Here is a 64841-nt window from a genome sequence, read left to right as displayed (position 1 = left end):
ATAGCCTTAGAACATATAAATATTCTTATTCGCAAAAAACATGTGTACTATATGGCTGTAGAGTTACGCCATCGGATAATTTGCAACATTCGAAAGGGGAGGCCCCGGGGTGTTCCAAAATACAAATAATTGTTTGACATAGTGCGCATTATTCTATGTACTAAAATACTGCTAAATTCATATTTCTACTAAATTTTAGCATGAACTAATTAACTAGACTGGCTATGAATTATAACATAATTAAGCTTTACTTCTCCAACAAGTCTGCATAGTTCATATGGTAGATCTTAGCAACCATAAACAATGCAGCGACGACAAGAGACATGCATGGATGTGTAAAATTCCAATTCAATATGTCAATTTTCATTGATTTCATATCGTATTGATTGACTTCATATATGCAATGTTTTAATGGACCATGGCGATCTATTTTGGTACTGTGTGAATAACAATAGGTCACGTGACATTTATTACATCTATTTACCATATTTCCGGGGTTCCAGTCCCTCTGGTCCAAAGAAAGGGAGGGGGGCACAGTCACCACGTACACACAAAAAAAATCCCTAAAGGATGCGTTCTCATTTTATTACGTCATTGAGGTTTGCATGATAATTGACAAATCTGGACTTTATAATGCCCGCAACAAAAACACAGAACAGTATCTTCATCAAGTCAGCTGATTCTAACCAATAATAAGACAATAGACTAGTACAACAACGTAATCACTTGCAAATTGCAGTGTTGTAAAATACAAATTACTGTCAATTATTTGACAAGGAATTAGAAATAGTCGGAGTTTGAAAATCTTCATTGATTTGCAAAATATCAAAAAGACCGGATGCTGGATACAAAGATCAGTAAAAACTGCAAGAATGTCAAGCAAACGCCACTTACAATTTGACTAGTAAATTGTGTCATATATATATATGACACCAAACCAAAATGACCAGAACACCAGTTTCTAAGAGGGTGCTGAGACCTAGGAAGAAGTTAGAGAGTCCATCATCATCACCAGTATCACTTCCGGTCACCAAAGATGGTAATACATATATTGGTAAAACGCCATCATCAAATAAAGGGCGGAGGAAAGGACAGGAATCATTAACTCAAACGCCAATGGTACTGCCAAAGGTAATCAATTTGTCAACTCGCATTTTAACAGAAAATGAAATAAGTTTACTTAAAAAAGGTCTTAAATTTTGTCCTACTCCAAAATTTGATAAAAAAGAATTAGAGTGTGATATTTCGCGATTTCGTAAACAATTACGATTAGAAGAAAAATATTTTTCAGAGAATGACGATCTATCCACAGATAATATACCGATAGTGAGAAATACGTCAAAATATAATCCACCTAAATGTGAAGATGTTTTTTTGGAAGAAACTATATATAGATTAAAAAAACATCCACTTCCAGTTAAAAAGAAGAGAAGTAATTTGTCTTATAATCAAAGAAAAGCACAAGATACTTTAGCTAAAGACAGATCAATCATTATAAAGGAGGGCGATAAGGGTGGCGCTGTTGTTGTCATGGATACTGAGTATTACGCTAATAATGTAAAGGAAATGTTATCTAATGAAGAATTTTATATTGAATGTAATTCGGAACAGGATGAACAAACGTTCAAACTGATATTTGATTTGATCAATAGAGAATGTGACAAACTTCATGAGGAGAGATAGATTATCTAACTAAGTTCTCATTTAAAACTAGTTATTTTTATGGCTTGCCTAAGATCCCCAAAAGTAGTCTTATTACAAATGCAATAAAAGAACAGAACTCAGAGTATATTACTGTACATTGTCCTGACGACTTAAAATTTAGACCAATCGTCGGTGGTCCAAATAGTGTGACCCAGCGTTTAAGTCATTTTCTAGATATAATTCTAAAACCACTTTGTTCAAAAGTACCCAGTTTTGTTAAGATGATTTTGACTTTTTAACAAGGTTACCTAAAGAAGTTTTACCTGGAAGTAAATTAATTTCGTTTGATGTAGTCAGTTTATATACTAACATCCCTACGGATCTTGGTTTGAAGGTCGTAAAATTCTGGTTGGAAAAACATCCAAATACTACTGATAATCGAATGAATAATTAATTTATTTTAGAAGCGTAATAAGCATAATAAATATTACCAGCAATGTAAAGGAACAGCCATGGGCACGAAGGTGGCCCTTACATATGCCACTTTGGTTCTTGGCTATCTAGAGGAAATTCTTTATAGAAATATTGAAAAAAGAGACCAAATACAAGCGGAATATTTAAGGAAGAATTTTATCAGATTTCTGGATGATTGTTTTATAATCTGGCAGTCAGATAAAGATATAGACAATTTTTTTCGGGAACTTAATATGTTACATCCTGATATACAATATACCATGGAGTGTAGTTCAGTGAAACTTGCATTTCTAGATATATACGTCAATATATATAGGTATTTCTGACTATTTTTTGTAAAATAAAACTAGACATGCCCCTGTGGATCGGGTGTTCGCCATCTTTGTTATGATGTTTCCAATTTCCTGCACCGCGCATGCGCATAGGTACGCATAGGTATTTGTTTACACACATCGAAAAATAATAATATGAAATAGCTACTAGGTTGATCATATTTATTTTATTTTTTTCATTAAATTTTAACAAATTGTTATGGACACTTTTGAAATGTATAATTAACATTAAGTACATAACTTTGTACATCATTTTAAATCGTATACCCTTTTTTATATATTATTTAAGTGGAAATCTAGCCATTTAGTCCCTTTAATATTCCATTCAGTCTAGCTTCCCGCTTGATATAAATTGTCAGTGATGAAAACACTCTAAGTAAACGCTTGGAGAATTTAATCCATTATCTACGAAATCAACATTATCCGCGTGAAATTATAGACCACGGGATAGCAAGAGCTAAGAAAGAGGGACCAATTCAGTTACACACACAGGAGAAGCTAGGTTCCTGTAATATTATTCCTTTTGTAAGTACATACAACCCAAGCAATTATAATATATTTCCTATTGTTAGAGGTAGCGAGGATTTTTTGAAAAACAGCGAAAGAATGAAATCTATACTCAATAAAAAGAAAATCATAAATTGTAAACGTCAACCAAAAAATCTTAAACGTATCTTATGTGCTTCAAAATTTGATTCTGAAGTAAGAGAAACATCTGTCACAAAATGTATGCAAAAGCGATGTAAAACATGCGATATTATTATAGACTGTCAAAGTTATACATTCAAAAATGGTTTTCATTTCAAAATTAAAACTGATATGAATTGTACTTCAAAAAATGTTATATATGCTCTAATATGCAGTAAATGTTCAGACTTTTATATTGGTCAGACTGGCATGGAATTACGAAAACGTATGACCTTACACCGCCAGCAAACAAGAACGGAACACTTGCAATATTTGACTGTTAACGAACACTGTCATAAATGTGCTGATGACAATTTTTTTGTTTTGCCAATTTACCAAATGTCCAACTCTGATGTATTACAAAGAGAGAATAAAGAAATGTTTTTCATACAGCTAATGAAGCCAATGTTAAATTCTGAACGTGATAGGACAAAATAAATTATGTATACAATATATTTCTCAGTAACTTACCGAATGTACATGTACATGTAATGTACATGTATACACGTATATTATCATGCACATTTTGTGTGTAATGTTTTTATGTACAAATATGAAACTTATGTTTGATAGTGTTTACTAACACAATTAGATATTGAAAATTTACATTATTTCAAGTTACCGCATCTATTTTACATGTAATATACGGCAAAATCGTTGTATACCATGACCATTTTTAATTTGAGTACGGATCTATAGATTTGTTGTACAGATCTATACGCGATGTAATTGCTCCAATCAAGTTGTGGTTTGTTTAAACCGTATCATATAGTTGGTCTCAACCCTTGTAAACTGGACAAATAAGTGTTTTATAAATTATGTACCCTACTATTATGACGTCATCAAACTATGACGTCATAGGATGTACCGAATTAAATTCATAATCCCCTGAAGAGCGGCAGAATGTAGCCGCGAAAGTACTAGGGAGACAGCAGATATGTGTTTGGCTTTTTATTTTATTATATATATATATATATATATATTATATAAAAGTATATGTCTCTGGTTTATGCAATTTGTTCCACTTTCTCCAATTATGCTTCTGACCAAATTTGGTTAAAAACCATTCAGTCCTGTACGTAATTATGACAATATAGTTGACCTACGACGGACTGCAGGAATCGCAATGTACGGGCGACAAGCGCTAGTATATATTTCCTGAGTATACAAATCCGTGTTTCAATAATCCGTAATAAGTCACCAAATCAATTTGTCTTTAAAATTATTCTAAAATGTTTTTAAAGCAATTTCATTCACATAATTTTTTCATGAAAACATCGAAAAATATTTGTTATGAACCAGAGACTTCATATGGAAAATGTGAAGTTAAGGTTGTTTTTTTTACGTTACCATGTGAATATGTCAACGTTACTGCGACATATGTAATCTTAAGTGAAAGATTTTCAAGAAGATTCCCTATATATCACTATTTATCTCCATTAAAACATTTGAAATTTTGTTTGTTCGTGCATAAGCGGCACACAAAATATTCGTCAGTTGTGAGTCACGCGCCGCTTCGCAAAATGTACAAATATGGAAGTTGAACTTCGAACTATAAAACACGTGACGCGGAAGCTGCACAGGCACACCTCACATTTCCAAGATGGCGTCAGGGGTGAAGACTAGCGATGAATGTGTCCAAGCTTTCGAGAGGCTGAAGAAGGATAAGTGTTCAAAGTTCTGTCTCTTCAAACTCAACCAGAAGCTTTCTGAAGTTGTATTAGATACAGAAGCGCCATGTAATAAAAAAGATAACAAGTTTAACTGCTACAAGGCTTTCTTGAAGAATTTGCCAGAGAAGGAGTGTCGGTATGGTGCGTTCGAGTACGGTGGTCGCCAGGATCATGAAGGGAAGGCGGTATCAAAACTCCTATTCGTATCATGGTAAGAGACACGAGGAACATGTAAATATGCTTAGGTGTTATTTTGTTTCGTATTTTATGTAGTTAACTTGTGTTATATCGAATATTTATTTGTATTCCATGAGCGGAACTTCCGCAAAATGCCGGAAAAGGCCTATAATGTCATGCCGCATGCATATGTAGCCCTGTAGGCCTAGAAGTAGGTCGGCTAAAATATAGTGAAAATGAGGACAGCGTGGCGTGTTCGAAACCATTTTCAAAATGAATGTGAATTGTTATTTTAGTATGCAGACCAGAAGGAATATTCTAGAAAGTAAAGTTTGTCTGTACTATCGAATGCAGTCGAAAACGTTACTGTGTCTGAGGTTAAGAGTTGTGCTTGTGCGCATTAAGTGATTTTTGTTAGTAATTCGAGGTAGACTAGGTCCCTTCTGTAGACTGTTGGGATTTTATGATACGATTTTGTGTGTTACGTTTTAAATTCCGATAATATGCTTTTGGTGATTGTAATGGGATGTGCTTTGGATGATTGTAACATGAAAGAGGTTTCTGGTGTTATGCATGGTGCATGAAAAGGGAGCAGTTCTTTGTTGTATCCATGTCGTTTCCTGTAGCAGGGATGCAGACGCAAGGACAGGGCAAAAACAAACAAAAACAGATCCGATGGTCCAGGGCCAGTAGATTTAGTCTGTGGACAAAAGTAGATATTGATGACTACTTGCTCAATTGTGAAGAAGTTGTCTAATCCCATTTGTGTTTTGACAAATAAAATACATTTAAATCAATTGTGAAGTCCAAAATTGCGTTTTCTTGGACAGGTTGGCAACTCTGAGATTGCGAGAAAGTCTCGTTGCAGAAAAAAAATGTCTCTGCTATGAGCGATTCTATGAAATAGATGTATATAAATATGTTCTTAAAAATGATTAATATCTATAAATAGTCAAATAGTTTTTTCGACAGGCTCAATGCAATTAGTAACATTTGTGTGAAGGAGAAAAAACTCCATTTCCTGCTAATTTGATTAAGAATATTTATCTCAAATAATGCGTAAATTGGAATTCTTCTAAATAGTGGTGGGCCGGTCATCAATTATAATAAAAAATTAATAAAATTGAAACATTTCTGGCGACATCAGTCTTAAAATCCAAAAATCTATTTGTGAGTTTTCCGTAGTGGTTTCCCATTTTCCGGAATTAATCTCTGATGTTGTTTTCTTCATTGGCCAACAGAAGGGTCCCTCTCGATGATGCTTGTTTGACTGGTTGTAGTAGCACTAAAGCATCTGAGTGACTCAATCGCGCTATACAAACTGGCAGACAAGTTTGTTTGTTCAATCAACCGGGTATCAGCTTGCCAAGGTTTGTCATTTATGTTGGTGTTTAAATGTAAATGTGACTTTTCAAACAAGGAATTCGGCTGTCACCGGATGTGGTTATTGTGTATGAAAACATATGCGAATAAAGATATCAGAAGTAGAAGAATGTCAATGATGATGATGATATTTGTTTATAACTTCAACAGTTGAATTAAAAATGAAAGTTATTATATAGTAATTTATAGTTTATTACTGTAGTTTTGATCAGCCATCTTGCTCCTGAATTTAACAAGCAATAAAACAATGATCTTTAGTTTAATATCAGTATACCCCCTCGTAACGAAGTTACGACTTCTGATAGGTTGAGGCTTGTCCGGACTACTCCTACTAAAGTACAAAACAGATTTTAACCGAACTTGGCATGAAGTCATGCCCAACAAAAATAAACAAGTCAATTAACAATGTTATCAGGAGTGTTAAATATTTGTTACTGAACTGATTTACAATTGCATTATTGAATGGTGCAGGGGTGTAAAAATCCACTAGCCCGACGCCCGGGGCTAGTGAATTTCCAGGACGGGCTAGCTGAAAAATTGTGCCTACTAGCCCCGGGCTAGTTGGTCCTTCGCTAGTAGGGGACGACTTATCATCGTTTCCTAAATTAGGAATCTTGTCAAATGCTACATTCTCTGTCGAATCCACAAAAGAAAAAAATAAATTATTTCTTTTGTTCTTGTTGATGACGGGTCGCTAAATTGCGCTCTGTTGTATCGTAGGCTACAGTTGGAAATACCCTTCTACCTTTTTATAGAACAGTGACGCAATGCGTCATACTGTAACGTGATTGGCTACAATCGTATCACTTTCACTGCGGGATACCTTACCATGTAATGTGTTAAAATACAGAGACTTCAACAAAATGGAAGTTATTTTTGAATGTTTTTCAGTAAAGATGATCATTTAATCGATATTTATAATTTTAATCACGACTTGTATCCATTTTTATGTAGCGATAACTGTTACATTAGGAACGCGGTTATGTCGCTATCGTCTGACTCTCAGTATGACACGGGGCGAGGCGTTTCGCCCAAACACATTGGAATATAAAATGCGAACATAACGTCATATAAAGCCATATAAAAATATTACAAACGGCATAAAACACATCTGATTCATAAGTTTATTTACTGTTTTTCATTAAAAAAACTCATTGATAGAATTAATATTGTCTAAAGTTGTGTTGAATAGTGCTGCACTGCAACTGAAAGGTGGTTAGTTTATTGCAATACTAGGTATAATTGTAATCAGTATTATTCAAAAGTTTTATGTTAAAAAATCATGGGCTAGTACAAAACCAGTCGGGGCTAGTGAAAAAATATACCCTACTAGCCCAGGGCTAGTGAGTGTGAAAATTTGTTTACACCCCTGATGGTGTATATCATGTATATTTATAAATTGAAGCTGGTCTTGGATCAATTGGTGTCTTAATATTGTCATTCATAAAATGTAATAACTGACTGGATTAGATATGATTACACTCATGACCAATAGCCTACTCAACTATAGACGCCCAGGAGGGGTATTAGTTATCCCTTTGGATACAACTCTAGTTTGCATTTATGTAAGACACATTTTTAAAAATTTGATTATTATCGATAATTGATCAGACAAGGTCATCCAATTTTGGCGATTATCCAGCTGCAGATTAATCGGTCATGAAAATCTCATCCGATTCCCATCACTATCTCTAAAGCTATGTATTGAAAACCGTAGGAAGGCTCTAAAGGTGTGACAATGAATTTTTAAGGTTTTGATGTTCAATACTCTACTGAAGAAATGCTGCTATATGTTTTCAAAAAAATGATCACACTAAATGAACAATAGATATATGTATAATATACTGTTAACCTCTTGTCAGTTTGAATCAGCGGATAGTTTGAACAGAATTTTTTCCAATAAAAACAATTTTCTATCTAGTGTTAGTTAAAATTCTAATTGTCCATAACTGACCCTATAGATTGAACTTGTCAAATGAAGAACTTTAAGTTAAGATTTTGGGGCAAACTCCATTGAAAGCTTTAGGTGATGATCGGCACTGGGAAATGCTGATTATAATACTTTGATCAAAAGGCACATTTAGGGTAAGGGGTTGTAAGTGTGATAATTGCAGTACATCCGACAGAAAATAGTTTGAACTCCCTGGAACAGGAAGGTATTCAATTTTTGTTAAATGTTTGTACATATGTATCGCCCTGTGAACAGCTAAGGCAGTCTCCTTTTAACTGGTGGCTACTGGCCTCTACACTGGACAACATGCAGTAGCAATTACAAGGGTACAGTATCTTACCTAAGAACACGCAAAAGCAGAAACCAAATTCTCCGCTTCTCGAGAAACACAAAAACGCTAAGGGTTAGAAGCGACGAGCAACATGACTCGTATCTTCACATTTGGTTATGTCTAAGCTGACTCACTAACCGACCAAGCTATCGCAACCCCTTAAAATTTTGAATGGACTTTATAAAGAATTAGCTCATGCCAGGGGTCCTTTTCTATTTCAATTTATGCGTTTTGCAACTTATGTCAAAATAGTTGTATGTACATGTATGCATTTTTATGTTAAACTGAATGCTGGAGTGGAACAGAAATCTGACATTTGAACACGTTTTCAATGAGTTTGGCCTGGAGAATGAGATGATTTGCTATGTTGGATGTAGTACCTTTTTACGTTAAAACCCCCAAGCATAGCTTACATTCTGCTTTAGATTTATTGGAATTTAGCAGGAAATGCTCCCAAACTCAACTGGAATGTTTGTCCATGTTTCAGATCAAAGGACTAAAGGGAGGTAAATATCTTACCGAATATTCGAATACTATTCTAATATTCGACTATCCGGGGAATTGGTATTTGCGACTTCTAACATTCGTTTCAACTCTACTGTTGATCCCATCGACACTATATTTAAAAAAAAACTTTTATTTTAGTTTTTAGGTTGAATGGACCAACTTGCTTGCATGTCTTCAATTTGGATTAGACAAACCTGCATGGTAGGGGGTTGCAATTGTTAATTATGTAACCTTTTGCCTGCTACATGTTGTAGATTCTTCTGTCATCTGTGGCTGAATTTAATCAATTTTACTTCAAATTTTGTTTCATGTCATTATGCATTGCTTCTATGATGTGTTAATATATATATATAGATTTGCTTTTATTTGAGTTTTTACCAATTTAATTCCACCATTTATTTGCTTTGACCTTGTGTTGATGAGCTTCGAGTTTTATAAGAATATAGAAAAACAGCAACCAAGGTTCGGTGAGCTTATGTCATGCGCGTCGTCCACAATTGCTTAAAATCCCTATAGCTACTAGTCAAAAAGTTCTTATTGGATTTTTACCAAATTGGGTCAGAAACATCCTTGGCGGAAGGGGATAAGATTTTGCATAAATGGTGGCTCTGACCCCCAAGGGGTCGGAGGGATGGGGCCCAATAGGGGAAATTAAAACAATTCCTTTAAATCGCTATAGCTACTAGTCATAAAGCTATGAATGGATGTGAACCCAATTTGGGCAAAAACATCCTTGGGGAAGGGGAACAGATTTTGCATAAATGGTGACTATGACCCCCAAAGGGCCAAAGGGGCGTGGCCCAATAGGGGAAATAGAGGTAATGCCTTTAAATCGCTAATGGTCATAAAGTTATGAATGGATTTGAACCTAATTTATTTAGAAACATCCATGGCAGGGGGGGGGGGATAGATTTTGCATAAATGGTAACTCTGACCCTCAAGGGGCCGGAGGGACGGGGCCCAATAGGGGAAATTGAGGCAATACCTTCAAATCGCTACTAGTCATAAAGTTATGAATGGATTTGAACCCAATTTGGTCAGAAACATCCTTGGGGGAAGGGGAACAGATTTTGCATAAATGGTGACTATGACCCCCAAGGGGCCAAATGGGTGGGGCCCAATAGGGGAAATAGAGGTAATTCCTTTAAATCGATACTAGTCATAAAGTTATGAATGGATTTGAACCCAATTTGGTCAGAAACATCCTTGGGGGAAGGGGAACAGATTTTAATTCATAAATGGTGACTAGGACCCCAAGGGGCCAATGGGTGGGGCCCAATAGGGGAAATAGAGGTAATTCCTTTAAATCGATACTAGTCATAAAGTTATGAATGGATTTGAACCCAATTTGGTCAGAAACATCCTTGGGGGAAGGGGAACAGATTTTGCATAAATGGTGACTCTGACCCGCTAGGGGCCAAAGGGGCTTGGCCCAATAGGGGAAATAGAGGTAATTCCTTTAAATCGCTACAGTCATAAAATGATGAATGCATGTCTAAAACAATTCTTGAGGTCTTTCAGACCTTAGACTGTCTGGACTTCATTAATCTTTAAAGCAGTTCGGATTCCAATACTATAACCATATATAGCATTGTTAGAGATTTACAAATAAAACAAATTGAATATGAACATTATTTTGACATTTGGTCTAATCCAACCAGGTGAGCGATACAGGCTCCATGGGCCTCTTGTTTAATGTTTTTGTTTCATTCAATGCAGAATGTCATTCTGATGAATTTGACGTTTTCAGTTTTTCTGTGACACATACGTATACGATTTCTGTTGTAGCCATTTTGAATTTCCCCCTATATATTTCAATATAGAAAAGTGTGTTACATTTTAAACTTCTTCTCAAGTTCCACCAGTGGGATTCAGCTCAATCTTAGCTGAAATAATCCTTGGATAGTCCTGGCCAAGTGGTGTTATTTTTTAAGTTGGTTTGAAATCCAAGATGGCCACCATGACGTCATGTATTAAAAAGCTTAAAATATCCATAATTCAAACAGTATTCATTTTACAGGGGTCATGTAATTATGTTATTTGTAGATAATGCCTGGCTCTAACTTTTACTGGCCAACAAATTTAAGGTTGGGGGCCATATAAAAGTTCGCTATGGGGTCAAATTAGTCTATTTTTAGAAAATCTTCATTTTTCAAACTTTTTCCCAAAAAAAATTCTCAGTATGATGCAGCATGTTATTCTGATGATTTTGATGTTTTTAGTGTTTCGGTAACATTTGCCATTAATGCGGTACGCCATTTTGAATTTATCTGGCATCTGAGATATAACGTTTCAACAAAGGAGTTGGACGAGGGGAGAGAACTTGTACAAACTTTTTGATGATCCTAACAAACTGTTTATGTATTGTTATTATATGAAGCATTCAGTTTTTTGTATGTAAACACTACATATAACATGTATCAATTGCACCAAACATTTGCTTGTAAAGGTGTAAATAAAAGTTACAAACACAGGAAAAATACTAACAAATGTTTTAAATTTAATCTGAGAATTCAATTTACCGGTAGAGTAATTATAAGGTTATATAATTATAAAAGGCATATTTCTAGGTTTCACAAAGATTTTATAAAATATCAAAATGTTGAAAAGATGCAGGTAAGATAAGTGTTTAACAGACCTGTTAAAACATGTCCAATAAAATTCAGTTGTCATTTTTCAGAATCCATTATCAGATTCATTATCAGAATTATCATTTATTAGCACACCTGGAACCAGTACCCCTTGATGATATTTTTAGTTAATCTGCATATGCTCTCAAGGACTGGTCAGCTGATGCCATGAGGCACAATGCTGTCTTTTCAACTTCACCAACCATCTGTCAGAAATGTTTTCCTTCCTGGTCTATCTACATTTAGCACTATATATATGATAAGCATGTTTAAAGCAGAGCGATCAGTTGTGGTCATTTAAAAATGTTTGAAAAAAGTTCCATTTATAGATTAGTGGCCTTGCTGCCGTCGAACCCAATCTTTGCACGATGAAAGTATAACATTGTTGCAAACAGTATCAATAGTACATTATCCAATAAGCCGTGGCATCACTTGTGGCTGTCTGTCTGTCTGTCTGTCTGTCTGTCCTTCCACACATTATCTTGTAACAAGGTGGTGTGTATGTTGCATATGAAAAGAAGGTCACACTGACCTTTGACCTATATCTACATCAAAGAAAAAAGGTTTCTAGACTATTCCTACCTTTCTTAAAACTGGCACTTTATATACCACTTTGGTCATGGGTCACCTAAAAAAAATAAGGCATTGTTGTTGCAGACCTCCATTGTAACCTTTTAGCTATATCTAAGAAAAAAAAAGGTGTCTGGGCTCTTATCAACATATATACTTTTTTTAACTGGAACTTCATACTTGGGGCATGGGTCACCTAAATAAGGCAATGTGTTGGGGATCTATATTGTGACCTTTGACCTACGTAAAAAATGTTGTGTGGGCTCTATCTTTTACACTTCTAACAGTGACACTAGTGGCACTTCATACTCTGAGCATGGGTTCATCTAAATGAGGCAATGTGTCACACAACAGGAGTCGGTCACTGATCCACATTGACCTTTGACCTACATCAATGTCAGACTTAGAAATTTGCACATGAAAAGAAAAAGAAGAACCAGATTCATTCTTCCATTAAACAATGTATATGTTCATAATACTTTAGATATCAGTTTTGATACAGTATGATCCTGATACATCTATGCACACTTATACATATTACTAGATTCAGGTATCAAATGTTTTTAATTCAAATATAAGTAAATAAGCATGGTTGTTTTAATTACTTCCTAGAATGAACAATATCATTGATTCCTCCACAACCACCACCTAAATATCCATCAGAACTATTTATCATCTAGATCTGTGAATTAGCATAACTTCACATTCAACTGGGGACTGTAAATCACTGAATTGTTCGTTTTTATGGAAGCGTTTACGCCTGCCATATTACAATCACCTACGAGTTGTGACGTCACAATCTCTCACTTTCATTTTCGTTATATTTCCTTTCACAGTTCATTTTGTAGTTTCTTTCGGTTCATATATGATGTAGTTGAACTATATATACATTTATGAAAACTATCAAGACTACAAATAAAGTGCTATTACATGAAAAAAGGTATATTCAGTATAAATTTCTCTTCGGCGGAAGCCCGGAATTTGAGACCTCTGGTGGTAGTTTCTGTAACTAGGGGTAATGATTCGCTTATAATTAGTTCCAAGTATGAGGCACGTCATTGTAGTCCGTCATTCAAAGTAGATGTGCACAGAAATGTATTAGCTATGCTGATAATGTTTTGAACATTTCAGGAACTATTTTGAATAAACAATAAGAATGTCTTGTAAATATCTACACCTGCATCGATTTTTGCAAATCTATATTGAAAATACTGTTTGAAGGGAGATAACTGCGAGATTCTGACGTTACCTTACAGAGGACACTTGTTTAACTACTAGAAATAAAGATGGCATAACAACCAAGCGCAAACAAATTCCTGATTTTCATAATACCCTCCAGGTTTTGGCTAACAACATTTCTTTTGTTTACAACTTGGTAGTTTGTTCACGAGATTTTATGAGATTTAGTCCGATATTTAGCGATCACGTGTTCCGTCTGTTTACGTGAGCGAGCACTCTGTCAAAATGGAGGCACGTGGACACGGGCTTCACACGAAGCATCAAAATGATGTTTGTCGCTAGAAATTAATATCTATCAACATGAATTAAAGTCAAGTTGCTTACAAAGTTTAAATCTGTTTGTTGACCCACTGAAATAAGTGTTTGTTTATTTAGGACGAAACTGTTTACGATAAGTTGTTCAATCCTGGCCAGACCACAAAATCACAATATCTACTGCGATTATAGTCTGAATTTTCTGACGATCTTGCTATATACTATATGCAAACTTCAATCAGCTTTAAGGCGATATCAACCCCAAAACCCTTCGGATTACTGCGATAACTGATCGAAGTCCCTGTGTTTCAAATCCATGAATCGGTAGACCTGCGTGATGGAATTCGATCGTTTATTTTTTAAAACTTAAGAAAACTTCCCCGACAGAGACAATATACAGAATCTGGATTTCTGTGATAAGGTTTACTGCAGTAGCTACTCGCACTCGTAATATATATGAAAATGCTAAATTATTATTGAACCAGCTTGTCTTATTTATATATTATTCAGCTCACGATTCAACCTTTTCAAATGTTTTCATGTAATATATATATACATTTGTATGCACCAAGCTGTGAAATGTTTGTATTACATAGAATATTTAAACAATACAAAGTAATTGTAGATTAACAAAATGTATACCAATTGCATTTTAACCTATTAGTACAACTTTTTGTTGTTTTCATGTAAAATGATAAATACATGTATATCTATTGGCAATCGATATAAAATCCATATAATATAAGACTTTCTCAAATATCAATATTCCTCATAACTTTCAAAATAAATCTATATTTGCTTTTGAAATTTAATTAAAAATGTTTGATTTTCATGTCGCGAACATATCCCTTAAAATAATCATCATCTCCTTATTGGTCTCCAGAAAGTGTGAAAATAAATGAAACTTTTTTGTCAATAATTCTATTTATTATGAATTCATGTATAACCATTTAGGTTTTTTCCAATGTTGACCTTTAAAACTATATATATATACAAGCAACAATCTGTGGGATGTCAAATATGGAAGGCTATAGCTGTTTCAGGATAAATTGCCAAAAATGCTGATAAGTACTGTTTCTTATCACTGATCATATATATTATATTGGGTTTTCGACTATTATGTGTTATTGCTACTTAAGTGTGAATTTTTTCGGCTTAAGTGATAATGTATTTCTTTGTACTTATGTGCAACAGACATCGCGAGAGTTTAATTCTCGTACATATAATATTGACTCCTACAAAAAGAAGTTGAGTGATCATGAGTGGTTGACCTACGAGAGGCATTTTATCAAATCTCGTATTGACCATACTGATTGCTCATGATCATATTTCATCCGGCCTAGTAAACTCTAGAAAAAAACATCTTAATTTATGAAAGTAGCTAACTCATTTAATGTATGTGTAAAAATTAAGTATATATATATATCGTACAAAACATCAAACTTCTAATATGGTAGATATGAAACATACATTTAGGCTGACTGCCTGATAATATAATACAATTTGTACAAAGTTTACAATCCTTTGACATTCAGCTCATAATATACACCATTATAATTTGATCTGTCGTCATGCGTCGGTCTTCTTCTTAAGACCAAGATATCGCAGAATGGTGTACAGAAGGTTCTTAAGCTGTTTTATCAAAATTGTTAATTTCATGGCCCCCTATATCTATGTGTCGCATTCTCCCTGGGGAGAGGATACATTTTACTATAGTTTATATAGGAAACTCATCACACATATTTTAGCATAATTTGTTTAGGGTTAGGGTTTTGGTTAGGGCAAACTTTTCTCAATGACATATTGTCAGAGAATGTCAAGGCCAACGACTTGTTATGGGTTCGAATGTCAAAAATAAAAATCTCAAATTGATTATTTTTTTCATTTCATATGAAAGAACATAGTCCACTGAAACAGAATGTGCATATTTTATTGTCATCAGATAAAAATAAGGCAGAAAGATATGGCACTTGGAAAAGAATCATAAAGCTATTTTCTCCAGCCAAAATTAAAAAATAATCCAAAATTGCAGAATAAAGGTTTCTGCTCTTTTATCTATATACACATGAAGGCTTGATGTTTGGCGCATCGATAACGTATGGCTGGCTACAAATGTTATACTTATATTTGACCTTGACCTTCATTCAAGGTCACGGGGGTCAAATGATGAAAAAAATTCAAAGTTCTTTCAAAATTATTAATTTTGGTCACATTTTAAAGAATCGGCCCTTTTAAAGGTGTGTGCAATGTATCAAGGTCAAATAATCAGAATGACGCAGATATGGCACTTTTAAAAAGAAATTCCTACCAAAATGAAAAAATGACCCAAAACTGCACATACACATGAAGGCTGGATATTTGGCAAACAGATACATGTAACATGTGTGACTGGCTACAAATATTGAGTTTATCTCTCTGACCTTGACCTTCATTCACATTTTAAAGAACCGGCTCTTATGAAGGTGTGTGCGAAGTTTCAAGGGCAAATTATTAAAAATGATGCAGACATGCCCTTTAAAGAATGTTTTCTTGCCAAAATTAAAAATTATCCATAATTGCAATTCAATTGTTGGCTCAAAAGGGGTGTCCAGCAAGATTATGGAGTTGGGATCTGAATGGTTTCACAGATAAAACAAGAGGCCCAAATGGCCTGTATGGCTCACCTGGTTTTATGAGATATGAAACAAGAATGATGCTTAAGTTTATTTGTCGCTGGTATTTCTATGTCAATATATCATAAGCATTTTATATGGGTACATGTACATTGGTTTATTGTTATTCTAAAAATGTCAGACCTATTTTGGTCCCATCCTTCAGCCCCCGGGAGGTTAACCCCAACATTCGTACAATTTTGAATACCCACCCCATAACCATGCTACCATACAAATGTAGGTTTTATACCAAATTGTGCAATTAATCCATGAAATGAAATTGACTTTGGGTACAACCCCATAGGGATTGCTACCACACCAATGTGAGTTATATCCATAACTTAGTTTCAGAGAAACCAATTGACCCCTTTTGACCCTGCCCCCCAGGGGTCAACCCCACCATTTTTACAATTTTGAATCCCTACTCAAAATGATGCTACCAGTCAAGTATGAGCTATATCGATTGCTTAGTTTCAGAGAAGAAGTTATTTATGTCAATTAAGCCAAATTGACCAAGAGATGAACACAATCCTGATGTAAAAATAGGCCCAGGGTTCTTTCCCCACCCCAAGGGACTTATACAATCATATTGAATTAATATCAAATATGAAAGTTTTCTTCAATATTTTGCATGTAAAACGCTGTATAGTTATATACAGTACCTATAGCTACTAGGCTATTATCTACATCTTGGTGGTAAATTAAAAAACAACAAATCACAAATCACAGTTTATTGTTAATATTGACATTGGATCTATTAAAATAGATGGAATTGATATCTAATTTTAAAATAATTGTCCTTAACAAATGAGGTCTTTGTTGAAAAAAAAGTGTAATAACTTTTAAAAGCCGTCAATCTAATTTTGATATTATTCTAAGATCAAAATAGAAAGGAATATACAATTTTGTTTACAAGATATTGAAAGACATTGCTGTTGAAAGTGTTGAAAGTGTGCAGACACTCCCTGTATTTTCAATACATATCGTGTATTGTTATAACTTATCGAAATACATATCATATTGTTTCGACATTTCTAATACCCAGGCCTATAAAATATAAGTTTGTTTTAAACACATAAATGCAAATTTTGAACTACTTAAGTATAAAAGATGGTTTAAAGTATGAATGTTAATGACATGTACCTAAGTAGAAGTTGATTTTAAAAAATTTAAAATGTTCGACTTCTTAAGTAAAGGTTTGATTGAAATAAGAAATGTTTAACTACTTTTAGAAGTAGGTTTGAAACTTTAAGATGGTTAAAACCATTATGTATATCGGAACAGTCTAAACCATTACATTCATCAGGACTGTGAAAACCATTATGTCCGGTTGGTTTGACACACTTAAGTGGAAATGTTTAGTCATGTTGATATCAGTTTAATTTGTATTCTTGCTTTATTTCAAATATCTCCTTTTACATCTGACTAACGCCTCCTACAGTACTTTCAGTACTTTGATTATTTTGTATATATACTCAAAGTAAAGATTGCGAACATGTCGGGTCTTGTACAGGATTTATAAATAACAACTCTAAGAACGTTATTTAATGTAGACTTTTTTCTTGTTTTTAGGGCACCTGCAACGGCAGGGATGAGACAGAAGATGGTGCATGCGTCCAGCTTGTCTGCTGTGAAAGATAAACTGAATGTCAACGATGTATTACAGGTGACGGAGCTGGACGAACTGGATGAAGACGTCGTCTGTGATAAGCTTCGGATCAAGCTTGATAAAGAACATTGCGAAAAGATGAAAAGAGAACACCCATTTGAGGAAGAAGAATACCACCAGGAGCAGCAACTACAGGCATAGACGATCACTAAATACAACACAGTGACCACCGTGAAAATATGCATTGATTTGGTTTATCGGCCTGTTATAGCGTTTATGTGCTTCGCTGACTGGTCAACCTTGGGAATGTATTAAACATACATTGTGCTAGACTGGATTGATGCTATTGGCTGTTATACATCACTTATATACCAGGGAACATACATTATAAACATTACAAAGGCAAGATTTTCATCAAGCCAAAAATTAATCTTCTTATAGCATTATATACTTTATCGTCACTGTCAAATATCAACTCTTAATGTATAAAACTTTATACAAAAGTGTAGTCACAATAAGTCAAGGGAAAGTTTGTATATGGTGTAATTGGAATAAGCTTTACATGGAGTGGACCGAGATGAGTTATGGCGGTTGTGGGAACACTGAATTAATGTAGCAAATAATACTGTAATGTAAGGTGGTGTCTATAGATACAAATTCTGTTTACCTTTCTGATTCCTGTGACTAGATTCCAGCCATCTTGGTATTGGAGATTTTGAGCATAGAAACAATTTAATCCAAAAGAAATAACTGCATCTAGCTAAAAAAGTGATTTTCATCGAAAGTGAATATCGCTTTTAATTATTGTATGTATTTTTTTATGTTAATGTTACAAAAACAAAACTGATGTTTTTAATATGAAATTATGAAATACTATACATTTGGCATGTATACCATCCTCCTGATTTGTATTTACCATATTTGAGGAAATTTCAGTGATTGTTTATATTAATTACCAACTCTAAATGTAAATGGCCAATATTTATATTAATTACCAACTCTAAATGTAAATGGCCAACAGAGTCATTTCCAAACCAACTAGTCTTTGCCAGTCAACTAGTCTTCCCCAAAAAGCCAAAATGGTTTTTACTTGAAATGACATTTAATGGGCATACAATTAACTTAAGTTAGATAAGTTTGAAGAAGCAGGCATCCTGCTAGCAGAATTGTTACATGGTGTTCGAAGTGTGAAAATAGTCATTACACTACTACCTGGTAATTATGTAAAGAAACACGTTTTGTATAAATAAAACAAATAACAAAATTTAATGAAAATTTCACTTGTTCAACAAAATTTGATGTTTGTTTTTCTTCAAGTCATGACTTTTCATTAAACTTGAAATAACAATAGAATATGCTTCAATCACAACATACTTGACTGTTTTTTTAATTTGTTATATTGCTAAATTGGCCAACTTGTTTCTCCACTTTCAGCATCTCTGAGGGCTTATTCAAATTGATCGATTCCCTAGTGAAATTATTTCATGATAAAGTTGAATTCTCAATTTCAGTTAGTTGTGATTGAAACATGTTTATTACATTTCAAATCTACAATGACCAGAATTTCAAGAAGATGGTGAGCTGTTCAAACTGCCTCTCGTCCGTGGTCTCTCAAACTATGTATACATGCAGGTTGCTCATAGGAATATTGTAAAAGATTCCCTCATTTTCTTAAGAATTACAGATCAAGAATAAATTCATATTTATGAACTCCTATACTGAAATTAATAGACAGTGACTGAATTTTAAAGGATTACATATTTTGTGTTGAAAAACCTTGGACTTTGAGAAACTGCAAGAATTTCTTTGTTTCTCTAGTTCATTAGAATATATATTGTTAGCTCACTGGTTACGAGTAGCAGTGAGCTAATGCTGTACGCATTGGCGTCCCACCCCAAGACTTTAAAAGTTTTTTGGGCAAGTTTTTTGGAAACCTTGTAAGTTCAAAAGTCTACACCTCACACCCTCCTGATTTGGTTTATACATTTATTAGAGGTCTAGGAGTGATGTTATTGCAAAATTATGCCCAGTAATTTTTTCGCATTTTACCAGATTGTGGACTGAACTTTTTTGTCACCAAAATCCAATTTTAAAAGTTTCTGGGTTTTAAATCCAAAACCATATGCCACACACACTGTTACAAATCGAATGCTGTTACAAATCGATGTATGCATTCATTGAGGACTACATGATGTTACTGCAAAATACATACGTAAAAAATGAGTGTATATATATTGTGATTGCTGCTGCCGGGGAGCTTCACTGTGAATCATTGATTGCACTTGTTTTCATATGGAGAACTTCAAATTGCAATATATCATATGGATTTTTTTCTTACGTCTGGAAAAAATATATATTTGTGGCTGATAAGCATCTTTTACAAAAGTAGTTCTTGTGCATTTTAATGCATCAATATTTAAACATTACTTCTGAGAATTTGTTTGCTAATACTAAATTCACTTGACTTTTAAGGTACATTCTGTAACTTGAAAGAAAACTCATTTTTTCTCTCCAAGTTACTGACATAGTGGGACAGACAAGAAAATTAAATCATATTAAATGTACACTTCATTTGTTTTATATCAATTGCGATACAAGTTATAGCAACTTATATTGATCACTGTAAGTGTTGTTGGCCTGGATGGACATGTTGTTTTATATCAATTGCGATACAAGTTATAGCAACTTATATTGATCACTGTAAGTGTTGTTGGCCTGGATGGACATGCAGGAGGAGTTTAACTGTGGGAGGAAGCAGTGTAGTTCTCGGAGAAAACCAGTGGTCAGGCAGGTGACCTTTACCTTTTCACGTATGATTAATTGTGGAATCAAACCTCAGTAGGTTAGGTGGAAGGAATGAGTTATCAATGTGCTACTTGACTTCCCATTAATTTAATAACGATACATGTTGAATATTATGTCAATGTTGTCGGCTTCAAAATAAAAGATGTACAGCAACCAGGAAGCAAAAAGAATATAAAACATGTAGCAATAACAAACTTATCTAAATCCAATAAAAATATAAGATGGAAATTGTTCTATTGGCAGCCATTTTAGTTCAGATGTATATGTAAGACTGAAATGCAGAACACATGTGTTTGCTGTGAAAGCATACTCTGGTGACCATATTGTACTTAAGACGAAACATGTGAACATCATCATTTGTCCAAAATTATCCATTATGATTCCTACAGTTTTATTATTAACATTTAAAAAGTAATGATAGTATTTGAACTATTACTTCAGTACTGATTCTAAAGACGGCATTCTTCTTGAATTTCATTTTCATTGAAAATGTGATAAAAATTTATCAGTACCCAACAAGGATCATTCACATGGAATTTAATCAGAATCGAGGATCACAGACATTGGATGCAGCCCCCGATAACAACAGGTAGTTTGAGTCTCGAGGCTAAGAACTTCAACCATATGCTCAAAATAGATGAAACTACTAAACTTTATATATAGAAGTGACAAAAATCGAACACAATACAGAATCATGTTATATATATATATATATATATATATACACAGGTTAAAAAAATCCAATTTATAGCCTTTATGGAGCCTGTACCAGAGTTATTTTATTATTGTGATGTTTCAAGATGATCTTTACACTGTGCTTTTATATTTCAACACCGAATATTTACTGGTGTACTGTATCAATGATCGAAACATACATAACTGTAACTATACATATGCCGTTTTACGAAACATACATAACTGTAACTATACATGTGCCTTTTTACGAAACATACATAACTGTAACTATACATATGCCTTTTTACGAAACATACATAACTGTAACTATACATAACTGTAACTATACATAACTAACTATACATAACTGTAACTATACATAACTGTAACTATACATGTGCCTTTATACATCACTTGAGACAAAGCCTCGAGACCCAATACTTGGCCAGTGGTTACTCCAACAATGTTGAGAGGTTTTACACGGCGAGATACTTTTGACAGGCACTATCATATCCGATAGAAAAAGAGCCGACCAGCGGCCTCTTATGTTATAGGAGTAGGCCAGTGGTATGATGGAATAAAGGGCTAGCAGTTTTGTCATTTGAGGCCAAAGTTCAAGGACAAATTGGGGGTCGCTGACATTACATCTGGCTGTTATCGATGCAAGGTTTTTAAGGTTCAGATAAAAAGTTAAAAAGGTAACAAACTGTAGTATTATGGTAGTACAGTGTATTTACATTTCTGTTAGCCCATCAGTATGGGGAGTTGCATTATAGAACATGTATATATGCAATAAAAGAATGGGCAGTAGGCTTCCTGATGGGAAACGGCAACACAACTGGACTCTCCAAACATATACTGTATATATTCTAGGTCAAATAAACCTAGGCCTTGATCTACTTCAAGTCAAAGTGTGAACTCAAAACATAGTAATCATTTATATGGCAAGTCCAGATTCGGTTACACCTACAGCATCTAAAAAGCAACCAACACCGGATTTCTGCAGAATGGAGGACATATTTTTATATTTACATTTGTCTGGCATTGTCACTATATAGTCTGTTTGAGAGCTCTGGCATTGATGTACGTTTAAATGCCATCCATCACGCAGTACACTTATCAGTGTATTGATACAACACAAACCGGAACTACAATATCAGGATAATTAAGTTCAACGACTAATTATTTTGTCTACATTATTTGTTATAAAAAATATGCCATTTGCGCATTACGTTGATAATAAAATGATTAGTTTTTTCTTTTTTAATTTTTCATGTAATATTTTGTTTCCCAAAAAGCATACGACCATGTTCTGGCTGTTCCAATGACTGACAAAAAAATCTGCTGACTGTCGGTAAGGTGGGAATTATGAATTTTAAATATGAATTATAGATTTTAAAAAACAAGAGGCCCAATGGGCCTGTATCGCTCACCTGGCTCTACAGCAACTTTGAAGTTGATTGAAGTCATTTCTAAAGATACTATGTTGATTACCTCTTTATTCAAATATCATTGTAAGCTAGTTTTATTCATATTAAACATTTTCTAGTCCTTCATTCCAGCATTCTATTGGCCTAATATCAGGTCTTGGAGGCTCTTGGCTATCGCAAAATTATTGTTTACAGATTTGAGCCGATTTCACCCCTGTGACTTTGAATGTAGGTCAAGGTCATTTATTTGAACAAAATTGGTAGTGCTTCACCCCAGCCCAGCATGCTACAGGCCTAATATCAAGTCCCTGGGCCTCTTGGTTATTGAGAAGAAGTCGTATGAAGATTATAGCCTATTTGACCCATGTGACCTTGAATGAAGGTCAAGGTCATTTATTTGAACAAACTTTGTAGCCCTTCATCCCAGCATGCTACAGGCCCAATATCAAGTCCATGGGCCTCTTAGTTATTGAGAAGAAGTCGTTTGAAGATTATAGCCTATTTGACCCATGTGACCTTGAATGAAGGTCAAGGTCAATTATTTGAACAAACTTTGTAGCCCTTCACCCAAGCATGCTACAGGCCCAATATCAAGTCGCTGGGCCTCTTGGTTATTGAGAAGAAGTCGTTTGAAGATTATAGCCTATTTGACCCATGTGACCTTGAATGAAGGTCAAGGTCAATTATTTGAACAAACTTTGTAGCCCTTCACCACAGCATGCTACAGGCCCAATATCAAGTCCCTGGGCCTCTTGGTTATTGAGAAGAAGTCGTTTGAAGATTATAGCCTATTTGACCCTTGTGACCTTGAATGAAGGTCAAGGTCATTTATTGGAACAAACTTTGTAGCCCTTTACCCCAGCATGCTACAGGCCCAATATCAAGTCCATGGGCCTCTTGGTTATTGAGAAGAAGTCGTTTGAAGATTATAGCCTATTTGACCCATGTGACCTTGAATGAAGGTCAAGGTCATTTATTTGAACAAACTTTGTAGCCCTTCACCCCAGCATGCTACAGGCCAAATATCAAGTCCCTGGGCCTCTTGGTTATTGAGAAGAAGTCGTTTGAAGATTATAGCCTATTTGACCCATTTGACCTTGAATGAAGGTCAAGGTCATTTATTTGAACAAACTTTGTAGCCCTTCACCCACGCATGCTACAGGCCCAATATCAAGTCCCTGGGCCTCTTGGTTATTGAGAAGAAGTCGTTTGAAGATTATAGCCTATTTGACTCATATGACCTTGAATGAAGGTCAAGGTCATTTATTTGAACAAACTTTGTAGCCCTTCACCCCAGCATGCTACAAGCCCAATATCAAATCCATGGGCCTCTTGGTTATTGAGAAGAAGTCGTTTGAAGATTATAGCCTATTTGACCCATGTGACCTTGAATGAAGGTCAAGGCCATTTATTTGAACAAACTTTGTAGCCCTTCACCCCAGCATGCTACAGGCCCAATATCAAGTCCCTGGGCCTCTTGGTTATTGAGAAGAAGTTGTTTGAATGAAAAAGTTGACGCCGGACGGCCGGACGGCCAGACGGACGGACGGACGGACGACGGACGCCGCACCACGGCATAAGCTCACTTGCCCTTCGGGCAGGTGAGCTAATAAAAGGAAAAGGAATGTAAATATAAGCATTGAACTGTTTTTGTATGGTATTTATGATCTATTTGAATGCCAGAGTTATACAAGCAAACAAATCATAATCTTAACGCACATTATGTTGTTTACATGCAAAGCTCTGGCATTCAAATAGATCATACCTACCATACCGAACAGTTCAATGGCCTCAAGAAGACTGTATGGAAATGAGAGCAGTACTTGTTTTTCAAGTATCTGTACGACATGATTTGGATATGATTTTTCATGTATATGAAATTAATAAGCCAGACGTACCACTAATACATATTGTTGACAGTTCATCCGTCAAGACTAGGGATGTATATGGCTTGATCACATCAAATCACACAATAAGTGCTCCAGTAAATTGTCTTAGGTTTCAATACAGGATAGCGCTGTTCCTGAATATAACAGACCAACTGATATACAAAACTCCAGTTTCTAAACATGGAAGTACGGGTGTATATAGTAGTGGGTGTGCTAAACTTGTTATTATTATCACATGCATGTATAATAATAGCACCCGGGATCTGTTCTTGGAAGGACCAGAGAGCTCAACGGGCCTGTATTGATCATCTGCTACTAACAGAAAATTAAAGCTAATGTAGTTAATTTATGTTAAGCTGATATCTCTTCATACAAATAGCCAGCATTTAATGATTTTAACAAATTCTTTGGTAACCATTGTTACCATATTGTCCTAGCTCATTCATTTGAATATACAATGTACTTGCTCAGTATCTTTACCTTGGGCCTCTTGTATATTGCAAGTCATTGCAAGATTTTAACACATTTATCCCCAGTGACCTTGAAGAAAGTCCGTCATTCCTTTGAGCAAGCCATTCATCTGAGCATGCTCCTGGCCTAATATATTGACCCTGTGCCCCTTTAAAAGTTTAAATGGAAATGTTGATCCAAGACGGAATTTCAGATTTTCTTTATCCCCAAGAAAATTTCATATTACACTGGGTTACAATAAATGTGTACTTGCATATATATAGACGGCAATAAACCCTGACCGATCTAAATTATCAGCTGTCAAGGTTTTGACATAAAATAAGGCTCCAGTATATGGCTCTTAAATCTCATACTGGGGTGATCATGATCAGGTGGCACAGTGGTACACTTGCCTTTCACCTAGGCGGCCCAGATCGTACGTGAATAGGTAGGGTGTCACCTGCCCGACCACGTGCTTTGAACAATCCGGGCCAACAAGCGTGATAAATATAAGTTGATATAATTGTCTCATAATTGTTGTAAAATAAATAAAGTTTACATTCAGTACGAAAAATGACTTCTGATGTAAACAATATGACTGAATGAATATTTTGGAGAGAAAACAACACCCCTATTTAACAAAAGAAAAAACAACCATGGAATAGACAATATTTGAAGATATTTCTGGGACCGGAGAAGCTCTCAACCTACTCAATACCAATTTTATGCAGGTTTGTGTGAAATTATACGCGGTGCCCAGTACCAGTTTCTTGAACCGCACCATGGACTTACCTCAATGATGACTGAATAAAAGAAAGTTAATCTTTCATTAGAAACTAAATAAGCATTTGATCTTTGATAAATCTGCAGACCTGCCAACCTTTCAAATTCAAAAATAGTAATTTGGCCCATTTTTGAGCAAAAAAAGAGTAATTCTTAACAATTCTTGCCAAATCTATGGCATCAAAAAGAGTAATTTGCTACTATTTCGAGAGAAAAAAGAGTAACGACCACCACAAAATAGTAAAGATTACTATAAAATAGTAGTAGTTGGCAGGTCTGAATCTGTTGTTGAAATGAAACATTAATTTCACCGACACTTGGGAGAGGGCACCAATCCATCTCTTATCCTGAGTTTAACCATAATGTAAGATACATGTACATACTCCATTAGTAATTAGGCCTATACTTTATGTTACAATATATATATTGATATTACGACACGGTGAACTAAGACCATATAAAGTTACTATGTACATGTACAGAAAGTATGGCATTCTAAAATCCAAGCTAATCCCAACACACAAAAGTGCTGTATTATCATGGAACTTAATAAAAGTCATACTGTGACAGCTGCATTTCAGTGTATGATCATGTGGAATTTCAGAAAGTTTGGCCCCCAGGCTTTGGATGATGTAGTCTTGACAGTACATTCCCAGATCTATTTCAATAACAGAAAACTGACATAAGGAGCTATTCAATCTCTAATTGCACATCCATTCAAATCATCCTCGGTTGGTTTTACTGTGTATTTGAAATAAAAACACGAGGAGTTTCGGATGATTGCACATCCTCACATCAATGTGTAGCTTCGTGTTTCAGAACGTTTGGCCTTTTGGATTTTGTGATGATCTCCAGGATATGTAAGTGCTGACTGACAAGACAGATGGAGGGACACCATTATTATAATAGCCTAAGGGCACCTGCTATCTGGGCCTCTAATGATAAAAGTTCCTAGTCTGAGGATTTGAGACCATTTCTATACCACCATTATTACATCACTGCATTGAGGTCCCCTGCTTTCTCAATACATGTCATTACTCTCTCAAATATAGCTTTTATTCTTGGCTATTTACAGTTAAGTAGTTTCATGGTCCAACTGGACACTAGCTTGTCTAACAAAGTCATTTAGAGTTAGGATTGGACATCTAGAGGCAAAACTATTGATGTATGTTTGATAGTTTTCCTATTTATTATGTTCAAGTGTTGAGATTCAAGTAAGGCCTCAGCTACTGTTAGAATTCTGTTAAATCGTAATGGGCCAATGTCTAGTTTTATTAGACATTACAGACACTTGTCTACACCATGTAATGATTCAAGTTAGGCAGCTGAAGCTCATTTATTACTAATGGAATGGAAGTTGTGTTTACAGTATGACTTTCCTAAGACAAACTAGCTTGATGTGAATTTCTGTCTTTGATGAGATAAATTAAAAATACAACCTGGAATATACAGTATCCTTCAGAAAACTTATCTATTTTAAACTCATAACATATTTCAGATATAACAAACTGTTCCCTCTTGTCCTTAGGAATTTGTTTTTAACACATTTTAATTATAACATCCTTGTTAAATGAGGTAAATAGATTTGCTTGTACAAAAGGTACGCAACACTCACAGGTTAATCATCTTTATTTCCTTCAATAAATATATCTGTACATCAACCGCTCCTGAAGAAGCTAATTTTGACAATTACCTGAAAACTTGTTCTCTTCTGTCAGTGTGATGTCGACAGTAATGATCCCCTTTGTGGAAACTACCAGGGTAATAACTGTAATTGATCAATATGTAATCCCTTTCAAGATTCAACATTACCTAAGATATCAAAAAATGTACATTGCTACAGATCGATCATAACAATAAAAACTCAGTCCTGAAACTCAGACTTGATCAAACAATAACAAAATCCTGGTTACACTTCTCAATCCTTTTTCTTTCTTCTCTTCATTTCTTTGTCTATTGAGCGTCGTTTTTCTGTCAATATCCTTGTCTGAAAAAATATATAAAAAAATGCAATAAATCAATACTGTTGATGGTGATACCAATGTTACTTCAATTAATAATGCTTTATTATTAGTCTTCAGGAAAAACGTTCATAATTACTGTTCACAGGAATTATACATAATCTTTAAAGCATAAAATTTTGGTATCCACTCATATCTTACAATGTGTGTTTAAAGGGACATCACGATAAACCAATTTTTATTTTGTATTTTTTGATATTATTCGGTATATCTTTTTAAAAAATAACCTTATGAACAAAAACCATTCGAATTTGATGATATATGTACATAATATTTACATTTACACTGCAGCCCCACTATATAACTTTACCAAGCTCACTTGGAAGTTATGAGTCCATAACTTCCAAATCTTTATTATGACATCATTAATATAGTGACGTCATAATTTTCACGTCGGCGATAACGAAAGATGGCTGTTCAAAAGGCAGTTCCGTCTTTGACGATAATAATTTGTTCATTCATCGTCGGAGCAAAATTCCTGGATATAGTCTTTAAAAATCGTTGTCAAATGCAAATATAAGCATTGAACTGCTTTTAGTTGGAAGTTATGGGCTGATGAATGCCAACTGGACAAAGGCAAATTCAACATGAAGCGCTAGTGCGCTTCATTAAATTTGCCTTTGTCCAGTTGGCATTCATCAGCCCATAACTTCCAACTGAAAGCAGTTCAATGCTTAAAAAAACATCAATTATTAATTATAAAAAGGTTATCATAATTTGTTGATCAATAGTCTGGATATGTAAATTTGTGACATACACGATAAAACGCATGCGCACAACAAACTAAAACACCTGAAAACAAAAATGGCTTCCAACGTGAATCGACTGCGGTTGAAAACGATAACAGCTTCCGCAATAAAGAAAATAATGGCCAAATGGGTCAAAGACAATCCTAAAATTACACTGGGGAAGCAGTACAAAATAGATTGGAACAGTTCAAACAGAAAAACAGTAACACGGACACTGCTCGTATTCTGCTTGGTTGCTGAATAGTAGGTCATAACAATCTCAGTAATATTTACACAAACTCGGTAATAGTTACATAAACTCAGTAATATTTATACAGTCTGTACCAGTACATCGCTGCTGTCACTATACTATATGTACAGTGTTTACACTTATGAACACATAAACATTTGTACCGGAATATATACAGAATGCGTTATTTAACATTTAAACCACTGTATAATATTGTTATCCAACTAACCCAGATGGAATATTTCGACTTGTAAACTATCGTGTGTTTGTGTTTACAAATGAAATTTAGAGGGGGATTCCCAACTAAATTGAGTGGTCAAGCTGGACATAGGCATCGACTGTGAATATTGGGATAGCACTGAAACATAACTGGAAAGGAACAAAATATGTACATTCAATGAAAATAACAACGTTTTTAACGTGATGTCCCTTTAATAGATGATTTGTTTCTACATCAATAATTTGAATAGTGACCCGGGAGCAGATGGTTTATTTTCAATGCTATATGTAAAACATCTATTAATATATAGCTATATATTATATTCACATACATGACCACTTTGATAAATGGGGTAGGTAATGTCGAAGGACGGCACATTAATCTGGGTAGGTAAATCTGACAGACGATAAGTTGTAATTAGGGTAGGTAATTATAATCAGACAGACAATAGTCATAATTGGGACAGGTAAATCAGACAGACAATAGTCATAATTGGGACAGGTAAATCAGACAGACAATAGTCATAATTGGGACAGGTAAGTCAGACAGACAATAGTCATAATTGGGACAGGTAAGTCTGATAGACAATAGTCATAATTGGGACAGGTAAATCAGACAGACAATAGTCATAATTGGGACAGGTAAATCAGACAGACAATAGTTATAATTGGGACAGGTAAGTCTGATAGACAATAGTCATAATTGGGACAGGTAAGTCTGATAAGACAATAGTCATAATTGGGACAGGTAAGTCTGATAGACAATAGTCATGATTGGGACAGGTAAGTCTGATAGACAATAGTCATAATTGGGACAGGTAAGTCTGATAGACAATAGTCATAAATGGGACAGGTAAATCAGACAGACAAGTCATAATTGGGACAGGTAAATCAGACAGACAATAGTCATAATTGGGATAGGTAAATATGATAGACAATAGTCATAATTGGGACAGGTAAGTCTGATAGACAATAGTCATAATTGGGACAGGTAAGTCTGATAGACAATAGTCATAATTGGGACAGGTAAGTCTGATAGACAATAGTCATGATGGGACAGCTAAATCAGACAGACGATTGTCATAAACAGGGACTCTTCAATGATAACAATCATAGATATTTCAACATCAAGCTAGTCATAGCTTTTCATTTAGTTTGACAGAAAACTAACTAAAAGGAGAAATTAGCGAACCCTTTTCTCAACTATTAAACATGAAACGATCACCACACTGCTTTTCTCTCTTACACACAATACATCATATTAAACACACACCTCTTGTTTCTTCTTATTAACTGCAGTTTTAGCTATATCATACATCCTTCTCCTTTTCTTTGGGATGGTCATTTCTGCTAGTTTGCGTTCCTCTGCCTTCTGTCTTGAGAGTTTCCGGTCAATATCCTCCTTGTCCATCTCTCCAGCTTCCACCGACATTGTACTGGTGTTTGGGTCATCCTAGAATATATACCTGGTCATTATGGCATTGGTACAAAGGTATAACAACAAGAGGCCCATGGGCCTTAACGGTCACCTGAGATTTGAAATATTTCAGTTTATTTAATTGACCCCTTTTGCCCCCCCCCCCCCCCCCCCCCCATCAGCCCCTAGGCGTCAGTCAGGGCCAACATATGCATATTATCAAACTTTCATTCCATGCTAAAAATGTTAACCAGAATGAATTCCAATAGAAATAAAAAACAAATCAGTCAAAAATGTGATTTCCCTATATAAACTATAGTTAAGTTTAGCCTCACCCCAGGGCAAACTTAAGACCCTAGGGACTTGAAATTCACAATTTTGGTAAAGAACCTTCAAACCCGGCTATCTATGAAGTGTATTTGATTCCAGTATATCTGAGAGTAGAGAAGAAGATTTTTGAAGTTTAAGTCAATTAGCCCCGCCCACCAACCCCTGGGGGTCAGTCAGGGCCAACATGTGCATGCCATCAAACTGTCATTCCATGCTGACAATGTTTATAGAATTAGAATGAATCCCAATAGAAATAAAACAAGAGGCCCAGAGGGCCTGTATCGCTCACCTGGTTTCATGAGATATGAAACAAGAACTATGCTTAAGTATATTTGCCACTGGTATTGCTATGTCAATATATATCATATGCATTTTATATGGTTACATGAACATTTTTTTTATTGTAATTCTAAAAATGTCAATTTAGCCAAATTGATCCCTTTTGGCCCCCGGGGGTCAGCCCCACCAATTGTACAATTTTGAATCCCTACCCCAAGGGGATGCTACCAAGCGAATATGAGCGATATATATATATCCATTGCTTAGTTTCAGAGAAGAAATTGTTTATATCAATTTAGGCAAATTGACCCCTTCTGGCCCACCCCTCAGCCCTCAGGGGGGTCAGCCCTATCATTTGTACAATTTTGAATCCCTACCCCAAGGGGATATTACCAGTGAAATATGTGAGATATCCATTGCTTAGTTTCAGAGGAGACGTCGTTATATCAATCTAGCCAAACTGGCCCTTTTTGGCCCCGCCCCTAAGACACCCAGGGGGTTAGCCCCACCATTTGTACAATTTTGAATTCCTACCCCAAGTAGGTGCTACAAGGCAAATACATGAGATATCCATTGCTTAGTTTCAGAGGAGAAGTTGTTTATATCAATTTAGCCAAATTGACCCTGTTTGGCCCCCTCAGCGCCCCGGGGGGTCAGCCCCACCATTTGTACAATTTTGAGTCCCCACTCAGTAGTGATGCTACCAGGCAAATATGAGCGATATCAATTGCTCGGTTTCAGAGAAGAAGTCGTTTATATCAATAGAGCCCAATTGACCACATTTGGCCCCGCCCCTCAGGCCCCTGGGGGGTCAGCCCCATCATTTGTACAATTTTGAATCCCCACCACATCGTGATGCTACCAGGAAAATATGAGCGATATCCAATGCTCGGTTTCAGAGAAGAAGTCGTTTATATCAATATAGCCCAATTGACCACATTTGGCCCCGCCCCTCAGGCCCCTGGGGGGTCAGCCCCATCATTTGTACAATTTTGAATCCCCATCACATAGTGATGCTACCAGGAAAATATGAGCGCTATCCAATGCTCGGTTTCAGAGAAGAAGTCGTTTATATCAAAATAGCTAAATTGACCCCTTTTGGCCCCGCCCTAGAGGCGCCCAGGGGGTCAGCCCCATCATTTGTACAATTTTGAGTCCCCTACCCATAGGGATGCTTCTGACAAAATTTGGTGAAATTCCGATCAGCGGTTATGAAGAAGAAGTCAAATAAGTCAATTGTTGACGGACGGACGGACGACGGACGGACGACGGACGACACGGTATGGCATAAGCTCACCTTGGTCCTTCGGACCAGGTGAGCTAATAAATTAAAGTCAAAATGTGATTTCCCTATATAAACTATAGTAAAGTTTAGCCCCTCCCCAGGGGCAAACGTGAAACCCCTGGGTCATGAAATTTACAATTTTGGTAAAGCACCTTAAGACCCTTCCATCTATGAATAGTGTTTGATTGCAGCATATCTGAGAGTAGAGAAGAAGATTTTTGAAGTTTTAGTCAATTTGGCCCTTTTTAGCCCCGCCCATCAGCCCCTGGGGGTCAGTCAGGGCCAACATGTGCATGCTATCAAACTGTCATCTCAAGCTGACAATGTTTACAAAATTAGAATGAATCCCAATAGAAATGAAATTAATTAAAGTCAAAAATGTGATTTCCCTATATAAACTATAGTAAAGTTTAGCCCCTCCCCAGGGGCAAACGTGAAACCCCTGGGTCATGAAATTTACAATTTTGGTAAAACACCTTAAGACCCTTCCATCTATGAAGAGTGTTTGATTGCAGCATATCTGAGAGTAGAGAAGAAGATTTTTGAAGTTTTAGTCAATTTGGCCCTTTTTAGCCCCGCCCATCAGCCCCTGGGGGTCAGTCAGGGCCAACATGTGCATGCTATCAAACTGTCATCTCAAGCTGACAATGTTTACAAAATTAGAATGAATCCCAATAGAAATGAAATTAATTAAAGTCAAAAATGTGATTTCCCTATATAAACTATAGTAAAGTTTAGCCCCTCCCCAGGGGCAAACGTGAAACCCCTGGGTCATGAAATTTACAATTTTGGTAAAACACCTTAAGACCCTTCCATCTATGAAGAGTGTTTGATTGCAGCATATCTGAGAGAAGAGAAGAAGATTTTTGAAGTTTTAGTCAATTTGGCCCTTTTTAGCCCCGCCCATCAGCCCCTGGGGGTCAGTCAGGGCCAACATGTGCATGCTATCAAACTGTCATCCCATGCTGACAATGTTTACAAAATTAAAATGAATTCCAATAGAAATAAAATAAATTAAAGTCAAAAATGTGATTTCCCTATATAAACTATAGTAAAGTTTAGCCCCTTCCCAGGGGCAAACGTGAAACCCCTGGGTCATGAAATTTACAATTTTGGTAAAGCACCTTAAGACCCTTCCATCTATGAAGAGTGTTTGATTCCAGTATATCTGAGAGTAGAGAAGAAGATTTTTGAAGTTTTAGTCAATTTGGCCCTTTTTTGCCCTGCCCCTCAGGCCCCTGGGGGGTGGGGACCATATAATTTACAATTTTGGTTGACCTTTAGCCATACAAGCTTCCTGCCAAATTTCATAGAATTTGGTTGGTGGGTTTTGGAGAAGAAGTTGAAAATGTTAATTGTTTACGGACGGACGACGGACGACGCACGACGACGGACAAAAGGGGATTAGAATAGGTCACTTGAGACTTTGTCTCAGGTGACCTAATAAAAAGACATAGTAGTTCAATATCCCCCGTGACCCGCTAAAGAAATAGAAACTGTGTATTACCTACACATGCAAAGATTTGGTTGTTTCCATAAAGTGTAATACATGTATGTGGTTTTATAACATTTGTTTCTATTGTATCAGGAATATTATGTAAAATACAAATACTTTGAAAACGGTAATAAATTGAAAATATCAGCATATTTTATTCCTTGAATTTGAACAAACTTCATCTCATCATGAGAAAGGCTCAATATCAGGTCTATGGGCATCTTGCCTTGGTTATAGAGAAGTTATTTAAAGGAGAGTTGACAGCCTAACATCAACAGATAATGCACCACGGCATGAACCCAGTTGCCTGAAGGGCAGCTAAAAAAAAGTCCTAATGGTACTCAAATGGAGCATTTTTAATAACTGAAATATCGCCATACATGCTATATAATTGTGCATCTGCCATTTGCGATTAGACATGAAGCATACTACAAATAGATCATAGTATTTCTGTGATATTTGGCCCCAGTAGCAATATCAGGCTTATATAGTTACTATAGTATTTGTGTGATATTTGGCCCCAGTAGCAATATCAGGCTTATATAGCTACTATAGTATTTCTGTGACATTTGGCGGGCCCCCAGTAGCAATATCAGGCTTATATAGCTACTATAGTATTTCTGTGACATTTGGCCCCAGTAGCAATATCAGGCTTATATAGCTACTATAGTATTTCTGTGATATTTGGCCGCAGTAACAATATCAGGCTTATATAGTTACTATAGTATTTCTGTGATATTTGGCCCCAGTAACAATATCAGGCTTATATAGCTACTATAGTATTTCTGTGACATTTGGCCGCAGTAACAATATCAGGCTTATATAGCTACTATAGTATTTCTGTGATATTTGGCCGCAGTAACAATATCAGGCTTATATAGTTACTATAGTATTTCTGTAATATTTGGCCCCAGTAGCAATATCAGGCTTATATAGCTACTATAGTATTTCTGTGATATTTGGCCCCAGTAACAATATCAGGCTTATATAGTTACTATAGTATTTCTGTAATATTTGGCCCCAGTAACAATATCAGGCTTTTATAGCTACTCTAGTATTTCTGTGATATTTGGCCCCAGTAGCAATATCAGGCTTATATAGTTACTATAGTATTTCTGTGATATTTGGCCCCAGTAACAATATCAGGCTTATATAGCTACTATAGTATTTCTGTGATATTTGGCCCCAGTAACAATATCAGGCTTATATAGCTACTATAGTATTTCTGTAATATTTGGCCCCAGTAACAATATCAGGCTTATATACTTACTATAGTATTTCTGTAATATTTGGCCCCAGTAACAATATCAGGCTTATATAGTTACTATAGTATTTCTGTGATATTTGGCCGCAGTAACAATATCAGGCTTATATAGTTACTATAGTATTTCTGTGATATTTGGCCGCAGTAGCAATATCAGGCTTATATAGCTACTATAGTATTTCTGTAATATTTGGCCCCAGTAACAATATCAGGCTTATATAGTTACTATAGTATTTCTGTGATATTTGGCCCCAGTAACAATATCAGGCTTATATAGTTACTATAGTATTTCTGTGATATTTGGCCCCAGTAGCAATATCAGGCTTATATAGTTACTATAGTATTTCTGTGATATTTGGCCGCAGTAACAATATCAGGCTTATATAGCTACTATAGTATTTCTGTGACATTTGGCCCCAGTAGCAATATCAGGCTTATATAGTTACTATAGTATTTCTGTGATATTTGGCCGCAGTAACAATATCAGGCTTATATAGCTACTATAGTATTTCTGTGACATTTGGCCCCAGTAACAATATCAGGCTTATATAGTTACTATAGTATTTCTGTGATATTTGGCCCCAGTAGCAATATCAGGCTTATATAGCTACTATAGTATTTCTGTGACATTTGGCGGGCCCCCAGTAGCAATATCAGGCTTATATAGCTACTATAGTATTTCTGTGACATTTGGCGGGCCCCCAGTAGCAATATCAGGCTTATATAGTTACTATAGTATTTCTGTGACATTTGGCCCCAGTAGCAATATCAGGCTTATATAGTTACTATAGTATTTCTGTGATATTTGGCCCCAGTAGCAATATCAGGCTTATATATCTACTATAGTATTTCTGTGATATTTGGCCCCAGTAGCAATATCAGGCTTATATATCTACTATAGTATTTCTGTAATATTTGGCCCCAGTAGCAATATCAGGCTTATATAGTTACTATAGTATTTCTGTGACATTTGGCCCCAGTAGCAATATCAGGCTTATATAGTTACTATAGTATTTCTGTGACATTTGGCGGGCCCCCAGTAGCAATATCAGGCTTATATAGCTACTATAGTATTTCTGTGATATTTGGCCCCAGTAGCAATATCAGGCTTATATAGTTACTATAGTATTTCTGTGATATTTGGCCCCAGTAGCAATATCAGGCTTATATAGCTACTATAGTATTTCTGTGATATTTGGCCCCAGTAACAATATCAGGCTTATATAACTACTATAGTATTTCTGTGATATTTGGCCCCAGTAGCAATATCAGGCTTATATAGCTACTATAGTATTTCTGTGATATTTGGCCCCAATAGCGATATCAGGCTTATATAGCTACTGTAGTATTTCTGTGATATTTGGCCCCAGTAGCAATATCAGGCTTATATAGCTACTATAGTATTTCTGTAATATTTGGCCCCAGTAGCAATATCAGGCTTATATAGCTACTATAGTATTTCTGTGATATTTGGCCCCAATAGCGATATCAGGCTTATATAGCTACTGTAGTATTTCTGTGATATTTGGCCCCAGTAGCAATATCAGGCTTATATAGCTACTATAGTATTTCTGTAATATTTGGCCCCAGTAACAATATCAGGCTTATATAACTACTATAGTATTTCTGTGATATTTGGCCCCAGTAACAATATCAGGCTTATATAGCTACTATAGTATTTCTGTGATATTTGGCCCCAGTAACAATATCAGGCTTATATAGCTACTGTAGTATTTCTGTGACATTTGGCCCCAGTAACAATATCAGGCTTATATAGTTACTATAGTATTTCTGTAATATTTGGCCCCAGTAACAATATCAGGCTTATATAGCTACTGCAGTATTTCTGTGACATTTGGCCCCAGTAACAATATCAGGCTTATATAGTTACTATAGTATTTCTGTAATATTTGGCCCCAGTAACAATATCAGGCTTATATAACTACTATAGTATTTCTGTAATATTTGGCCGTAGTAACAATATCAGGCTTATATAGCTACTATAGTATTTCTGTAATATTTGGCCCCAGTAACAATATCAGGCTTATATAGTTACTATAGTATTTCTGTGATATTTGGCCCCAGTAGCAATATCAGGCTTATATAGCTACTATAGTATTTCTGTGATATTTGGCCCCAGTAACAATATCAGGCTTATATAGCTACTATAGTATTTCTGTAATATTTGGCCCCAGTAACAATATCAGGCTTATATAGCTACTGTAGTATTTCTGTAATATTTGGCCCCAGTAACAATATCAGGCTTATATAGTTACTATAGTATTTCTGTGATATTTGGCCGTAGTAACAATATCAGGCTTATATAGTTACTATAGTATTTCTGTGATATTTGGCCCCAGTAACAATATCAGGCTTATATAGTTACTATAGTATTTCTGTGATATTTGGCCCCAGTAACAATATCAGGCTTATATAGTTACTAACTAAGATGACCCTTATATACCTTGTGCTTTTTTGCTTTGGATTTTGTTGCTTCAGTTTGCTGATGCTTGACATCCTTGTGCTTTCTGCTTCTTGTTTCAGTCACAATTTCTTCCTCTGCGTCTGTTGTGAAATTGAGAGAAGTCTATATAACCAGTTTATAACACAATATATTTTACCCATTATATATACAATGTGAATACAGTCAATACATGCTTACATGTATTTACCATAGAAGAATGAGTCTTTGCAAACAATACAAATCCCCTCACGTTGTGCCTGTGGACAACTATTTGAAGTATTATCATACTTGATCAATTGACCAATTAGATTAATATGCATTGAATAATGAAGTGCACTAGTACTATGTTGTTAGTGACTTTGTCCTTGACATTGGCACCCGGGCCATAAATCAATATATTTCTACAAATAACACAGATTTTCCACAACATAAGGTGTATGTCTGTACAAACGAAATGCTATATCCCCTTCTCCAACTTCATCGTGAGGGGAAATTAAACCCAGGGTCAGGGGTATACACCAAGCTAAAGATTGAAAGCAATCGTGTTTATTTTTCATGTCTATAACGAATGTATGTACAGTTAGAGAGGAGTGACTTTTAACCCTTTATAATTAACCTTGTACTTCTCAAGACATAGCGAAATTACTATACCTTCTTCATCCTCTTCATCGTCTTCTTCATCCTCATCTTCATCTTCATCCCCATCATCCTCTCCTACTCCTACACCAAAGTAAAAAATGAGAAATTTTTTTTAACACAGGATAAAATATTTACATGATCTTAGTATAAATAGCATTATAAAGGGGAATAGGTAACCAAATTTACAGACAGTTTACAACATCGACTTGTTACTTATTCCTGATTCTAAATACCCAAATCAGGAAATAATACATAGGTAACACACTTGACAGTCCTATACAGACAATGTCATACTGATTCTAAATACCCAAATCAGGAAATAATACATAGGTAATACACTTGACAGTCCTATACAGACAATGTCATACTGATTCTAAATACCCAAATCAGGAAATAATACATAGGTAATACACTTGACAGTCCTATACAGACAATGTCATACTGATTCTAAATACCCAAATCAGGAAATAATACATAGGTAATACACTTGACAGTCCTATACAGACAATGTCATACTGATTCTAAATACCCAAATCAGGAAATAATACATAGGTAATACACTTGACAGTCCTATACAGACAATGTCATACTGATTCTAAATACCCAAATCAGGAAATAATACATAGGTAATACACTTGACAGTCCTATACAGACAATGTCATACTGATTCTTTTTCCTTTTTCCAGGAGTTGATTTCTGGGTGCTGGTGATATACAGAATTAGTACAGGAGACTTAACAATTCAATCCAACTTTATTGTTTTTAACATTCAAATAGCATTCTGAGAGTATACGTACTGCTAAAGCAAGACATGTCCCCTACCGACCTCCACTAAAAATAGTAAGGGACCTTGATCCAAAAACCCTGAAACTTGAACTTAATCTGTAGCTACTCATACTGAAGTTACATACCAACTTTTACTAACACACTTGGAAAAGCTGGTAGGGGACAAACAAGCACCGTCATATAGGACATGTTTAATGTATACAAACAAAATAAAGATCATAATTAGCAAAAGATAGACCTTCACTTGTTAAACAAGAGATCCCAGAGGGATCTTGGCGCCCACCATTGAATGATCTTTATAGGTTACATGTCAGATTGATCTTCTCTCTATTTTTTCCTTCCTTTTAATTACTAATCTGTGTAAATTGAGAAACATCCCTCCAGTACTTTTCAAACAAGGGGAACCTAGATATGAAATTGGAGAATTAGCGATAATGGCTGGCTGCCGGCCATGCTGTTTTTAGATTGGTCCCACATATGAAATTTGAGAAAGATCCCTTTAGTACCTTGTGTAAAATAGCGATAACAAACTTCAATGGTCAAAATCCAAGATGGCTGCCTGTCGGCCATGTTGTTTTCTGATCAATCCCAAAATGCAATCTGCACAAATTGGGATAAAGGGGAACATACATATGAAATTTCAGAAAGATCCCTTCAGTACTTTCTGAGAAATAGCGATAACAAACTTCGATGGTCAAAATCCAAGATGGCTGCCTGTCGGCCATGTTGTTTTCTGACTGGTCCCAAAATGAAATATTCATAACTAGGGACCAAGGGGAACCTACATATTAAATTTCAGAAAGATCCCTTCAGTGCTGTCTGAGAAATAGCGATAACAAGAATTGTTTACGGAGGGACGGACCGCGTGAAGAACAGACCACTGACGCAGGGTGATTTGAATAGCCCACCATCTGATGATGGTGAGCTAAAAATACTGGTTCAATAAACCTGAAGGAGCAACAATTTAAAGGAATCAATAAAACTGATTGAGGTGGTTTGTTGTAGTAGACAGTTGGTAAAGCCAGTCCTCGGGAAGTGATTTGATCTGTCCGGCATAATTTAACTGCCACTGTATACATCATAGGGACTATATGATAGTAGGACTAGGGTATATAATAATAAGTAGTGAACACTTGTACGAATATGTTGACTAGTTTACACCAGATAATGTGTACGCGGAAATTAGGACTTTTGAATATAGAGGTTACGGCTCGAACAGTCTAGAACCAAGCTGTTTCCTCAAATTTTATTGGACACAAAAAAATAAACATTCACATCGTGATTCCTCGCGGATGGATCCCTAACACAGAGAATGTATTTTACCGGGTATCAGCCCATGCTCGGGGTTAAGGCCAACCCCAATTTTTTCACTTCTTTTCTGCATATATAGGCTCATATAATAATAAAATAAAACGAACAAGAGGCCCATGGGGCCTGTATCGCTCACCTGGTTGGATTTGACCAAATGTCAAAATAGTACTCATGTTCAATTCATTTCATTTGGCAACCTAAAACAATGCTTTATATGCTTAAAGTATGGGGATCCCAACTGCTTTAAAGAAATCACGAAGTCCAGACTTTCAAAGTTTACAACATGCATTCATAACTCTATGACTAGTAGCAATTTAAAGGAATTATTTCCCCTATGGGGCCCTACATCTTTAGCCAAAGTCATCATTAAATGCAAAATCTGTTTCGCTTTCCCCAAGGATGTCTCTGACCAAATTGGGTTCAAATCCATTCTTAACTTAATGACTAGTAGCAATTTAAAGTAATTACCTCGATTTCCCCTATTGGGCCCCGCCCCTTTGGCCCCTCAGGGTCAGACTCACCATTTACGCAATATCTGTTCCCCTTCCCCAAAGGATGTTTCTGACCAAATTAAGTTGAAATCCATGAATAACTTTATGACAAGTAGCGATTTAGAAGAATTACCTCTATTTCCCCTATTGGGCCTCGCCTCTCTGGCCCCTTAGGGGTCAGAGTAACCATTTATGCAAATTCTGATCCCCTTCTGCCATGGATGTTTCTGACAAAATTAAGTTCAAATCCATTCATAACTTTATGACTAGTAGCGATTTAAAGGCATTACCTCTATTTCCCCTATTGGGCCCCGTCCCTTTGGCCCCTCAGGGGTCAGAGTCACTATTTATGCAATATCTGTTCCCCTTCCCTCAAGGATCTTTCTGACTAAATTGGGTTCAAATCCATTCATAACTTTATGACTAGTAGCGATTTAAAAGAATTACCTCTATTTTCCCTATTGGGCCCCGCCACTTTGGCCCCTCAAGGGTCAGAGTCACCATTTATGCAAAATCAGTTCCCCTTCCCCAAAGGATGTTTCTGACCAAATTGGGATCAAATCCATTCATAACTTTATGACTAGTAGCGATTTAAAGGCATTACCTCTATTTCCACTTTTGGGCCCTGCCCCATTGGTCCCTCTGGGGTCAGAGTCACCATTTATGCAAAATCTGATCCCCTTCCCCCAAGGATGTTTCTGGCCAAATTTGGTCAAAATCCAATAAGAACTTTTTGACTAGTAGAGATTTGAAGCAAATGTTGACGGACAAAGGACGGACGCTGCGCCATGACATAGGCTCACCGGACCTTCGGTCCAGGTGAGCTAAAAATATGTAATGAAACAAGTTCATTAATCAATTGCAAGATCTAGATTATATTTTCTGTAAAAAACAAACTTTTTTTTTTGAAAAATAAACTGATCTTTCTACCAAATGAAAAATGATTTTTTTGTGGATAAAAATGATTTTTTTGTGGATGAAAACTATCTTTTACATTGATAACTTATTTTATTCTAGAGAAATTACAAACATTTAAAACTTGAATATATCTCTTTTTCATATTTTGAATATTCTTTTTTGTTGCAAAGTCCAATGGTCCCAATATTACATATCGTCAGAGTAGATTTCAAAATGAGGCTACGACGAGAAAACTACACAACGGACAACAGATTATCACGGTAAAATTCTTATTTGATTTCTCGAGTGTATTTCTCTCAATCCAGCTCAAATACACAAACAAGACTTACTAATTTATCCAAGACTTAATTAAGATATTATCTGTTGCAACAAGTAAATGTACAGCATTAATTACCGATACTCTCTCGATTCACGTTACAGAAACAAATCCGTCGTCAGTGCCACATTATGTACCTAAACATAGCAGCCATGGTTAGAGATTGTCGCTCGCTATTCATGCTGATTTTTATTTCGAAACAGCATGTCACAATTCTTGTCTAGGGCCTAACCGATACCATGATGTGACAAATAAGTATAATTTCAAACAGCTTGAGCAAGTGATAGCCTACAGAAAATGCCAACTTTATCAGTATTGTTCATGAAGCAAGTGTAGTCTACCGTAGATGTAGTTCAAGTTGTATATATACCAGTTGACAGATGTACAGTACATATTCTACAAATTATTTCCTAGTTCTTAGCGTCTTTATAAATTATCTACTTGTGTGAAAATAAAACGATCAGAAAATGGTTCATACATTGTTATTTGTCTTCAGAATTATGAGGTGACTGAACAAATTTTCCAAAGCATGTAACTTACGATTATGTCACCTGCAATTCGTTGACAAGATCCGAATGGAATAAACGATGTATTGTATTATTTTAAAAAGATATTTCATTTATGGATCATTAATGTTGTTTGGGCTATCCTCTTTCGTATTATAATTCAAGATGGCAGCAAATTTTTTCCCCCTATTGCACAGGGTCTTATACGGGGATAAGCCTTCCCCCACTTTTTCCCATTTTCAGTACACTTGTCACCCGTACCTGAATCTTCTCCTCCATTCTGCCTGTTAAGAAAAGCTTGCCTCTCCGGCGGTATGTAGTCGTCTTCCTGTTCCTCCACGAAAGGTGACAAGTGGGGAGGTAACTCTGCACCAATGAAGTAGTCCGATACTGGGAGAAGCGTCTGAGCATTGACACAGTCATAGATCCACTGAGGCTGCACATAGAACCTGGAAGTATACACAAATGTTACTCCTAGTGTCTCCTAGTTCAGGCTAAGAATACTCACAATGTTACCCATGTCTCCTAGTTCAGGCTAAGTATACTCACAATGTTACCCATGTGTCCTAGTTCAGGCTAAGTATACTCACAATGTTACCCATGTGTCCTTGTTCAGGCTAAGTATACTCACAATGTTACCCATGTGTCCTTGTTCAGGCTAAGTATACTCACAATGTTACTCATGTTTTCTAATTCAGGCTATCGTTTTGGGCTACATTTGTAGGATAGTCTATGGGGCTGTACTTCCATACTATTTTTTGGTGTATAACTAGACAATACGTTGAAATGATAAAGGAAACCTAGGAATATTGTCAACCATCTCAGACCCATTGTTTACACAAAATTTGCTCCTCTACATTCAAGATGCTTAAGACCAAATTGGTTCAAAATCCAGAGTCTGACTAGTATCAACTTCTAGGAAAGTTTAGTTGAATGACACTCCATGGCATTAGCTTACTTGCCCTTCCATCTAGTTACTTATTCCTGGTTCTAAATACTCAAATCAGGAAATAATACATAGGTAACACACTTGACAGTCCTATACAGACAATGTCATACTGATTCTAAATACCCAAATCAGGAAATAAAACATAGGTAATACACTTGAAAGTCCTATACAGACAATGTCATACTGATTCTAAACACCCAAATCAGGAAATAATACATAGGTAACACACTTGACATTCCTATACTTATATCCCTTTTCTTTTTGCAGGCCTTGGCAACTTTCAAACAAGTTTCATAAAATCAGACATGAAATGAAAACAAATTTAATATATTTTTAATCAAATAACTAAAAAAACTTACATTTTGCGAGGTTTTACAATAGTTTCTAAGATCAAAATAAGGAGGGCAAAATCAACAAGAGGCAGCCATTTTTTGTAACATGTACAAGTATACCAGGGGATAGCTGTATGTTCAATTGTGGTCCATGGTATTAGGTATGTAAAATCTACCTGGGGGAGGGTGTATTATACTGGGGGACAACTGCATGTTAGTGTACATAAGTGGTATATAAAGACCACTGTATCAGGTATATGAAATCTACCTGTTCATGTTCTGTGAGGCCAGTTTTGGTCTGTCTACTATCTGGTGTGTGATGTGCTCATCTGATTCGTCAAAGGTAGCACCAATGGCCTGGGTTTTACTCCAAGAAACCTGGCCCCCAAAGGATCTGTACACAACAACAGAATAATAATTTAACAGTTTCTTCAACAACTTCTGTATATATAAAACCTCTTAATTATACTGATGAATTTCTTATAATTGTAGATTTTTCTCCATACAATAAAAGAAGATTTCACTTTGCTATTATCTGATCAGTAGAGAATTGGATGTTAGAGCTATGAAAATAAACCAATTCTCCTTTAATTTATACCTAAACAATCTTTGTTTCTATATCGCCTAGTATGAGCAGGTGATATTACATTTTTATTGGAAAATCATCTACAAACTTTGAAGACTTTGCAATGTTTATGTAAACTACGCAGTGCTTTATTTGTGGTATAAAAATCGTTCTAATTGGAAATGGTTCTACACTGAAGATAGATAAAGAATCTATTTTTAGCTACATCCACATACTTTATGACAAACACAAGGCTCTCTCTTGGAGTTTCCCGACTTAGGAAGATTTTTAGGCCTTTGAAAAGACATAAAAACTTCTTGTGCTTTTCTGCTTCCAGTCTAGCCTGCTCGATGTGATCTGGATTGTCTGGCTGTGTAAATAGAAAGTTTATTTTGAGCAATGAAGATTGAATACAGAATCACAGAATCAAGGAGGAACTGAAGTACTGACATCTACTGAAGCATCAGGTTTTATCAAGGAAAATATCATCTTTGAACAGGAAAAATACTGTTACTATTTTCAGTCTACAGAGTGGGATACCAACAAGTAATCAATATCAGTTCCCCCTCCCCCTCCATACAGACAAGACAGGGGACACAACCCTCACAATTTATAATGGAAATCACTGAAAATTGGACAGGGACCTTTAATTAAAAAAAATCCATCAAGACATTAAAGGGAATAGTCTGTGTAAATATGCTATCAGACAATGAATAATAATTCACGACAGAAATCTGAAATATTGATATTTTCTAGAAATTGTTGTGAACTTATGTCAATTAATGTTCAAATACCGGTACTCTCTTCTAATTGAGAGTTAAGGAAGGTAAATAGTGACTATACATAAAAAAGTTTGACCACTTAGAACAACTTGTAATTATCAAACAAGTACAATCAATGATTACCAAGCTCACCAGCGTCAGCCATGGCAAAATGCTTACACTAATACACTACAATTTCAGTAACTTTATTATCAGAAAATAAATTCTCAATGCCAAAGTAATGCATCTGATGCACAAACTTATGCTATTTTCATAGACTTGATTCAAATTATAAAAGTTTTCTCAACAAACTTAATTTTGATGAACAATTAGATAGCAGCATTAGCTCAAGGTAACTCTTAAATGGTGAACTAAAAAAAAATTGATTGTTAAAAAAAAATAACAATTATTTTGTCTACATTAAATTCCCATTCCCTCCATTAAACTACTATAAAGATACCAAATCCTCATTCACAAGTTGGGGCAATATCTATCAACAAGGGAGACAACTTACATCAACAAGAGGAAAGTCATCAATCTCTGCATCATCCTCTCCGCCACCAGCATCAATGGACATGACAGCCTGCGACAGTGAGGCTAGTTTCTGCACAAACAAGGAAACATTAGTGATTTATTAATATCTAATTAAATGGAATATGAAGACATGCATGCATCATGGAAAATTCAATTAGCTTAGTACTTTGGTTCCAGACCAGGCAAGTTGGATGGGATAAATAATTTGACCTGTGATGAGACAAATGGGATTATTAGCCTTTATTGAGCACACCGACAGAAGTGACAGTCATACATGTTTATGATCGAATATATTAATTTGTCACATAACTGACCTGTCATAAATATAAGACACAGGTGTAAAAATCCTTTTGTGATGTCATCAATGATTAGTGATGTCACAATAAAGATATAGAAGGTAACACAATTGTGAATCTATAAATTTAACTTATTTTTCTCCATTTACCATTTGGAAAGCATTAATGAATTTAAGAAAGGTTCCTTAACTAATTTTTCCCATTAATTCTGTCATGCTTTCCTATGGAAATTTTTAAGTCAAGTAATTTTTTAAGTTAAGAAACATTGACAAAACCAGAGCCCTGTGTACATATGTACTTAAACAATTGCTTTTCTTCAGAACACATAATCAGCATTTATGTAAATGTGAACAAGATCTTACTTCTTCCAATCGCTCCTTTAGTGACATTTCTTCATCAAAGTCATTTTCTGTGAAGCCATCTTCAAGCTATAAAATAGAATAACAAAGATAAAATTCAAACATTATACATATTATATAACAGTGATAAACTGTCTGTCAAAAAATACTCAACTTAATAAAACATGCTGAAAATTTGCGACATGTCATTTGGAATAATAGATAATAAGGTCTACATTCCAGCAAAAAAACAAACATGTAAGTCAGGAATTGTTTCCACTGTAAATAGAGAAGGAAACTTGATTTCCTTGAAAATCAACAAAGTACTTCGGTCATAAACAAGTGATCTCAGAGGGATCTTTGTGCCAACCTTGCATTGTAAGTTTGATGTTTTCTTATCTTTTGTCTTTTGCTCTTTATTTTTGGTAATCCTGCATGTTATATGGACAAATTATGAATGTATTTTGTTTATATTGTCATCAAACCAAAAATTGAATATACACTATTGGCAACAAAGAATAATCTACAAATAATGGCCATGGAATATAGTGTGCTTTCAAAATAATTAACAAGTGATAACAAACGTAACTTCAATGGTCAAAATCCACCTCTTGATCAATTTTCTTCAATAAGTCTTTCGACCATTTTTTTTCTCTGCTGATCAGTCTCAAAATTAAGTAGACATAAATATGGACCAAGAGGAATCTACATATGAAGTTTGAGAAATATCCTCTTTGTGGATGACAGATCATGGACAAAGGATGATTTGAACAGCCCACCATCAGATGACAGTTAGCTAAAAATATTGACTTGGCAGTGTTTGCAAAAACACAGTAAAGATTTTAGGCATCATTATTGTATCATTACATCCTTGTAAACTCTACTGCCTAATTGTCAGCTTGTTTAGTTTGGTTGACCTTTCAATAAACAGAAACATCCACTATTACTGCCTTCAGTGGACAAGTTAGATGCAAGCACTACATACCTGTGGTGGGTAGTGTAGGTTTAGTGTGTTGTATAAGCGGAAGTTGACGAAACCCAACATGGTAGTGTAGAACTCCACAAATGTCTGCATGATTTTGAAATCCACATCAGTTGGAGCCTGATAAAGAAATAGATATCATCTTTAGAAAAAAATGCATTCCAGAACCAGAATACAACAATTTATCACAGAAAGATCTTGATACCCAGAAGTTCACTTGAGGCCACAAATTACGCATACAGAAAGATCAGTTGCCCCTTTTTTTTTTTTTTATTTTGGAACATGTTTTAATGATTTTAATTGAATGACACTCTCTCTTAAAATTGGCATAACTACAGGAAAGTACACTAAGATCATATAGAAAGATCAATTGCATTTTTTTTGGAACATGTTTTAATGATTTTGATAGTATGACACATTCTCTTATAATTAGTATAACTACATGAAAGTACACCAAGATGATGTTTTGTATGACTTACCTCAAAGCCTAGTTTGTGAGGTAGAACCCAGGTGATGGTCTCGTTAAGTATTTCAGCCTGATAATATATCCCTTTGATGGAAACAAACACCTGTAACATCCATTTTAAAATAATCTTAACATTCAATGAAATAAAAGAGAAAAATGTCCATAAGAAGCGTCCAATAAGTTTTTTAATTGTTATTTTAACACTAGGTTAAAGCACCACTAAGTTGAAAATGAGGATAAGATTGCATAAAGTTTACGCTTTAACATATTAATTCACCAAGATGAGGACACCTGAATCCTATTACTGCTATTAGATGAACTACAATTTACACCTGTACTTATTTGACGTTGGCTCTTACAGGAATTTTCTTCTCTAAACTTGAAAACTTTTCTCTGTTTTACATTTATACTTTTAAATTATTATAAGTAGAAATTCCATAGAAGTAGATATGTTGCCTGTGTGGCCAATAGTTGATTTATAAATTATGATGAGGCAGATGCTTGATCTCATTTAATGAGAAATATTCCTCAGGTGACCATATCAAATTTAAGTTCTGGTTTAAATTAAAATCAAACTTTAGCAATTTACGTCATCAATACCTGTTCTTCAGCCCTTAAAAGCATATCCAAACCAAGCATAAGTACTGTTTGAAGTTGATGAAGTTTGATGGTAATTTGTGCAACTCAAATCGTCACAGAAATGAATTTCTATTTATAGTAACTTAAAGTGAAAATGAATATTGATATTTAATCATTTGTTTGGATGATGCTGATCATCTGTCACTTTTATAAGTGTCATAGAAATAATAAAATATGTGATAAATCTTTTCAAAAGACATAAGTCTACAGTATAATTAGCCGCAGTCACAGACTTACAGAAATGACTCTAAATGCCTAGTTTATTAAAAAATTCAAACATTTCAATTTTTTTTACAATCATGTAATTATCTTATCCTGAATCAAATATTTCCCCCCTTTGTGATCATGACCCACCTTCCGTAAGGACTTTGAGGCAATAACATAATGTAGGAACTCCACTGTAATAAAGACAAAAAGTTGATTAGCTGAGGTCCCATCTGTGGTTAAAATAAAGTTAATATATACACAAACAGGAGTAAAGGAACCTTAAACTGTCAGTGTGACTGAAAGTCAAGTGTTTTAATTCAATGATTTATTATGTCTGCAAACTGGGAAATTACCATCAATCTATAATATTATCCTTTAGTCTGTGAACTTTTCAATCTAAACTTGAAAATGACCATCAATCTATAATATTGTCCTCGAGTCAGTGAAGTTGTCACTCTAAAGCTTGGAAATTACCATTAATCTATAATATTGTCCTTCAGTCTGTAAAATTGTCAATCTAAAGCTTGGAAATTACAATCAATCTATAATATTGTCCTCTTTATATTCTTTTGTCAACAGATCAATATAATAATTAACCTCAGTGGAGTTGGAAGCAATTTTTTTAAGACAATCAATTTTTTAAATATTCTTAATGATACAACTTAACCTTGCAGTGTGTTACCTGTTAGCTTCTGTGATCGGAAAATATATTCTGTGAAGGTTTTACTAGTCTTTGGAAACGTTGAGAACAGGAAACACATGGACAGACAATCTTCCAGGTCCCGGATGGCATCAGAGAAGAATGGGTACCTGTAACAAGAGTTACAGTGTTCAGATCGTAACTATCAAAAGGCCTGCATCACTGACATCCATTAATACCTGGATATTTCATTGGAAGGAGGGGTAGACCTTCTTATGTTACATCTAACTCAATAATACCCCAAGGCCAAATTGATCTCAATCATTTTGGCTTAACTTGGTAGAATCTAACCTTTTTTGTTCTTCTGACAATGTGAACCTTCCATATATTCTTATACATGTATATCACTTCCTTCTCTGAAAATGAAACCCTATCACCTAACTTCTTGGACGATGTAACCCGATCATATATCCACCTAACTTCTTGGACGATGTAACCCTATTATATATCCACCTAACTTCTCTGACAATGTGACCCTATCATATATCCACCTAACTTCTCGGACAATGTAACCATATCCTATATCCACCTAACTTCTCGGACGATATAACCCTATCATATATCCACCTACCTTCTCTGACAATGTAACCCTATCATATATCCACCTACCTTCTCTGACAATGTAACCCTATCATATATCCACCTACCTTCTCTGACAATGTAACCATATCCTATATCCACCTAACTTCTCGGACGATATAACCCTATCATATATCCACCTACCTTCTCTGATAATGTTACCCTTTCATATATCCACCTACCTTCTCTGACAATGTAACCCTATCATATATCCACCTACCTTCTCTGACAATGTAACCATATCCTATATCCACCTAACTTCTCGGACGATATAACCCTATCATATATCCACCTACCTTCTCTGATAATGTTACCCTTTCATATATCCACCTACCTTCTTTGACAATGTGACCTAATCACCTGCCTTCTTGGTCAATGTGACCCTATCATATGTCCTTATATAGCCACCTACCTTTCTCGGACAATGTGGTGAAGATTGTATTTTGGTTTATTTCCTCTTATACGTCTGACTGCCTCTGTGTTGTTTTTCTCTAGAGCTTTCTTCAGACGTCTCACAAAATGCTGAAATATATACCACAACCATCTAGATTTATCATTCCACACTTCTCCAGGAAAGATACAGACCGCATAATTCAATCAATATTACAGTACTTATCATTCACCTAGTTGACCAGTTGTCCCAGAAACCCCTTATAGTGGGGCTTTCATCCCAAAAATATACCCTGCTGAACACCAAAATGCTGTAAAAGGAAATAAAACTGGTCACAAGTGGCTGTTATCTTATCTTCATTTTGTAAACATTCATTATGGTTATATAGAGCATAGACACTTTTAGAACTCAGTGGATTTTGAATTCTGCAGAAAATTTTAATAAATTAAGCACACTATGATAAAGGTTTCTGTTTGGTGAAGTTGTTTTTGTAAATCTCTCCTACTACAGCATACCAAGTATATCTACTTCCTTAATACAGTACTACTTACCTTGGTCTCCCTGAATTTCCTGATAATAGGCTCATGAGAGAGGAACTGAATGTCTTTGACATAATAATATGTCTTTGGGGCTGTGTTGCCTTTGCCTACTCTCTTCTTGTGTTTGGGTTCATGAGGATAGATCCCTTTTAATATACAAAGACGTCTGAAAAAGAAAGGATGAATTTTTTCTGTATTGTACATAGATACGTAGATTTTATTCTGACAAAGTAGGAAATTATATTCTTTTGACAGTCAGCTCTGTAATAAATATCATAATATATTAAAACTGAACATTCACAGTTCGATTTTGTCCTTAAACAATATTTCTATGGTGCGACACAACACAAGGCTACAAATAATGGTGCATGAGAACTATCATAACATGACATGGTGATGTATGGTCTTCAATCAACCATGCTGTCATGCACAAGTTTGTGACTGTTAATGTTTAAAAGCCAGGTGAACTCCATTAGCAGATAGTTTTGCAAAATTAAGCCATTGTTGAAATATGTGTATGTTTGGTTTGGTTTATTTTGTTTCATGTCCCATTTACAGCAGGGTCATTGAAGGATGTGCCAGGTGTGGAGGTGGAGAAAAGCCGGAGTGTACTGGAACGGTGTTTTTTGATATTAGAAAATTAAGTTAAGTGGTGTGACACCTTGTAGTTCCACTGTTATGTTGACGTGCGTAGTTACCTTCCTTTGTACAAAGCATGCTAACATGGCGGGAGCGTCGATTTTTCATCAAGGAAAAGCAAATACCATTATTGTAAGTTTTAAAAGAGTGTATTTGTCCCATAGTTATGCCAATCAGTATTATATTACTTGATAAAGACCTTGTATATGATTTAAAGTGAATTTACTCACAGTATTTTGTATGTTATCCCCATATATGCAGTGGCGTAATTCTAGTAGTTCCCAGCATCTCGATGCTGGCAGCCCTGCAGCTATATTTCACCGTTTATTTACAATTTTGTTTAAGTTTTGCATTCCTCGTAGATAAGTGGAATGGTGCATGTATGATACCTTATATATATAGGGTTTAGGTAGATATAACATATGCTATACATGTTTAAGCATAGGCTTTCAGTTGCAAAATTGGCAAAGGCCACTGGGGCCTGTGTTGACACAAACATGGAAGGGGAGACAACTCTAATTAGTGTATTGTTCTGATGTAGTGTTGAGTTATATGATAATGAAGCTTTATTGCTATGAATGGTTTGGTTGGCTATATTGACACCAGCTAGTTAAGTAGTTTAAATACATATCTGCTGTGTTATTAAATTACCAGTTTAATTATTTTATAAGTTTTGGACAATTTTTACTTTAGTTTGGTTTGCATAGATAAACATTATTGTAGAATAATGTAGTTAATTAAGATTATGTTATTTGCAGTGTGTCACTTTGAAGTATAATGCATGATTAAGACAGATGTCGGGACTCTAAATCCTGGAGCCATCATGACGTAAGTTTATAATGCCATAATGTCAGTTAATTATTATGCGTTATCATGTATTTGTAGTTTTAAGCAAAAGTCAGGTTGTTAATTGATATTGACCAGTTGTAAGCTATTGATGTGAATTTGTTTTCAATATCAATCGTGCTCAACATTATCATAGTGTTAAGTTGATACTGAAACAGTTATAACCCCAATTTATTGTTCACAATTTATGTACATTGTTGTAAGACAGTCTTTGTTTATTCTGTTGTAGTTTTTTACGTTGTTCGGATATTGAGGAATAAAGCAATTGACATCAGTATCTGTCTTCGTCATCGTCTGTCGGCTAAGGGCAGTACACGGAGTACCCCAAGAAAAACCACCGGCCTATGGTCAGTACCTGGCAACTGCCCCACGTAGGTTTCGAACTCGCAACCCAGAGGTGGAGGGCTAGCGATAAAGTGTTGGGACACCTTAACCACTCGGCCACCGTGGCCAGTGTATGCAATTAGTTTTGGTCATTTTATATCATAGTCCTCTAATTTCCTCTCTGAACCATGCTCAATGAAATGTCCTGTTTATGACTAAAGTTATACACCAAGAATGCACAATGATAAATTATATTAGAAACTGATTCTAGACACTCAATGTTGATAGACTGGCAAAAGATGCCAAAGTCTTAAATTCTAGTCATTGAAATAATGTAGGAAATAGAGCTCAAACAAACATTTCTCTTTGATGTAGGCCAAAATACAGGTCAAAGTGACCTATTTTTGATACATGAAACACTGCCTCACCTAGGTCAACTCATAACCCAAGTAAGTTTCAGTGACAAATACTATGTTTCAGTGACAAATACTATAAGAAATATTGTGCTAGAGTTTGGATCCATTTTTTCTTTTGTGGAAGTCAATGGTCAAATGTAGGCCAAAGTGACCTACGTTCTTTTGAAATATGACACACTGCCTCACCTAGGTGAACCCATGTGCCTAAAGCATGAAATTCTACTGAGGATTTAGTGAAGATCTAGATATATAGAGCCAGGACAAACTTTTCCTTTGATGTGGGTCAAAGATCAGGTCAAAATGACGTAGTTTCATTAGATATGGCACACTGCCTCACTTTGTTTACTTATGTCCCAAATATGAAGTTCCAGTCAGTGACAAGTGCATTTGTAGTACAGGAGATAGCCCAAACAAGATAAAGCTGGAAGGGCAATTATGGAAGTCACACAGACACAACATAAAACTATAGTCTCACCAAGGCCAGTTCTCAGAGGAAAAAGTTTAACCATTGACAGACTCAATCAATGTTAAGGAATACCCAGTTGAAAATTTAATAATTCATGGCATTTACCTAAAATCAGCCAAACTCAGTTGAAGCTTCTTAATGGCTTGGTTTCTGGACATAAAGGCAGTGGCTTCCCCACTTTCAAACTGCAAGTATAACAGGTTATACATAATGAAATATTGAAATTACATGATTTATGATCAATCACCTGTGGTCTAACTTACCTGGTGTGTAGCAAGCCATGAACAGCTTAAGTGCTGCATGTCAGGCTTACGATCTTTTGCATATCTAAACAGATGGCCCTTTCTACCAGGTGACAAATAAACAAACTATCAGATTAGTCTTCCTGGACTAAGAGGGTGTTATTATTGATTTTTTGTTTACGTATTAGGGTATTTACAGGCCAGTATTCTGCCTATTGTCAAATTATTGAACACTTTGAAAGCCTGTACATTTTCTTTTCTTCACAAGCCAAGACTCAGTAACTGACTCATTATTTTATCGTTATAGCTTGCTAATTTTCTCTATGCCGATACAGAGTCACAGGAGTCAGAATTTCTAACAAAATGAATGTATAATAATCCATATAACATTCCTCGTATCATATAAAAAAAAAATTAGTCTTTTTATGGTATATGGGGCAACGATTTTTTATATGCTGATCAACGGGTACTTGTGGACAGGAGTGCACTTTTTTCATTAAATGTGGTATTTTATTAGAAGAGAATAAATCGTTTTAAAGCAATCAGCCTCATGTGTTTAATCTTAAAAGTTGTCATACACTATCCTATTATCATCACCTATTGAAATTAAGTAACCCATAGAAGAATTTATTCTAGTCTTCTTCTTAAATCAACAGGGGCGCCATCATTGATGATGATTGTAGATGCCCTCGGGGGTCCTGGCGCAGAGGCGTGAATGGGGTTATTTAGTGATTTTTACACCATATTTGACGAACAATCACACCACAGGGACATGTCTAGTCTTATATTGTGAAAATTAACAAGACATATCTATATATAAAATAGCCAGAAATATGTATATATATATATATATATGTGTGTGTATTTTTGGCTATTATTTTTTACAATATATGACTAGGCCATGTCTGTGATCACACCACCAGCAAATGTGTCGATCACGACATAATTATCTACATTCAAATGGTTTCATCTGATCTACTGTATGCTAAACATTAAAACTGTTAAAAACGAATCAAAATTTGACGGTATCCTTCATACCTTTTTCTTCATTCTCCCCATATTTCTTCTCCTTTGACGTCGAGTTTCTCAAATCTGGTAGATACACGTAACACGTGCTTTATATTATTTCCGGTAAGGGAAGTAACTCTAATATGTTGTCATAATGCAAGGGCGCGTTCAACCAGAGTATTTTACATAAGAGAGATAAGATAAGTTTTATTCTGATTCAGGGCTATTTTTGATTTAAACATATTTTATTGTATCTTAATATATACATGGGAATTGGGCACAAGTTATCAAACTTATATTAAGTCCCTTTCCCTATATAATTTTACATACATATAATACATTTATTTTACAAGATGACATATATTTACATATGAGAGAGAGAGAGAGAGAGAGAGAGAGAGAGAGAGAGAGAGAGAGAGAGAGAGAGAGAGAGAGTGTTATAATGAAGATATAATTAAAAAAAAAATCATTATGACTATAGATTATCAAATGAATAAACAATTCAAGTAAACTATTCCAATAAACTATTCCGATGCCGATAGCAGAAGTTCACACTATTCACTTTTCAAAACACTCTGCTGTTTCTAAAGTTCATCACATCCTGTGCCATGGTTAGCTCTCTCCGTTCGCTTCCTATGCCTCCTGGAAATTCAATTCTCTTTTGCCATCGGCATCGGAATAGATATGATAAGCTAACATAAATTTACACAGATATATTTAGAAAGATAAGAGGGAATTAAAATCTATACGAATCAAGAATGTACTTCTGAGTGTTTTTACATATTGTAACATTATCCTCTATGGATAAATCACTGCTTCCATACAGTAATAGCTGCAGATCTAGCGGTATGAAATTGTTCAGATTTCGGTACAATTCGATTCTCTGTTCAACATAATTATTACAGACGAAGAAGAAATGATATGTATCCTCAATAGGATGACCACATTGACAGTAACTATAATCAATCAGATGAGATCGGAAAAGATCATTATTTAAAGTACTACAACTATTTCTTAATCTTGCATGCAATATATTAGATTTTCTATTTCCAACAGAGTAATAATAAGGGACTTTTGATATATTAGTGATAGACTTTTTAAAAACTAAGTATGAGTTACTTTGCCTAGTTTCTAAATCTAATTGGTTCCAAAGTCGAATAGTAGCCGGGAAAAACGAAATATTGGTCAAATGAAGTCGGAAATTTGGTAAAGAGTAGTTATTGGCGTCTCGGAGGTTATAGTGAGAGTTTTCAGATACTAAAGGAGGAAGTAGAGTGGATAAATAATTTGGTGTTAGGTGATTTGTGACTTTATAGAAAAGTTGCAGTTTTCTCCTAGTACGACGAGTAGCAAGTGGTTCTAAACCACTTTCAGAATATAACGAAAGTCTGCTAGCAAAAGATTGTAATCCAGTAATTATTCTTGCTATTTCTAAGTTAAGTTTTTCCAATTTGTCTGCATCACCGAGAGAACAACCGTCCCAAACCTCACAACAGTATTCAAATAATGGCAGAATATAAGACTTGTAAATTTTAATTAAAGTTTGTCTGTTTAAAAGATATTTGAGCTCTCGGAGGATACTTACCTGTTTTGATACCTTTTTACAAATGTTGTCAATATGAGTGGACCATCTGCAATTTGCATCTAAAGTAACTCCTAGGTGTTTATGGTTGTCAACAAATTCTACATCTACATTATTAAAGCTTATATCTACAACATGTTCGTGTTCATTGTTTGAAATAAGTAAAGCTTCCGTTTTCAGAGGGTTGAATTTCACCAGCCATATTTCTGCCCAATTTTGAATTTTAACTAAGTCATTATTTATTTTCGTTTCAATTTCCAAGAGCGATCGACCAGAACATAATAAGGAGGTATCATCAGCAAATAATTTAGAAAGACTTTCAAGGTTATCTGATATGTCATTTATATATAGGATAAAAAGAAGAGGACCCAATACTGACCCTTGCGGAACGCCAGCATTAGTAGTTCTGACGGAAGATTTACGAATTCCTACGAAAACTTGTTGTTTCCGGTTTCTGATATAATTATTTAACCATTTTAAAAGTTTTCCGTTTATTCCATAATTAGCTAATTTTACATTTAGTCCCTTGTGCCACACACGATCGAACGCTTTGGAGATATCACAAAAAACTAGACACGTTGGTTGCTTTTTTTCCAAATTTTCACAACTATATAAAGTCCTCTTTACCAGACTCACACTAGATACATAATAAATCAATATATAAGATACTTTATCCGGTTACATGTATATTGTTCTCTTTGTTGTGATTGTAGCTTTGTTATTGAAATAGATTGCTTGATTTTTCCTTTGGTTGTCCAACTTATTTTTAAAAGAATTAATATTTATTGCTGACACTAGCCTACATGTTCTGGATGTTCATTCCAAATTTTTACTGTTCTGATCGAAAAATAGTTTTTTCTTAGCATGGTAGTTGCTCGTTTAGGGAATATTCTTTTTGTGTGTCCTCTACAGCTGTGGCGATCGGATGCATATTTCTAGAGTGATACGGCAGTAAAACATTCCTTATCACAAATCTGACTTGTTGTTTTTTATACTAGTTCAAAAATATCTCCTCTGATTCTTCTACAGGTCAGTATTGGTAGCTTTAGTTTCTCCAGCCTCTCACTGTAGATTAGGTTCTTACATGTTGATATAGATCCTTCTAGGGTTTTAACCAATTAATGAAATTTCATTGTTCTTAGAAAATATCACCGGCCAATTACTATTTTGTACCATATCAACAGTTTCAAAATTTCGTATCAAAGAAACAATTTCAGATCATATGCAGCCATTTCGTCTGCCAATCAAACTTATTAACTCCTAGAGTGCCACAGAGCCTCATTTGAGGCTCTTGCATACCTCCCTTGAGTGCCAAGAGCCTCATCCAGTAAACGGGCGGGTCAACAATGAGAATGACGTCATAGATAGTATGACGTCACTAGTACTGACGTCAATGTCCCCAGTCGACGGAGCGTCTGCGATAGCCTAATCGCCGGTGTTTTTCTGTAGAATTTGATCGTCTTGACAATGGCTAGACGTGTGTTTGCGCCGTGGGTACGGGCGTATCCCCCGGAACAACAGCGACAAGAAGACATGCCAGTGTATGACGAGGAGTTTGGCCCACGGAATATGCCACAACGGAATTCTCCACCATTAGCATACTTCCTGCTTTTTTTCACTACTCACCTGATGCAAAAATGCATGCTGGAAACAAACAGGTACTGTTTAACCTCAGCTAATGATATAAATGTATGTGCTTTTCACTTTTGATTATCTAATACATGTAGAGTATTGCCGTCTCCGACTTTATCCGCGTATCATGTCAGGGATCGATTTTTAACGTGTCGGGATGGGTTTGTAAAGTTGTATTTCAGTTAATGAATGTTGTTATATAAGTTACTGTAAATATCTTAGATCATTACGACTTTTACGACAGATGAGTATTGTATTATGTGACATATATACCTGTTATATCAAGACTATATTACCTGGTAATAGATAATGTTACCAGATATACTGATGTTTTAAACTAGTTTACCTGTTTCCATGCTTCATAAAGGTTTGCACGGAATTTCCTTAGGACGTCGGCGGCAACATTGGGGCCGAAATCCCGGGCACGAGCATGGTGGCGCGTCACCCTCCGGGAGTTCAAGGCATTTTTGGGAATACTAATCAACATGGGTTTGATTAAGAAACCATCCATTAAATCGTATTGGACTAACAAATTGCAGAGTCAGCGAACGCCTTGGTTTCCATCAGTCATGTCCCGTAACAGATTTCAAAACATTCTCAGATTTTTTCATACCGTCGACAATTCCAAAATTCAACCAAGAAACAGCCCAAATTACAACCCATCTGATAAATTCAAGCATTTCGTAAATCATGTAAACATGCAATTTAAACGACATTTCATTCCATCTAAACATATCAGCATTGACGAATCTCTTATAAGTTCAAAAAACAGAACAGAAATGACTCAGTACATTCCTACTAAACACTGCAAGTTTGGAATAAAGTTATGGATGCTTGTCGAGTCTGTCAGCGGGTATATCATACATATGTCAATATATAGAGGTAAAAGGTACGACCCCACACCAGCCGGACAGACACAGGGATCATTCGTGGTATTCACGTTGATGGAAGCGGCAGACCTCCTTAACAAAGGGTACCACTTATTTACAGACGGGTTTTTTTTCGTCAATAGACATGGCAAAGCGACTGCTAGAGGCGGGTACTAGATTTACCGGTACATTTCGAGCCAATGCCAGAGGTCAACCACAAGCCATCAAAAAACCGATTCTCAACGCAGGACAAGCTGTATACATGCGACAGGGCAGTATTTTACTATGCGCATACAAAGAGAAGCCTACCAGGAAACCCGTCCGTTTGATATCAAATTGTCAAACAGCAACAGTAACAAACGCGAGGCAAAAACCGGAAATGGTAAATCTATATAATCGGTTCATGGGAGGGGTTGACCTTAATGACCAACTCACATTGACATATGACGACAATAGGAAAAGTGTAAAAGCTTAGAAAAAGGTTGTTTGGAACATGATACACAGAATTTTGTTGAATGCATACATATGCTATACACACAACACTGACCGACACCTAATTGTTAGTCGCGTTGAGTTTATCCAACTCATTGTGGAAAGTCTATGTCAAGAACAGCTTGACCAGCGTATACCTGGTGGAATTCGACGTCGCCATAATCCCATGGGTGTGGTTCCCATCAATGGTCAGAGAGAATGCGTGGTATGTTCACGTCATGATGGGAATGGAAGGCGTCGTGCTAGAAGCGCATGTCGAATGTGCCACCGTGGATTACACGCCCAATGCATGAATGACCATGTGGGCCGACGTGACGTTGAACAATAAACTGCTATTATCACTCATGTGTTATCATTAATGTACATGCCCAGTCAGTCATATAACTTGTAACAGCATGAATTACGGTGAGTGATGTGACAATCGCTAACCTAAATGATGCTGAATTTTCAAAATCACCTTACTTGTTTTAGCCAAGATTCAAATGAAAGTTTCCGCAAAGTGGACTATCAATAGTTTAATTGGTACACATAAAACTCGTAGCAAGAATTTGCGATATGTCGTCAGATTATAACACGAGCATGTTACACGTGTAATGAAAAAAACGAAAATAGAAAAAAAAAATTGTTTAAAAAAAATCCACAAAAATAACCAAAAAAACCGCGTGGCTCTTACTAAGAGGAGGCCTCCACGTGGCAAGAGCTGGTAACGGTTTGTGTACACACTAGTCATATAAACCGGCTAACTTCCTCTTAAAATGTATCATTAGAAACAAATCTACTTCGCATGGCGGTGAATTTGCGGTACAAATAGTTGCCCATTCTCAGACGGAAATCTTGCTTTGCTCTGCTCGACAAAATGTCAAGCATACAGGTAAAGACTGCAGTCTATTGATGTAATATAGTATCATATATGTGTAATCAAGTTGTTACCATTCCGCACATTTCCAAGCGTCGAAAATGGATCGGATAGCACGTATGTACATGAAGTAAAATCATGTGTAACGTTGACTGTGCTGAACCACAGGTACTTGGGGTAAGAAATTACATTTGTATATATATACTATATAGCCTCGTATTACTATATATATAAAATAGAGAGACTCTATTTTATATAGTAATACGAGGCTATATAGTATATATATACAAATGTAATTTCTTACCCCAAGTACCTGTGTGCTGAACTAGTTGAGCAGAGTCAGTACAATACCGTGACGTCATCAGAATAGCCCATTGTTATATTGTGACGTCATACTTTTTTCAAATCTCCCAGCCGTCGATTTTGGCTTGGCACTCTCTAAGAGAATCCTGTGGCACTCAAGGAGTTTTAACTTAATTAATTTCCAATTACAGTTAACTTCTCAAAACGAAGATTTTACATCTTGATAGAGTTATGAAAGACCGTTATTTAAAAACGAGATCAAGTAATTCAATGCGCTAAACATGATTATAAAGGTTAACGCCTTATAAACATTGTTATTAACATTTTACATTTAACGAGCTATTTAACGGTTTTATTACGTTCAGAATTTTTTTAACGCGTCAAAGAGAACGTGATAGGTATTTCTGAAAATCGGCTTTTAAAAGCAGAGACTGTGATCTATTGTAGGGGCCGCGGTGGCCGAGTGGTCCACGTGTCCCGACACTTTATCACTAGCCCTCCACCTCTGGGTTGCGACTTCAAAACCTACGTGGGGCAGTTGCCAGCACAGGGGCTTGGCACGATTTTCCAAATGATAGTCCATATGTATATGTATATACTATCATTTGGAAAATCGTGCCAAGCCCCTGTGGTTGCCAGGTACTGACCGTAGGCCGGTGGTTTTTCTCCGGGTACTCCGGCTTTCCTCCACCTCCAAAACCCGGCACGTCCTTTTTTCAAAGGTGCCAACGTCATCGTAATTATGACGTCGTCACTTGACGTCACACAAAGATAGCCCCTACGCTATTGAATATTCCAGTGAATGGCGTTTCAAATTGTTAAATTAAAAAAATGTGTACATACGTATATATCAAATGTATGATAGTGTTTTGTGTTGTCAGAAAAGAGCACTACAAAAAAGACATGATCAAAAACAGGAATAGTTAAAAATGCGGTCTACTCATTTATGATTTAATATAGCCAAATCATTAACCAAAGTATATTATACTTGAAGACAAAAACATCTAAATGTGTATGTACACTTACTTTACACAAAATATCGGATACTGTCCGATGACCTGTTTAGCAACCTGTAGGCCAGGCCTAAGTAAACTCCAATATTTCGTTTCATACATTTGTAGCATACGATAGACCTATTTCTTTGCTTTTTCTAGAAACCGATACTTTCAGGCAAAAAACAATGTACCATTTCGATAATGATAATCTGTACCTAGCAAAACAACAATAATGATTACAGGGTGTAATGAAAATATCAATTACAGTATTTACTATCGGTAAGCTCCGCCTCTACATACATCTATTTGACTAGAATAATTATTTCTACTTTATTACACAACCTATCATGATCTCCGGATAAAATAATGTTCTGCTAATCTGTGTATTTTTCGTTTTGAAATTCAAATACCTTTCTTTCTTTCTTTCTTTCTTTCTTTCTTTACAGCTGTACTTTACTAATGGTTGAGACATGTAACATTGAAGCAGTACGGATTATTTGAAATATCTTAATTACGGATGAATTGTTCAAATAAAGTTGTACATATTTTGAAATGTCAACACACGTGCACAAACTGTGAGGCTTATATCTGTGAATAGATTAATAAAAATAGTAGGTTCCACCGTCTCCGTCTATGTTATAGACAAGGAAGCCATAGTTTGTATACAAACGCGCGCTTATTTCTTATTTTCTACGTTTGTGTAATAAATAATTACAATAAATTGACCCCTTCCCATGGGATTTTGACAGAGTCAGGATTCATTAAATCAAAGTTGATCACTATTAATTTGTATCCCGGGAACGTATGTGGTATTTATATTGTATGTTTGTTTGTACTATCAGTAACAGATCAGGTAAATATGGTGGATACGTGATTTCGAATAAAATCCAATTGTTTACGTCGGTACATGGTTAAACAATTCGTGAGCTATAATAACCGATTTCAACCGTGTGTCTTACTATATGGAAAAAAAGATGTATCCGTGGAAGATAATACAACAAACAGACTCGGACTCTCTCCCTCTCTCTCACACACAAAATAATTACATGTTGACAATGTGTTAAGTTCGTGGAAAAAGAAGAGCGGATAATGAAGGATAAGGAGAGATCAAATCAAGGCACGGGATGTGATAAAGAAAATAAATACAAGCAAATTAAACCTGATCTTCATATTCCCGCGTGTCTGTGCGTGCGTGTGTCCATACTCGGGGATGAGTGAACATTTCATTCCCCAAAATCTCGCTGCGAATGTTTGCTTATATTTATTTATCTTTTTTTTTTAGTCTATAGCACCCCTATCAACTTGTACACACAAATTAATCAAATCTGGCCATATGATCCGTCTGTCCAAGATGACAAAGTTTTCGTCCGGTAAAATATCTCGGTCAATATTTAAAAAGCGGATATAAAGCTTGGGAGACGAGCACAAAATAAGGAGACATGATTTAAACTAAACAAGGTCACTGCGACCTCTATAAATGTTATGCCATAGCGGCATTAAAAAGGAAAAGGCGACCTGTCGTGTACTAAAATGATTGCCACCATTGTGGGCAACTTCACTAGCCAAGAGTGTACAATATGACACCTTTGGCTTGCGAAGTTGCGTTGTGGGTGACATAAAACGGTAGTATGTCATGTATTCATGTAACAGCAAACCGCCGGGTATTTCCCGAAAAACGAAATCCTGAAATGGTTCAAACATTGGGCTCCACCCTGATAATTAACTGTTACCCCCATATGTTTTCACGTCCGAAATGTGAGTACGTGAAATATGTATGACCGTATTTGAACCACAGACTAAAATGGGCAAGAGACAAAATGACATAAAAAACGAAACATGTAAAAAAAATAGATATATATTGGTACACTCACGATCAGTTTAAAGTTAAAAAAAGTGCTTATGGTTACTCAAATCTTGTGATACAGACCAATAACTTTCAGATAGTTCAAAATTTTGTATATACAAATAGACTGAAATAGAATTTCAGACTTGCAATGCTGTCGTTAAAACTCTCTCAAATTGTAGATCAATGCAATCAACCCTAGTATGTATAGCAAAGTATACTTTCGATAAAAATGACACCGCTGCCCCCCCCCCCCCCCCCCAAAAAAAAACAACATCAACAAAAAAAAAAAAAAAAAAAAAAAAAAAAAAAGAACACACTCACAAAACAAAAACGTCTGAAAATGTGCTATACACACTAGGGAAGGTCCAATTGCATGTACACTGTAACAAATTCTCAAGTCCCTGTGTTTGAATCGACAGTATGTACATGTACCATGGTAGGACAAGCTAATGTTAATGTATGCCACAGGCGCTTGCATAGGAAATGTGAGTTTTATTTTGTTTTATATGGCAGTGTACATTTTGTATGTCAGTGTTATGGTACAGGAACACAACCTGGAGTTTAGTTACCATGACTGTCGAGACTATTGTTGCTCTGTTTAAAATTCTATAACTTTTCCGACATAAAATGTAACATCCTGTGTTTTAAGTAAAAGGTTGCTAAAGTAATGTCACATGCATTTTGGTTACATATAGTCATGCATAAAAGCTATACAGTTTCTCCATCCCCGGTCAATATTACAGCAACAGTAATGACTACATTGTCATCTACTAATACTTGCCTCTGCTCTGCAGGTAGGGCGTAAAAATTGTTTCTGCTGTCCCCGTTCCATTATAGTAAGAGGCGACTTAATTTCGGATCATATCTTTTCTTTTCTTTCTATCAACTATCTTCTTTATGATATCTCTTGACAATGACTCACTTATGGCTCTTCTCTGGTGGGACAAACCAGAGTCTGTACTGATGGTACATGTACATTTTTTGGGGTCGGGAGACTGGTATCCGTTGTCAGTATAATGTGGGCTGTCTTGCTGGATGTCTTTGTCAGACTACATTGAGGTAGTTTTGTCAAGAGCGGGTATACAAATGTTCTTGCGCAGTGTCCTCCTTGGAACTTTGATTTATTTTAGTTTATTTTCCAATAAAGGACCTAAATTTATATGTATCGGGTATAACATTACATA

The 64841-nt window shown here is 35.6% G+C and overlaps 2 protein-coding genes across 2 annotated transcripts; one reads left to right on the top strand and one right to left on the bottom strand.

Annotated features, from left to right (window-relative positions):
* Positions 1–4721: 4721 nt before the first annotated feature.
* On the top strand, positions 4722–19407 carry LOC117333540 (cofilin-like). The gene is made up of 2 exons (XM_033892876.1): positions 4722–5021; positions 18077–19407. Exons 1-2 carry the CDS (start codon positions 4741–4743, stop codon positions 18312–18314), a joined length of 519 nt encoding a protein of 172 aa, XP_033748767.1. The 5' UTR covers positions 4722–4740; the 3' UTR covers positions 18315–19407.
* Positions 19408–27761: 8354 nt separating this feature from the next.
* Positions 27762–55202, bottom strand: LOC117333539 (pescadillo homolog). The gene is made up of 17 exons (XM_033892875.1): positions 55113–55202; positions 53938–54017; positions 51154–51307; positions 50624–50733; positions 49615–49742; positions 49080–49123; positions 48100–48189; positions 47624–47740; positions 46663–46728; positions 45985–46074; positions 44946–45079; positions 44413–44538; positions 43125–43312; positions 38549–38617; positions 37898–37998; positions 30637–30816; positions 27762–28132 (listed from the first exon to the last, which is right to left on the bottom strand). The coding sequence occupies exons 1-17, from the start codon at positions 55131–55133 to the stop codon at positions 28064–28066; spliced, it is 1767 nt and encodes a 588-aa protein (XP_033748766.1). The 5' UTR covers positions 55134–55202; the 3' UTR covers positions 27762–28063.
* Between the last annotated feature and the right edge of the window lie 9639 nt (positions 55203–64841).

The sequence above is a fragment of the Pecten maximus genome, chromosome 8 (genome assembly GCF_902652985.1).
Source record: "Pecten maximus chromosome 8, xPecMax1.1, whole genome shotgun sequence".
Lineage (NCBI taxonomy): Eukaryota > Metazoa > Mollusca > Bivalvia > Pectinida > Pectinidae > Pecten > Pecten maximus.
Note: the sequence above shows the minus strand (reverse complement) of the source record. Positions and strands in the feature narration are given on the sequence as shown.

Excerpts from the sequence above, each read along its gene's own strand:
- LOC117333540 (XM_033892876.1), top strand. The coding sequence starts at position 4,741 with ATGGCGTCAGGGGTGAAGACTAGCGATGAATGTGTCCAAGCTTTCGAG. Across the intron at positions 5,022-18,076 it reads AAACTCCTATTCGTATCATG|GGCACCTGCAACGGCAGGGA; the intron begins GTAAGAGACACG and ends TCTTGTTTTTAG.
- LOC117333539 (XM_033892875.1), bottom strand. The coding sequence starts at position 55,133 with ATGGGGAGAATGAAGAAAAAG. Across the intron at positions 45,080-45,984 it reads ATGACTTTCCTCTTGTTGAT|CCAGACAATCCAGATCACAT; the intron begins GTAAGTTGTCTC and ends CTATTTACACAG. Across the intron at positions 44,539-44,945 it reads AGCCTTGTGTTTGTCATAAA|ATCCTTTGGGGGCCAGGTTT; the intron begins GTATGTGGATGT and ends TGTTGTGTACAG.